Source organism: Dermacentor variabilis, chromosome 5 (assembly GCF_050947875.1).
Source record: "Dermacentor variabilis isolate Ectoservices chromosome 5, ASM5094787v1, whole genome shotgun sequence".
Classification (NCBI taxonomy): Eukaryota; Metazoa; Arthropoda; class Arachnida; order Ixodida; family Ixodidae; genus Dermacentor; species Dermacentor variabilis.
This window is the reverse complement of record NC_134572.1, coordinates 163,306,014-163,378,102: the sequence shown is the minus strand read 5'-3', so window position 1 is coordinate 163,378,102 and position 72,089 is coordinate 163,306,014. Positions and strand designations below refer to the sequence as shown.

Genomic DNA, 72,089 nt, shown 5'->3' with positions numbered 1-72,089 from the left:
TTCAGTGTAACAAGTCAACACTACTGTAGTACAGCGAACGATGAGACAGTAATGCTGCATCTTGCCACTCGAGAACGTGAGAAATGAATATGCAAGCCTCATATTAGAAACTTACATAAACATGGAAATAAACTGGAATGCACTAGAAGCTGCATTTGTGTAACAAAGGAATCAGTGGTCATAATAAATAGTAAGTGTTTTATCTAAAAAGCCCTTTACAAGAGGCAAAGTTGTACCTCTCTGGCCAAAACAAAGTTGCAACGAATAATTTGCAAACCAGCAAATACTATAATTAGCACACAGACATGTCACACTTCGCGCACATCTCCAGTCTCCTAAAGTAAAGAAAAGCACTCTGAATGAGAAAAACGTTTAACACATGTAGCCCAGAGCAAATTCTTTGCCAGTTCACTCACACTTTCACATCCAAAAACATTTGCCACAACGTCCAGGCACAGTTCCACTGATGTTTACCAATTCACCACCACTTTCACGTCCAAAAATATCTGGCACACAGCCCAGGCAGAGCTTCATAGATAAACAGCTTGAGAGCACCCTACTGATTATTGTGCAGTCCCGCTGCTGGAAATATAACTGCCGCACATGCTGGTAGTGGTTTCAATGTAGACACACTTGCTGCCCTGGACAGGTATGCTCAGATATCTGCACTGGAGCTCCATTTTGTCGAAGTAGACACATTGATGCACTACGCTGGTAATTGAAATGTTTTGAATGCACAAGTATTGGCTTCACCAGAAAGACTTGCCCACATACCACCACTGGCATATATATGCACTTGCTCTTCACTCAGAAGCATTGAACTTAAAGTGTTCCCTATGTGGGAGCCATGTGTAAAACCGGTGTCACACGACCACTCTCGATCGCGATCAAGCCCGATACGGATCGAAATTATCGATGCGACTGGCTCACTCTCGTAGCTTGCGCAGAGGAGCCAATCACGACGGAGAAATTCGATTTGTAACGGACTGGATAGCGGCTAAAAGAGCCCCATGTGAAACTGGTATCAAATAATGCACAGACGTACGCTAGGAAAATGTGTTGCACAAGGACAAAGAACTGCGACATGCCCTGTTGTGCGAAGCGCGCGAACAGAACACATGTATATATAAAAAAAACTGCGAGAGCGCTTCGCGAACTCCATGCGCACACATGGCACCCGCACGAATTCGGCAGGCCGCCGTAAAGCGCGAAGGGCGCACAGCGTACATTCCGACACATGTCCCAAGCTGCAAACAATCGTACTACCTAAAGCATACAAGTTATTTTATACCAAGGGCATACTCGACTCCCGTATGCAGTATCCACGAGCGAGTTATGCAGCGTACATGCTGTATCCATTCGCGAAATAGTAAAATTGATAACAAGCACAAAGCTACAAGGGACTCAATACATTACTACCATTTGAGGCGTCAAATAAAATCGAATTTGGCCGTTTCATATATTGGACACAATATATGGACACATGTGGTACCCGGTAAGACCATAAAATACCCATCACGTGGGTAAAGGGGGCGAAAACGCAATCGAGAACCTGAAGCGCAAACGATAAAAGCACGGTATGGTGCACGCAAAATTCTGTCAGTGCGCTGTAGCGCGAGGGAAGAAAATAGGGCGAGCACTTGACCTCACCTTTTGGGATACCGCGCTAGAACTGAATAATTAAAAAAAAGCCTGTTTGAACCAGTTCCCTTGCCTGCAACACTCTTGCTAAACGGGAAACTAAAATACCACGATGACGGCTCTATTGCGGAGATCGGCAAGGTGCGCACAGACAGAAATTTTGCCGCCTTTCTTCGCATTCTGCAAAATGCTTTCTTGTTAGGATCACGCATAGCGGCCAATCCCGACGCTAGGGACACACAGCCACGATTTCGTCCCTCTACCTTTCGTCCTTATACTGCCCTTAACGCCTTAATTACAGCGTCAGTGAAAAGGCGCCTCACATAACATGACAATGAACTTGAAGAGCTGATTACTGCCCTCCACTCCGCGCCCTCCAAGTGAAAACACTACTGATTTCCAAATTAAACTACACAAACAGATCGCACAACCCAAACTAATCACAGAACGTCGTTTTCTTGACGGCAAAACCCTGCAGCACTTACATGACAAAGGGCAGCGGCAGCACATTCACAACAGCCGCTATCATACCACAGCGCAATGCAATTGCGATAACGCTATTATGCCCGGCTCAAACAGATCGCACAACCCAAACTAATCACAGAATGTCGTTTTCTTGACAGCAAAGCACTACAACACTTACATGACAAAGGGCAGCGGCAGCACATTCAGAACAGTCGCAAACAGACCATAGTGCCATGCGAGTGCGATAATGCAACTATGCCCGGCTTCACGAATAACGTGGCCGCCTTGGTCACATAACAATTGAAAACACTACTGATTTCCAAATTAAAACCACACAGACATATCGCACAACCCAAACTGATCACAGAATATCGTTTTCTTGACAGCAAAACACTGCAACACTTACATAGCAAAGGGCAGCGGCAGCACATTCAGAACAGCCGCAAACACATCACAGCGCAATGCGAGTGCGGTGACGCGGCGACGCCATGACGACGCGACTATGCCCGGCTCGCCCGGCGGCCCGGCATCACGAATCGCCGTGGCCACCTTGGTCACATGGTTTGACGACGGTATCGCCACCTTGCGCAAGGTTGGATCGCGTTGATGGGCTGTGGGATATTGTAGAAGCCGCTAAAGAGGCTGACGCGCCGTGGCGTGGCGTGGCGGTGGTGCCTTGAGTCGTTTTCAAAACGTATTCACCCCTCGTTTTTAAGCTGCCTGGCTTCCAACGTTATCAAAACGTATTCACCCCTCGTTTTTAAGGTATCTTGTTTGGAACGTCTTTGATGCGTCGATTTTGGTCAAAAATCCGTTTCACACGTTGAATCCCTTAATACGACGTTTTCAAGGCTTAGTGTGCTACCTGGGGCAGGACAAGCCTAGTGAAACTTCCATGACTGCACTACTTTCTCGGCTTTTACAGCATTGCTTCCTTTGTGTGGAGCGCAGCTCAGTGCTAACTTGATGCTAGCTTCTAGTACTTTAAATTATTGTGGAACCCACCAGAGTCTTAATAATACCATGCAAGTGTCAATGCCATGGCATTACTTCATAACTGTGCAAGGGCACAATGCATACTCTGGTGAAAGTATTTGCAGGGTTGTTCATTCAGGAGCCACATATGTAGTCCCTTTTAAAAAGCTTGTGTGACGCATAGTGCATGTGCAATTATGAAGTGACACACTTTATATGCTTTCCAAGTTCCTTCCATATTTCTGGACTTGCACATGTGTGACGGGGTGAAGGTGACGAAACAAACTTAGCAGCACATATGAGGTTATTGTTAGGAATATATAGTAACAGTGGGGCATCAGAGATAAAGCAAAACCATGCTAGCTGCAGAAACCCAGGAAAATGTGTAGTTCCTTGGTTCTTTCAAATTCCTGCAGTCCTCTAGCTAGCACTCCATTTGTTTCATATCTTTTAGTCTCATACCGAGAAGCAGCAGGCTAATGAACGTATTTCTGTATGCTCCTTAAGGTTGGATTTTCCTGGGATAAATATTTGGGAGTTCTTTTTTCTTCGCACTATATGACTTGGTCTTTGCACATTAAACTAACATGCAAGAAGCTCTTCGACGCCTCGATTCTTTGCAGTGCACGCTTCGATCCACGCCGAAACACACTACACTATTAACCTATATAACCCTAATAAGCGAAATATTGGAGTATGTCTTCATCACATGAAATCCCCATCATAAAAAAGAAGTTAAATTGTTAGAATCAGTAGAGAAAAAAGCTGTTAGGCTTATCTGTCGTCGTTATGATAGATATTTTTCAGCCTCTTGGAACATTTCTAACCTGAACGTTATCACACTCCAGAAATGTCGCACTTTGATTGTTTGAAGGTTTTGCACATTTATGCAAGTTCGCCATGTTGTTCTCGGCATTATATTTCATTTTCATCCCCCTCAAATACTCGTCAATATCATGCTCGAACTATTTTTCCGCATAGTTCTCATTTAGACTTGGTTTTGTGCAGTTTTTTCCCTCATATGATTCAGTGCTGGAATGCTTTGCCTGGGAATGTACATGAATGCCCTTTAGATGAATTTCTTACAGCTATTAGTTCGAATGTATCTGTGAAATTCATTCTTCTCTTCCTACTCCTGCTATAGCGAAATGTTTGGCTGCAGTATATACAAATAAATAAGTAAAGGAAATAAGAAGCTAGGTTAACATATTTGGAACAGGCTTCTTCAGTTATATTATTACGATATTATGACGAGATGCTCAAAAGACGAGCCGCCGCGAGAACGACGAAGTGGGGCTGTGCCTTTGGCGCTAGCGAAGGTCGGCCTGGCGCTCGGGCTCCAGTGTAAACAGCCTGTAAATACTTTCTTCCGTTTGTTTCTTTCTGCACGCAACATTCTGGTGGAGGTGAGGGGTCTTTCTAAACGTAAGAATATGCTTCCTTATGTGCTGTACTGCCACCTTGGATGACCTTCTGGCATGTAACTGTTGAGGTCACTGACATTTCGAAAAAAGCTCTGTATGTGCAACTGCCAGTGTGGTTATAATTAGTTTCTGATATATTTTTTTACTTTCTATAGGTACCCAGGAAAACTTTACGAAGAAGCAGCCAGGGAGCTCATCACAAAGTTCCCCTGTCTGGCTGACTCAACAGGAACTGGATATGTAAGCACATGTAACATTTTCTGTGCTGTCAATGCGCAAAATAAGTGTACAGGTCCAAAAGTTAGCTGGCACACAATGTGTAATATAAATTTTTGTTGTTCAGTGTCATATGCACACTACAGAGCAAGGCAATGCCCTGGCACCAGTTGTAACGTTGGCTGTTACATAGAAGGGGCAGGGCAACATGCTAATCAATTTTTGCACTGGCCGCAACATTATGCCCTAAGTGGCAGCACCGTCATTAATAGTCTGGACAGCACTCAGCAGCACGCATTGAAATGTACATGATGGTGCTTCGCTGTGTTCAATTTAGGCGATTTTCCTGCTAATTTATTGTGTTGACTGTTACTTCTATTATGTGTAAAAAAGTTTCAATAGTTGCTTAATTTATTTCCAGGACTCCTGGCGGGTGCAACTCCACTTTAAAGCTAAATATCAGAGGAGAAAGCTGAAGACACAAGATGAGGCCGCTGGTTCCCTGCCTGTCAAAAGAACCAGGCACACTGAGGAGGTTGCACCGAAGCGAATCTCCCGGCCATCTCTTGTATGTATTGAAGTGTCTCATTCTTTTCAGGACAATCCTGCTGTTTAGGTAGCACTCTATTCTGAACATTTAATGGGCTGTACTGTTGTAAAGACATCTGCCATAATATCCTACTTAATGAATACCAAAGTATTATGCAGGAAGGATTGGTGCCACCAAAATTTGACAGTATGTAATTAAGCTATTAAGAATAGTTATTTTCCAATCATGTAAACTGAAAAAAAAATATTTGAATGGTCATCTGTCATTTCGACTGAGAGATATTCATCGAGGACATAATTGCTTTCTTATAGCAATCTGCCACAGCCACATTGGAGGAACATAATAAAGGGGCCATAAGAGTTGTTACGGGGTGGGGCTAAAACAAAAAACTTGGGTTGCTTAGTATAAGAAATGACCAGGTTGGTGTTCCTCTGATAAGTGCAGGTGTCAAAAAGGCCAAGTGATGACACATGCAATGAAGTGCAAGCATGTTTCTTTTGTAAAACAAGAACGACAATTATTTGGACATTTGAAGAAGCTTGCTTTTGAAATGTCGGGATAGCATATCTTCTTCCATGCGAGAAATTCACTGTCCTTTCAAAGGTCTAAATGGCACATTGTTCTATTTCCTGTTTTCTGGAAATAGGCCCCAGCCATGTTGCAGTGTGTGCTTGCATGTGTGGGTCCTTTCCCATTATTGATGTCCCCACTCAGTGAAGAACCAACAGCAGTGCCCCTACCTGTCCCCGTCTTATAAGAACTAAACACCACCACCTTTCCCCCCCTTTTTTATTGACCACTTTGACTTCCTTCACCCTACTCTATACACTAGCTTCTCATCTTCCTCCAATGCCTGTCTAGGAGAGTGACCTTTGCCTATATATATTCACTGCTAAACAGACCAGTTGTTGCTTTGAGGCAGACGAGTCCCCTTGTCAATCTCGGTAACATTCTTTGTTTGACCATTGTTATTGCTTAAAGGCTACATTTTCTTCTTAAGATACCTTCACACGTTAGTATCTGGATGTAATACAAGAAATATGTTTGTTTTATGAAAACCTTGTGTTATAAGCTGAATTTTGTGATTTACAGTCGAATCCGACTATATCGAACCCATGTAAGTCGAATTATTCTATATACTGAACAATTTCTGGACACAGTATAGTTACAATGAGTATATATAGCAAAAATGACGCTTACATCGAGCAAAAATAGCAGCAACTATTGATATTGACACGTGTACTTATCTTTATCGGGCGACCACGTTTCGCCGCTTAACAAATGTAATCGCACAGCGAGGGACGCGCCTGCATGTATCTGACGTTTCTGGAAAGTTATCGATGCTTCTACCCGGCTGTCTGTTGTCGCCGAACCTTGTGTTATCTGATTCCCTCGCGTAACGCGAATGGTGTAGAACATTGTGGAAGGCACGCGGGTCCGAACAATTAGTCTGGAACATTCGACGACTGCTCTATAAAAGCCGACGCGCTTGACCCGCTGATCAGATTTCCGACGATCGCCGACCGTGTTCGCCGCTATCGTTGTGCTATAAGTGTAGCCTGTTTTGTGGGCACAGGTTCGCCCAATAAAAGCTAGTTTTGTATTCCACCGTACTGCTTCTTTCTTCACCGTCACTACCACGTGACATCTGGTGGAGGTGCTTTTCGTTCATGTACGGGAAGCCCCCGACAAGCCGTGATCCCAGCCCAGACCGCAAACAGAACACCAACGTAGTCCCGGACCACCGAGCAAGCCGCCGTCTTCAACAGCTGCCCCCGGAGCACGGACTTCTACCTGAGAAGACCAAGAAGATTGTGGCCAAGGCAACCCCAATGGCAGCCCCAGCGTCCCCCATCGTGCTGCAGCAGCCCAGGGAACCACCGACGTTCCGCGGTTCCACATTTGAGGACCCGGAAACCTGGCTGGAAACGTATGAGAGGGTCGCTACGTTTAACAACTGGGCAAGCGACGACAAGCTACGACATGTCTATTTCGCATTGGAGGACGCCGCCAAGACGTGGTTCGAGAATCTAGAAGCCACCTTGATGACGTGGGACCTCTTCCGAAGCGGCTTCCTGCAAACATTTCAAAGCGTCGTGCGAAAAGAGCGAGCCCAAGATCTACTGGAGACAAGAGCGCAGCTGCCGAATGAGACGATCGCGATCTTCACTGAGGAAATGAGCCGTCTGTTCCGCCACGCCGACCCCGAAATGTCGGAGGAGAAGAAAGTACGTCTACTGATGGGTGGTGTAAAAGAGGAACTTTTCGCCGGTATGGTAAGAAGCCCACCGAAGACCGTCGACGAGTTTCTTCGTGAGGCGACGAGCATCGAGAAGACACTGGAATTGCGGAACCGGCAATTCGACCGACGTACCAAGCCGACAAGCTACACCGGAATTCAATCACTGGCCACGGACGATCTATGCGAGACCATCAGGGCCATTGTGCGCGAAGAACTGCGCAAGGTCTTGCCATCGTCGCAGCCTCAAGTGGCCTCGATCGCCGACATCGTGAAAGAAGAGGTGCACCGATCGCTACGAGTTCCTGAACTGCAACCACAATTACCGCAGCCCCAGCCAGAAGCGATGACATACGCCGCCGTCGCACGCCGTCCAGGTCCCCCTCCGCGACCACGCCAGGGCCCTGCAACGACGCAATTCTGTCGTCCGCCGCCGCCGCCAGCACACCCACCCGCCGCCCAGCGCACCTACGCGAGGAAGACGGACATTTGGCGCGCCCCCGACCACCGCCCGCTCTGCTACCACTGCGGCGAAGCCGGCCATGTGTACCGCCGATGCCCATACCGCGACCTGGGATTACGAGGCTTCGCCGTCAACGCACAGCGCCCGAGGGAAGGTGAACGACCTCGTGACATCGCCGACTACCTCGCCGCTACTCAGTGGAGCACTCGACGACCATCGCGTTCGCCATCACCAGGCCACTACCTGTCGCCGCAGCGCCGACCATACACTGGCCCAGCCCGGGGCCGGTCAGCGAGCCCATATCCGGAAAACTAAAAGCAGCAACCGATGGAGGTGCGGTTGCTGTTCGTCGAACTGACGAAGATCCTCCGCCGCCGACGAAGACGAAGAAACGATCTCGACGACATAACAACGACACGCCGCCGTCCCGACGAAGTCAGGAAGGCAAGACTACACCGACGAACGACGACTTGACGACGCGACGTTCCAACTTCAGTTCAACACGACGCAGCCGTGATCCGACGCCACGACCTAACCGCAACGCCAGACAAAGAACCACCGACCTCGACGTGCTTCTCGACGGCCACGCAGTCACTGCCTTAGTCGACACAGGGGCCGATTACTCCGTAATGAGTGGACACATCGCCGCCCAGTTGAAGAAGGTTAAGACTGCATGGGAGGGCCCCCAGATTCGGACCGCTGGAGGACACCTCATTACGCCGACTGGAATCTGCACGGTAAGAATTACCATTCATGACCGGACTTACCCTGCCACCTTCGTTATCCTCCAACAGTGTTCACGAGACGTCATTCTCGGCATGGACCTCCTGAATCAACATGGCGCAGTCATCGACCTGAAGTCGAAATCGATAACGCTGTCACAAGATCAAGCGATACCACTGGAGAGCTGTCGTAGTCACCACGCCTTGAGTGTGCTCGAAGATCAAGTGAGCATCCAGCATTATTATTTCCGTCGGCACTGAAACACCCGCTGACGTAGAAGGCGTCATCGAGGGCGACCAACATATACTGCTCGACCGTGAAATTTGCGTCGCAAGAGGGATCGCTCAACTCCACGGAGGGCAAGTGGAAGCTATGCTAACCAACTTCAGCCAAGAGTTCAAGCACATCAACAAGGGCACGACAATCGCATACATCGAGGAAATTGTGGAAACCAGCAATGCCTTTGTCCTCTCGGATTCAGCAGCATCTACCCAGATGAGCATTATCCCCGAACCAGACTTCGACGTGAATCCAAGTCTTCCTATGAGTAAGCAGCAACAGATCAGAAGTCTTCTCAGACGATACAAAGACTGCTTTTCGACGTCATCGCGGATTCGGCAAACACCAGTTGCAAAGCATCGCATAATAACCGAAGAGAGCGCTCGACCACTCCGCCAGAGCCCTTACCGAGTTTCGACGCGAGAACGTGAAGCTATTAGGCAACAAGTTGACGAAATGCTGCGCGACGACATCATCCAGCCGTCGAAAAGCCCGTGGGCCTCTCCTGTAGTCCTGGTAAAGAAAAAGGACGGAACCCTATGCTTCTGCGTCGATTATCGTCGACTGAACAAGATCACGAAGAAGGATGTGTACTCCCTTCCACGGATAGACGACGCATTGGATCGGCTCTGCAACGCTAAATACTTCTCGTCGATGGACCTCAAGTCTGGCTACTGGCAAATAGAAGTCGACGAGAGAGATCGCGAAAAGACTGCCTTCATCACGCCAGACGGCCTCTACGAGTTCAAGGTCATGCCATTCGGACTATGCTCGGCGCCTGCAACGTTTCAGCGCGTCATGGACACGGTGTTAGCCGGACTGAAGTGGCAGACGTGCCTTGTTTACCTGGATGACGTCGTTGTCTTCGCCGGAAATTTCGACGATCACCTTAGGCGGCTTGCGACAGTGTTAGAAGCCATCAAATCATCAGGGCTCACTCTGAAGCCGGAAAAGTGCCGTTTCGCTTACGATGAGCTTTTGTTCCTAGGCCACGTGATCAGCAAATCAGGAGTACGCCCCGACCCACAGAAGACAGCCGCCATCGCAAAGTTCCCGCAGCCAACCGACAAGAAGGCAGTCCGCAAATTCCTTGGCATGTGTGCCTACCATAGGCGCTTTGTCAAGGACTTTTCACGCATCGCGGAGCCGCTAACACATCTAACCAAATGTGATGTCGCGTTCAAGTGGGAAACGCCTCAGGCCAAGGCATTTCACGAACTCAAACGACGCATGCAGTCGCCGCCGGTACTTGCACACTTCGACGAGGACGCCGATACCGAAATCCACACTGACGCCAGTAGCCTAGGCCTCGGTGCCGTCCTAGTCCAGAGGAAAGAAGGACTTGAAAGGGTGATATCGTATGCTAGCCGGTCGCTGTCAAAAGCGGAAAGCAACTATTCTACGACTGAAAAGGAATGCCTCGCCATCATTTGGGCTACAGCTAAATTCCGTCCTTACCTCTATGGCAGGCCATTCAAAGTCGTCAGTGACCATCACGCACTGTGTTGGCTAGCTAACTTAAAGGACCCTTCAGGACGGCTGGCGCGGTGGAGCCTCAGACTACAAGAATATGACGTCACGGTAATATACAAGTCCGGAAGAAAACACTCCGACGCCGACTGCTTATCGCGCGCCCCCATCGATCCCCCGCCGCAAGATGACGAGGATGAGGACGCCTTCCTTGGGATAATAAGCGCGGAAGACTTCACTAAACAGCAACGAGCCGACCCGGAGCTAAAAGGCCTCGTCGAGTATTTGGAAGGGAACACCGATGTTGTCCCTAGGGCATTTAAGCGCGGGTTGTCTTCGTTCACGCTACAAAACAACCTGCTCGTGAAGAAGAACTTCTCACCAGTCCGCGCCAGCTACCTTCTTGTTGTACCGTCAGCGCTGCGTCCAGAAATACTCCACGCCCTACACGACGATCCAACCGCTGGGCACCTGGGATTCTCCCGGACGCTGTCGAGAATACAGGAAAGGTATTACTGGCCGCGTCTGACCGCCGACGTCGCCCGTTACGTCAAGACATGCCGAGACTGTCAACGACGCAAGACACCACCGACAAGGCCAGCAGGATTACTACAGCCGATCGAACCTCCTCGCCGACCATTCCAGCAGATTGGGATGGATTTGTTAGGGCCGTTTCCGATATCAACATCCGGGAATAAGTGGATCGTCGTGGCAACGAACTATCTCACCCGTTTCGCTGAAACTAAAGCTCTACCAAAAGGCAGCGCAGCCGAAGTGGCGAAATTTTTCGTGGAGAACATCCTGCTGCGACATGGTGCCCCAGAAGTCCTCATCACCGACAGAGGAACGGCTTTTACAGCAGAGCTCACACAAGCCATTCTGCAGTACAGCCAGACAAGCCACAGGAGGACAACTGCCTACCATCCGCAGACGAATGGTCTCACGGAGCGCCTGAACAAGACCCTCGCCGACGTGCTAGCAATGTACGTCGACGTCGAACACAAGACTTGGGACGCGGTCCTGCCGTACGTAACCTTTGCGTACAACACGGCGGTGCAAGAAACAACACAGATCACGCCGTTTAAGCTGGTTTACGGCAGGAACCCGACGACGACACTTGACGCCATGCTGCCGCACGTAACTGACGAATAGAATGTTGACGTCGTTAGCTATCTCCAGCGCGCCGAAGAAGCCCGACAGCTCGCCCGCCTGCGAATCAAGAGCCAGCAGAGGACCGACAGGCGACACTACAACCTCCGACGACGCTTCGTCGAGTACCAACCTGGCGACCGTGTTTGGGTCTGGACCCCGATACGCCGACGAGGACTCAGTGAGAAACTACTCCGACGCTATTTCGGACCCTACAAGGTCATCCGACGTATTGGCGCTCTGGACTATGAGGTCGTGCCAGACGGCATTTCGCATTCACTGCGGCGCCGCGCACGATCTGAAGTAGTCCACGTGGTGCGCCTTAAACCCTTTTACGGACGCTGACAAACTTCGCCATTTTTTTTCTTTTCTTTGCTACGAGTGCTTTTGTTTATTACCTTCGTTTGTTTGCAGCATCGGGTCGATGCTTTTTAAGAAGGGGGTATTGACACGTGTACTTATCTTTATCGGGCGACCACGTTTCGCCGCTTAACAAATGTAATCGCACAGCGAGGGACGCGCCTGCATGTATCTGACGTTTCTGGAAAGTTATCGATGCTTCTACCCGGCTGTCTGTTGTCGCCGAACCTTGTGTTATCTGATACCCTCGCGTAACGCGAATGGTGTAGAACATTGTGGAAGGCACGCGGGTCCGAACGATTAGTCTGGAACATTCGACGACTGCTCTATAAAAGCCGACGCGCTTGACCCGCTGATCAGATTTCCGACGATCGCCGACCGTGTTCGCCGCTATCGTTGTGCTATAAGTGTAGCCTGTTTTGTGGGCACAGGTTCGCCCAATAAAAGCTAGTTTTGTATTCCACCGTACTGCTTCTTTCTTCACCGTCACTACCACGTGACAATATATCGAACGTCAAGCGGCAGAAAAGTGCCCCCAGAAGTTGGCTTTCCCTCGCGGTGGTGGGGAATCCCGGCGGCGCTCTCCCTACCAAGAATGCGCTGCCTTGGATGAGCAGTCGCCACCCCCCTGCAAAGAATGATCTTGGCCCTCCCGCAGCGCTTGCTCAGACAGCCAATCGGAGGCTATTGTGCCGGCATCGCGCAAGATGGCGGAAGTGCGAGTTGTCTCGCTGCTTTTCTGGTTAATTGTGTGCGCGCCTTGTGTGCCTTCTGCCGCAGTGTTGCCGTGATGAAGCGGTAGAATTTGCCTTTCGTCGTGAAGCTCGAAATTTTAAATCGAGTTGAACGCGGTGAGAAGTCGGATGTCCCCACAGCATGCAATATTTAGAGGAGCACTCTCAGCATGATCTTGGAAGAATAAGGGGGAGATTAGGGCTAAAGTGGCCAAACTCGCAAACCCAATGCCCGTGGTGCCCGACGCGTACGCAAGGCCGTGTACGAGTGGTTCATTCAAAATTGTTTCAGCCGTGCCGGCACGGCTTCTGCGTGCTTGGTGATGACTGTAAATTCTGATAAATGCGACGAACCGTTGCCGAAGTTTGGAGTCAGCTGTCAGAATTTTTGCAAGCTGTTGACAAATAAACGGTGGATAAGTTTGTGAGTGCAAATAATGGTGTCGCAACCACGGGAGAGCCCGAAAGCGAAGACTACATTGCTGACATTGTACCGAGCACAAGTGAAAGTGGGCACAACGAGGAAAGCAACGACGGTCCTTTGCCCACATCCTCCGAAGTTATTGGTGCGCTTGCACTAGTCTGGTGCTTCTGCGGGAATGCGGAAGGTTGCGGCCTCAGCTGCTCCGACTGCGACTCCTTAGACAATGTGGAGTAGTGCGTGCGTCGCAGACAGCGAAATTGCTCAAGCAGAAGAAAATGCGGGACTGTTTCATGCGAAACTAAGCTAGGTTCACCACTAAAGTGATTTTACAAATGTTATGCACTTTTATGACATCCAATTATTTAGCGGGCTTATATTGAATTACGCTCTATATCGAACTGATAGGTGTTTTTTTTTGCGAGTTCGATATAGCCTGATTCGACTGTATGTATTTTTGTGTTCCAGACTACCAAGGTTTATTATAAAAATAGATTGTAGTTTAGGCCTTGTTCCTTGCAGCCATGTCATTCTTTTTGTATGTGGGGTGCAACATATTGCATAAATGACATGAAAATCCTGTATTTCATAACCGTGCTTGCCAGGCTCATGACATGGGCGATGCTGAGGATGACATGAGCCTACTCATGCAAGTGGAGTCCATGCAGAAAGAGGCAAGGAAAGCCTCTCCAGACACCATTTACCTCTTAGATGCTATGATGCGCACATTTGCTGAGAGGAGGAAGTGGATTTCAGAAGAAACGCCAAGTGTTAAGGACATTGTTGAAAAATATCCGGCCCTTGCTGTTGGCTCCGTGGTACGCATTTGTTGTGCATTCTTTTCTCGCACGATGCACATTTTAGTGCGACCTAATGCATGCAGTCTTCAATGATTGAGATAATTGCTTGAGAACTTATAAGCTGCACAGTGTTTAAGGACTCTGCATTGACCATGTCGCCAAAAACTATGCATGAAGCCAAATCGGCTCTTCTGTTCTTATTCAATTTCTGTAATTTCATGGTATACTTGGGTCAATGTCCGCATATTCTTTCCTGCTTATGGATTTTTACATAATTTAATGTAGTGAGCTTTCTTTAATACCTCAATTGCTGCCAATTTCTGTAAATCTCGGCATTAAAGCATCAATTCTACCCTTTCTTCTATTCCTATCCTGCTTCTCGAGCCACTGTTAAAGATCTTGTGATAAAGGAGGTGGCATCCTATTTGATTCACCAGGCTGTTTTCCAGCTGTAGATATACAAACATCACAGTCCTGCGAGATCATTCACCATTCCAGTGTCAACTTAAGGAACCAGTTACCACAGCAATTGAAGCACTTCTGTAGTGTCTGACACCATAAAGCTGCCTGGAATTCTTGCTCTTAATTTCTCACTTTCTAACTTTGTACTTTTTAGGTCCTCCAGGATTTTAAAGCAATCACTAATGTGACCCTGGTTGACGTATTAAGAGGATTCCTTGACCCAATAGCCCACAAAATTCTTGAAAGTGCCCAGAAGAATCGCCACCTTGAAGATTTCCTTATAGGGCTGGAGAAAATGAAAGATGGCGTCCCCCATCCGGAGCAGAACGGTATGTTTACTTTCAGCAAAGGTACATTAACTTCTTGTTGTGCCACATGAAAACATTTGTATCATGAGAAGCCAACAAACAATGACACAAAGGACAACATAGGGGAAATTATTTGTACTTACTAATTGAATTAAAGAAATGTTAAATTAATGGCAATCAAAGTTGATGAAAAAACAACTTGCCGTAAGTGAAGAATGATCCGACGTTTCGCATTACGCGTGCAAAGAGAATGACTGGGATGGACAAGACAGCACAAAGCACAAACTTTTAACAAGATTTCATTGCCATGCAATGCCAAGGAGCATACGCAGCGGCTGATGTGGTGGTAGAACAGGCAGCCGACTTGCCCTGCTTTCCCCGACGCCTCTGTGCACATTTGTATAGGGTCATTTCATGCAAACGCCCCAGACACAAAAAGTGACCATCATTGATTTTCTTGAAAAAAAATGGGCTGGATGGCTATTGTGTGAATAAGGTTTCACCCAAGTAATTTTGTTACAGAAAATGTTTTGCTTACATGAGTGCTCTTTGAGATTTCTGCAAAGAAGCAAAAGTTGGTTGGAGGTACATATTGTTTATTCAGGTCTGAAACTAGGTGTAATAACAGATTGTATTTTGCATCCTTCTTTCATATGACATCACAATTGAATGCACTTTAGAATTTTGATTGTTTTTTTGGCTCAGTAAAAAAGAAGCAATAGAAGTTGCGTTTTCAGAAATCTTTTCTATAAACTTCGTTGCTTTTGAGCTACCATAATTTTTCTCCCGTTCTGCCTCTTGCCATATTGTATGCTAAAAATAATTTGGAATTAATAATAAAATTATTTTTTTGAAAGATACCTGCAGAGTTGGGAAAAAATAAATTTCTTGTGATATTAAAGCGAAATTTAAGCATTGAGACACTCCAGATCAAGATATTTCAAATATCTCAATATACGCACCGACCTCTTAGCTTGTGATTCAGAAATTTTCGGTCGAGTAAATTTTGTCTGAAGCGTGAAAACAATTTTTGAAGTCAACAACCAATATCACTAGCAGGCACTGTGTATATGCCACTGCTGTCGTCGTCTGTGTGTTGTCGTCTGCTCTTCTCCTCGTCATCTGCCACCCAGCGATCAACAGCTAGCATACGGGGTGCTCATTTTTCAGTTTTATTTAACTTTTATAAATTGGTTACTGCAGATACCATAATTCTAGTCCTTGAGCTGAATTGTTCCGAGGGGTGGACATTACTTGCATCAAAAATCGAAACACATATTCAACAAAATAACAAATGTTTGCTAATCAATTTCCTAATTGAAATACGTATTGAAATTTACACACTGTATCTGGGGAGATTGACAGGCATGTGCACTTTGAATGAATTTCCAGAATGCCACCAGTTTCGATATGCGCCATCAAACTCTCCGTAAAGATTCACTGTTGGTCCACTTACTTTTCTTTAACAAAATGCTTTTATGCATTGAAGTACAAGAGTAACTATTTCATCCCATACTTTGGGAAGTATTTTGACATCGGTGTCATTCTGGAAATTCATTCTAAATGAATGCGCCTGACAATCAATATGTGCCGTACAATAACTAATTAGGAAGTTCATTAGTGAGCGCTCGTAATTTTGTTGAAGATGTGTTTTGATTTTTGGTGCATGTACACCTCTCTGAACAATTCAGCTCAAGGACTAGAATAGTGGTATCTGCAACCCGGGATTTTTGAAAAATTCCATAAAACTGAAAAACGATCACCCCATATACTAGCCATAGTCTGCTGGGCGGCAGATAACAAGGAAAAGAGCAGACAACGCGCAGACGACGAGGGCAGTGGCATGTATAGAGTGCCTGCTGGTGATGTTGGATGTCGACTTCAAATATTGTTTTCTTGCTTCAGGCAAAATATACTCGAACGAAAATTTCTGAATCGCAAGCTAAGTGCTTGGTGCGTATATTGAGCTATCTGACATACTTTTATCAGGAGAGCTTTAATGCTTAAATTTGGCTTGAATATTGCATAAAATTCATTTCCTCCCAACTTTGGAGGTATTCTTCTCAAAAGATATATTTATTAATAATTCCAAATTATATTTAGCATACACTATAGCAACAGGCAAAAAGGGAGAAAAATTATAGTAGCTGAAAAAATAACGCAGTTTATTGAAAAAAGTTAGGAAAATGCAACTTTTATTGCATTTTTACTGAGCCAAATAAACATGGAAAATTGTAAAATGCATTCAATTATGACGTCATATGAAAGAAGGATGCTAATACAATGGTCTAAAATAAAATTTGCTATTGCACCTAGTTTCAGACCTCATTAAAACATATGTACTTGCAACCAACTTTTGCTTCCTTGCGGAGATCTCAGCGCTCACATGATCAAAACATTTTTTGCAACTAATATTACTTTGGTGAAACCTTATGCACACAATAGCCATCTAGCCCAATTTTTTCAAGAAAATCGCTGATGGTCACTTTAGGTGTCTGGGATGTTTTGTATGAAATGACAGTATAGCAATCTGCTGCTGAGTGAAAACCAGTACCATTTCATGGAAATGCAGCACCTGCTGTCACCTAGAGTGAAACATATTTAATTAGCTGTGTGCAGTGCGTTTCCTACTAAGCTCATGCTGTCATTGGCTAGAGAACCATGTGTACGTGTATGCCTTGGGAGTGTCTGTGCAGTAAGGTTTTTTCATACGTGCTCTACTCCTGACCATGCATCAGTGTAGTGACAATGAGCTGCTTCCGTTTCTACAAGTGACATGCACGTAGTGGTCCTGCACAAGGACTCAGCAGCACAGAATGTTTTGGTTATGATCTATTAAAAGCGTGTAGTGTGCCTGCAACTGTGGCAACGGTGCTTAGTGACTTACGTCATGTGCATGCTTCCCAAGCTTGAGGCAGGTGGCAAACACTATATCTCAGCATCGGCACCCCTGCTTGTGGTTACCACCATTATTAAAGAGCAGAATGAACAAAAGCCTGTGGCTACTAGAGTTTTAGGTTTTGTATATTAAAAGTTAGGGGATACAAACTGCTGTGCATATAGTATATAACGCAAAGAAAAGAGAGCAAGCAGGATGTTGGACTTCAGTATGCGGCAAGAGGCTAGTTCATCTTTCATATTTGCCGTATTTATTAATCTTTCTTTTTACCACCTTTTTATTTTTCAGACTTGATGCTCACCGCGGCCATATTTGTGCTGCCCAGCCTGGTGAAGGAAAGGGTTGAGGCGTTTGTGTGCAGTCGCGTGAGTTCTTTCATTCTTTTAGGAACACATTAGAATGCTCACAGCTGCTGTACGGTGCAATGGTTTTGCCATGTCCGGTTGTACCTTTGTTTGTAAACAGGCTATCAAGGTTGATAATGGTGTATGAGCATAGAATAGGCACCTTAGGTATAGCCATGTGCCGGATATTTCAAATGCAAGGCATTTCCTAAACCCAGTAATTTATTATAAACATAAAAGGCCTATTTGATGCCTGTTCTGAAGTTCAGGATATGCATATTCCCACAGCAGCAGCAAAATAGATACATGAAATCAACAGCAGTGCAGGGGGAAGCAACTTTTGCATTCATTATTTTAACGAGACGTCTTGATGTCTCATTAATAGGGCATTTCCTAAACTGTAGAATAGGCATAAAGTACGCATTTTATGCTTTTTATAAATCACTCATTTTAGAAAATGCCTTGTTTCGAAAAAGCAACATGACTATACCTAAGGTGCCTATGCGATTGATGTGAAAGTGCAGAAAATTTTTTGCAGCATTTATTTAGAGCACAAAAGCATCTCTAAAACAATCTGAGCGCTCAGAAAGCAATTCATGGGCACCTGTGAATCCGTATAAACTTAGTGTGATTGATACAAAAGGCTCCTAGCAAAGTCCAGATCACTCATCAGCCCCTGTTGCCTTAGCAATCATTACTTCTTTTTACTAAAGTTTACATTTTTTACGTCCTCTGAAAAATAAATTCAGCGGAGACAGCAAATTATGCAGACAGCTGGGGAGCATGGGGCTGTGCACTCCTTATGCTAAAGTTTCTGTGGTGGCTGAACTGTGCAAGTTCACTGGTAACAGGATGCACTTTCTGCAGTGTTTGTTCCAGCCATGTACTTTGCATAACGTTTCCAAATAAGTGGTAATTCTGTTTGTGTTAGTATACTCTTGCAAGGCTGCTTCTCAATACATCTTTTGGGCACTGTAAAACTTAATGTCAAGTGCAAATTATGAAATTATAACTGCTCATATCAGCATCAATTATATTAGTGAGCTGATCAAAAAGCCACTGAAAGTTTATCTGATGAGATTTGTTCACTGAAAAGAATATTTGGGGTAGAAATTAGCAGAAAGAAAAAAAAAGGTTTGCCATAGTTTGGGAAAAAATTAAATGCCTGAACCGTCATGTATCTTATTCTGAATACATATTGCTTTTTCTGAATGATATTACTCTTAAGGCCACTTGCAATGCATCACTCATCCAGGAGCCTGAAGCGGTGCACGTTGTACCGACTGTCACCTACACCGGCAACATTCTTAAGCTGCCAGAGTTTACGGTCCAGCTGGAAGCACTGGAGATCCAGGCGCCCAACCTACTACAAGCTGTCGCCACACAAATGGCATTGTACTGGACTTTTCACAGAACTTTTGCACTGAGAGAAACAGCACAGAAAACTTTTGACCTACTGTGCCGCCTGATTGGTGTAAGCAGTGGCATACAAGCGACACCACTTGTCCGTGTGGCACAGACTTTGCTGAAGCAGTAATGTTTCATAGCATTTATGATGCTCTAAAAATAAATTATTTTCACACCCCCACCCCACTTTCCTGTTGTGACAATGTTTTGACCAAGTTGCAGCATGCAATCCTCAGCCAAGGCAGACACTGAGAAGGCTCTATATGGGGACGTTTGAGGATGAAATATTAATCCCCAGTGGAGGAATAATTCATCCCTGGCAGTGCAAAGCTAGTGTAAAAGTTGGTCCTATGGGAGAAAGTGGTGCTCCCCACTGGATCATCTGCGAGGATAAACTGTTAGTCCTATAAGACAAATTGTTAGTCTGAGGGGGAGGATTGGAAAGGATGAAGATTTAGTCCTTGTGGGGAGTATGTACAGGGATGAATGTTTAGTCCTACAGGACGAACTGTTAGTCTGAGGGGGAGCATCTTGAAGGATGAACATTTAGTCCTTTGTGGGAGCATGTGCAAGGAGCATCTGTTAGTCCCCTTGGGAGCAAATGCTAGAGGAGGAACAGTTCGTCCTTTTGCAGTTACTCTCGAAGGGACGAATGCTTCGTCCTTCAGGGACTAATGGTTGTGGCAATGCACTTGCTCCCCAAAGAGACTAACCCCCCTACCCTTCTTAGTCCTTTTTGGCTTAGAGTTTACTTCAGCAATAAGAGCATGCACACCATCAGGCTCACCTGTAAAAGTGCCAGTAGGCCTGGTGTGTGCGGGCATTCCGACTGTGGCACTGCAATTTTGAGGTGCCTAGTTGTGTCAATTTAAGCACAACGCCACACTGCAAGTGTCCTACAATTTAATCCTTGTCATAGAATGGTGACAGTTCCGGCCTTAATATAATGTCGAAAGAAACCTGTCAATATACACAGCAAAAAAGAAAAAGAGTTATGAAAATTCCTTGCCTATGCTCCTTTTTTTTCATTTATAATGTTTATTTTTTGTTTGTTGCATATTTGTTCGTGTCACTACGTACTGAGCTGGAATGTTTCTTTTCTTGCACATCTGTCTCATTATCAAACATTTTGTTGTCATTCAGTAATCGTTCAGGTTGTGATACATTGTATGTTTAGCGCTTGTGGTGCAATTTGTGTGCAATATTTATGCAGCTTGTCTTACTGAATATCAAAGTATGATGTTATGGCTCTTTCAGTTTCAGAGCGCCACAACAGCATGTTCCTTTCACATGTAGTGATGTACCTATACATTTCGCTGTGATAAATATTCGGTTGGCGTGCGATTTAAGCACCTGCTCATTTCTGTTTCTGGTGCAGCTTAAGCCAGTTGTTATAACTGTGTACTTGTGTAGCGTACAACAGTTTTCTTAAACGATACATGCCGTTACCTGTGATATATTATGATGTAAGAACATTGTGATCCAATATTTATTCCAACGTGTCTGTGATATGTTGCATAATGTCTCTACTACTGAGTATTCATGATTCTCACACTTCTTCAATGTAGAGATTGTCGCATGTGATGTGTACATAAACAAGTGTATGTTGAACGCTGAAATACAGAAAGGTGCAGTTTTCTTCTAGCGCTTTTATTTACACATCGCAACCACATTTCTAGTGCTAGCTTGCACTGTACAAATGTTACTGTATAACATTGCTGAGTTCTGCTATATACAAGTGAGGTCACTTTGTTGAAATCTATCAACTGCTCGTGCGTGCACAGACTTCGCGGGAGCCACAGCGTTTGACATGTCGGATGACCAGTTGGACGGCATTTTCGCCACTCGAAAGGAACTTTGCCGTTGTTGCGAGACAAAATGGTGGATGACCTAGAAGTTTCGCGTTCAACAGCACGTTCCATCTAGCGGAAGGTGTGACGTGCACTGTACATCTTGGCGTTTGTGAGTTTCTCTGTGCTAGTAGAAAGTGAGGAGACAGGCGCTTATGTCCATCAATGCGTAAGGGGATGCGAATAAGAATAAAAATTCAGCAGGCTACATGCATCTAGATGACGACAGCAGCAACAAGCAAATTGTGGCAGACACTTTCAAAATGCACTTATATTTAGCTTGCTTTCAATCTCATATGTCACCACTAAAGATACTGTTTCCCTTACAATAAATGCAGGCTTTACATAACCCTTCATTACACAACTGTTATGTACCAGCCGTGGTTGCTCAGTGGCTATGGTGTTAGGCTGCTGAGCACGAGCTCGCGGGATCGAATCCCAGCCACAGCGGCCACGTTTCGATAGGGGTGCAACCACCCATGTACTTAGATTTAGGCGCACGTCAAAGAACCCCAGGTGGTCGAAGTTTCCGGAGCCCTCCACTACGGCGTGCCTCATAATCAGAAAGGGGTTTTGGCACGTAAAACCCCATAATTTAATTTTTTGCTACTTTTACATTTCTCAACAAATCATGAATGCTTTGCATTACGCAGACATCAAGTACAACTTAGCACGTGAAATGTATCTGCAGTTTCACAGCATGAAATGCACAATGCAATTATTTAAAACTGTGTGCATGCACCTAGCGAAGCTGACGCTGCTGTTGACGTGGCAGCTGCTGGCGCACACCTCAGATAACGCATGTGCTGCGCACGGGTTGTGCCAAACATGCCAATCACATTGCCGCGAACAGCCCGATCTCTCAAGTAGTGCATTCTAGACACCGTGTTTCGGGGCAGACTGTGTGGCATGGGGTCGCCGTTATTGTCAAGCTCACAACTACTGCCGTTGCTGCTGTCGTCATCGCTGTCGTCGCCTGACTCTATGTGGCCTTCGGCAAGGCGAAGGTTTTGCAACACAGCACATGCCGCGACAATGTTGGCTCCACGTTCCGACTTGTAGAGGAGGGTGCGATATCGCTGAAGACAGCGGAAACGGCTCTTCAAGAGCCCAATGCACCTCTCCACTACGGAACGCATGGCGGCTTGTGCTGTGTTGTACTGCCCCTCGGCTGTGTGCACTGGAGCATGGCCAGGAACCGGGGTCAGGAGCCACGGCTCCAAGGAGTAGCCACTGTCACATGCACAAAGATGGAAGTAGTACATTGAGTACTCCGCTGACGAGAGGCAAGTTGTCAACTGAGGAAAGCTACAGAATCATTCAACAAAGGTAGACTTCAGGCTTGCGAGTCCCAAGTAAAAGCATGAGTTGAGCATGTCCATACCCTACACAAACTCTCAACCAATTTACAAGTGCACTACTCGGTGCCTGCCACAAACAAGAAATAAACACTTGTTGGTGCTATCAATGACAGAATTAGCACTAATGTGTGTTCGTTTCTTCTGCTTCTGGCAGGCACTGGGTGCAGTCAGCACTAATACGTGTTCCATTCGTCAGCTCCTCGCAAGACGCCCATAATTTGCTTGTAACTTAACACTTCGAACATTGCCAATGGTGGCAGTCAATGTCTTCATTTTCTTTTTACTCCGGACTTACTCATGTTCTTGTGGTTTGGTTGAAAGTTTGGGTTGGAGCGGACACGGCGTTATGCGCTGCTGAAGCGCGACTGCGTCAAAAAAAAAAGTTTTTTCTCACCGAGGAGGTATTCCCCGGGATTCACGATGCGCCCCGCTTGGAACCGCCGGTGCAACCATGTCGTCCACCAGGCGAAAGCGTCGTGGTCCGACCCCGGTCGCAGAGGGTCCAAGGCCAAGATTTTAATGTGCGCGTCGCAGATCTGAGGTAAAACGTAAACCAGAGAAAGTGCCCGTTGACGAGAGCAACGTAACTTTCAAAAAGGATTGCAGAAAACGTGAGTTTTACTTACGAACATGCAGTTGAGGGCGTAGTATCCCTTGCGGCACATGAACACAGCCTTGCGCTCACCCTTCGGTGCGATAATGGCTATGAGGCTGCCGTCTACGCATCCGATGGCGCCGGGGATAACGCCGCGCCTAAAGAAATCCTCCTTCACGGCTACCTTTTCCTCGGCTGTCTTTGGAAAATGGACCCACTTGTTGCGGGCCCCTGCTTTCACCACAGCCTCTGCCAAACGTCGCACGCACTCGCTCACCGTCGACTGCGACACACGGATCGTCTCCTCGCTCCCAATGGACGCTTGGAAGCTCCCGGTAGCAAAGACGTGCAGCGCACACAACACTTTCCGCACCACCGACAGTCCCGTCGCTCGCTCAGCTTCTAGTTCCCCCGCCAGTTCCTCGCACAAAAAGTGCACCGTTCCCTTCGAGAGGCGAAAACGCCGTCGAAAATGGTCATCCCGCATGTCAAACGCGGCGCCGGGCTCTCCGTGTTCACGTCGGCGACGGCGAAGAGCCACGGCCGTAGCGATCAGAGGGGCGGCCATTTTTTTTTATGCCTTCGGAAACGACCCTGCCTCTGGCCGTGCCAAAAATCCGTGCCTTAGGCTCCGCATAATGAGTGCGTCAACGTCACTATGACGATTACAGTTTTTGCGGGTTCCTGACGTCGCGTGATTGACAGAGAAAATGGGCGCGGCCCGGTCATCTTCGACCAATGGCTGCGCAGTGATGGCGGCAAAAGGCATAGAGAAAGTAATAAAATTCCTACAAAATCGCACCCCAGTCGTCGAATGTTCCAGACTAATCGTTGGGACCCGCGTGCCTTCCACAAAGTTCTACACCATTCGCCTCAGGCGATAAAATCAGATAACACAAGGTTCGGCGACAACAGAGAGCGGATAGAAGCATCGATAACTTTCGAGAAACTTCGGATACATGCAGGCGCGTCCCGCGCTGTGTGATAACATTTGTTAGGCGGCGAAACGTGGTCGCGCGATAAAGATGATAAGTACACGTGTCATTACCCCCTCTTAATAAGCATCGACCCAATGCTGCCAACAAACGAAAGTAATAAACAAAAGCACTCGTAGCAAAGAAAACAACGAAAAATAAGGAAGTTCGTCAACGTCCGTAAAATGGTTTAAGGCGCACCACGTGGACCACTTCAGAACGTGCGCGGCACCGCTGTGAATGCGAAATGCCGTCAGGCACGACCTCATAGTCCAGTGCTCCAATACGTCGGATGACCTTGTAGGGCCCGAAATAGCGTCGGAGTAGTTTCTCACTGAGTCCTCGTCGCTGTATCGGGGTCCATACCCAAACACGGTCGCCGGGCTGGTACTCGACGAAGCGTCGCCTGAGGTTGTAGTGTCGGCTGTCGGTCCTCTCCTGGTTCTTGATCCGCAGGCGGGCGAGCTGTCGGGCTTCTTCGGCGCGCTGGAGATAGGTAGCGACGTCAAGATTTTCCTCGTCAGTGACGTGCGGCATGGCGTCGAGCGTCGTCGTCGGGTTCCTCCGTAGACCAGCTTGAACGGCGTGATCTGTGTTGTTTCTTGCACCGCCGTGTTGTACGCGAATATTACGTATGGCAGGACGGCATCCGAAGTCTTGTGTTCGACGTCAACGTACATCGCTAACAAGTCGGTGAGGGTCTTATTCAGCCGCTCCGTCTGTGGGTGGTAGGCCGTTGTACTCCTGTGCCTGGTCTGACTGTATTGCAGAATGGCTTGGGTGAGCTCCGCTGTAAAGGCCGTTCCTCTGTCGGTGATGAGGACTTCTGGGGCACCATGTCGCAGCAGGATGTTTCCGACAAAGAATTTCGCCACTTCGGCTGCGCAACCTTTCGGCAGTGCTTTAATTTCAGCGAAGCCGGTGAGGTAGTCCGTCGCCACAACGATCCACTTATTTCCGGTTGTTGACGTCGGAAAGGGTCCCAGCACGTCCATCCTGATCTGCTGGAATGGTCGGCAAGGAGGCTCGATTGGCTGTAGTAATCCGGCTGGCCTTGTCGGCGGTGTCTTGCGTCGCTGAGTCTCGGCATGTTCTGACATAGCGGGTGGTGTCGGCGGTCAGGGGTGGCCAATAATACTTTTCTTGTATCCTCGATAGTGTCCGGGAAAATCCGAGGTGTCCAGTGGTCGGATCGTCATGTAGGGCGTGCAATACTTCAGGACGAAGTCCTGACGGGACAACAAGAAGGTAGTTGGCGGGCACTGGTGAGAAGTTCTTCACGAGTAGGTTGTTTTGAAGCGTGAACAAAGACAACCCTTGCTTAAATGCCCTGGGACAGCGTCGGTGTGCCCTTCCAAATAATCGACGTGGTATTTTAGCTCCGGGTCCGCTTGTTGCTGTTCAGCGAAGTCTCCCGCGCCCATTATTCCAAGGAAGGCGTCGTCATCCTCGTCATCTTGCGGCCGCGGGTCAATGGGGCGCGTGATAGGCAATCGGCATCGGAGTGTTTTCGTCCGGACTTGTAGGTTACAGTGATGTCGTATTCTTGTAGTCTGAGGCTCCACCGTGCCAGCCGTCCTGAAAGGTCCTTTATATTCGCTAGCCAACACAACGCGTTATCGTCGCTGACGACTTTGAATGGCCAGCCATAAAGATAAGGGCGAAATTTAGCTGTAACTCAAACGATGGCGAGGCATTCCTGTTCGGCTGTAAAATAATTGCATTCCGCTTTTGACAAAGACTGGCTAGCGTAAGCTATCACGTGTTCATGTCCATCTTTTTTCTGGGCTAGGACGGCACCGAGGCCTAGGCTACTGGCGTCAGTGTGGATTTCGGTATCGGCGTGCTCGTCGAAGTGCGCAAGTACCGGCGGCGACTGCATGCGTCGTTTGAGTTCTTGAAATGCGTCGGCCTGCGGCGTTTCCCACTTGAACTCGATGTCACATTTAGTTAGCTGTGTCAGCGGCTCAGCGATGCGTGAAAAGTCGTTGACAAAACGCCTGTAATAGGCACACATGCCAAGGAATCTACGCACTGCCTTCTTGCCGATCGGCTGCGGGAACTTTGCGATGGCAGCTGTCTTCTGCGGGTCGGGGCGGACTCCAGACTTGCTGATGACGTGGCCTAGGAACAGAAGCCCATCGTAAGCGAAGGGGCACTTTTCTGGCTTTTCGGGCACTTTTGACTTGATGGCCTCTAGTACTGTTGCCAGCCGCCTAAGGTGATCGTCGAAATTTCCGGCGAAGACAACGACGTCATCCAAGTAAACGAGACAGGTCTGCCACTTCAATCCCGCCAAAACAGTGTCCATCACGCGCTGGAACGTTGCAGGCGCCGAGCACAGTCCAAGTCGCATAGCCTTGAACACGTAGAGGCCGTCTGGGGTGATGAAGGCGGTCTTTTCGCGATCGAGCAGTAGACGTTGGTCGCCTTCGATGACGCCTTCTACGTCAGCAGATGCTTCGGTGCCCACCGAAATAACAATGCTGGAGCGAGGCGGAATGCTCACTTGATCTTCGAGCACACTCAAGGCGTGCTGACTAGGAAGGCTATCCGGCGGTATCACTTGATCTTCTGACAGCGTTATTGACTTCGACTTCAGGTCGATGACTGCGCCGCGTTGACTGGGGAAGTCCATGCCGAGTATGACGTCTCATGAACACTGTTGGAGGATAACGAAGGTGGCCGGGTCAGTCCGGTCGTCAATGGTAATTCTTGCCGTGCACATCCCAGTCGGCGTTATGAGGTGTCCTCCAGCGGTCCGAATTTGAGGGCCTCCCCATGTAGTCAACTTTCTTCAACTGGGCGGCGATGTGTCCACTCATGACGGAGTAATCAGCCCCTGTGTCCACTAAGGCGGTAACTGCGTGGCCGTCGAGAAGCACGCCGAGGTCGGTGGTTCTTTGTCTGGCGTTGCAGTTGGGTCTTGGCGTCGGATTACGGCTGCATCGTGTTGAACTGAAGCTGGAACCTCGTGTCGTCAAGTCGCCTTTCGTCGGTGTAGTCCTGGCTGCCTGACTTCGTCGGGACGGCGGCGTGTCGTTATTATGTCGGCGAGATGGTCTCTTCGTCGTCTTCGTCGACGGCGGAGGATCTTCGTCAGTTCGACGACGGCGCGTTAACGGCGAACTTTCAAAGTCCCATCACCCGGTATGGGCATCGGCGGTAGATGTGCCCAGGCTTCTCCGCAGTGATAGCAAAGCGGACGGTGGTCGAGGGCGCGCCAAACGTCAGTCTTCCTTGGAATGCCGCGTGGGGTGACGGGTTGGCGTGCTGGCGGCGGGGGCGGTGGTGGTGGACGACGGAACCGTGTCGTCACTGGGCCCTGCCGTGGGCGCGGAGGGGGAACGTGACGGCGGGCTACAGCGGCGTATGCCGTCGCTTTCGGCTGAGGCTGCGGCGATTCCGGGGCTACCACGAGTTGCTGTTGGAGCTCCTCACGTATGACATCGGCAATCGAAGCCACTTGAGGCTGTGATGACGGGAACAGCTTCTGTAGCTCCTCCCGCCCGACCGCTCGGATAGCGTCGCGCAGGTCGTCGGTGGCCAGTGACTGAATTCCAGCGTAGCTTGTCGAATTCGTGCGGCGGTTGAATTGCCGGTTCCGCATTTCCAGTGTCTTCTCGGTGCTTGTGGCCTCGCGAAGAAACTCGTCGACAGTCTTCGGTGGGCTTCGTACCATACCGGCGAAAAGTTCCTCCTTTACACCACGCATCAGTAGCCGGACTTTCTTTTCCTCGGACATTTCCGGGTCGGCGTGGCGGAATAGGCGGCTCATTTCTTCTGTAAAAATCACGGTGGTCTCATAAGGCTGCTGCACTCTGGTTTCTAGTAGTGCTTGGGCTCTTTCTCGGCGCACGACGCTTGTGAATGTCTGCAGGAAGCCACTTCGGAAAAGGTCCCAGGTTGTTAAGGTGGCTTCTCTGCTCTCGAACCACGTGCTGGCAGCGTCTTCCAATGCGAAGAAGACATGGCGCAGTTTGTCGTCGCTGTTCCAGCTGTTAAATGCAGCGACTTTCTCATACGTCTCGAGCCAGGTTTCCGGGTTTTCGAATGTTGAACCGCGGAACGTCGGAGGCTCCCTGGGCTGCTGCAGCACGATAGAGGACGCTGGGGCTGCCATGGGGTGGACTTGGTAGCAATCTTCCTGCTCGTCTCAGGTAGAAGTCCGTGCTCAGGGGGTAGTCCTTGCAGTCGGCGGCTAGCACGCTGGTCTTGGGCAATGCTGGTTTTGCCCTCGGGCTTGGATCGCGGCTTTGCGGGGGCGTTCGGTACATGAACGCACAAGCACCTCCACCAGATGTCACGTGGTGGTGGCGTTGAAGAACACAGTAGCAATACTGTGAAAGACAAAACTAAGTTTTATTGGGCGAACCTGTGCCCACAAGAACAGGCTACACTTATAGCACAACGATACCGTCGAACACGGTCGGCGATCGTCGAAAATCTGATCAGTGGGTCAAGCGCGGCGGCTTTTATACAGCAGTCGTCGAATGTTCCAGACTAATCGTTGGGACCCGCGTGCCTTCCACAAAGTTCTACACCATTCGCGTCAGGTGATGAAATCAAGATACCACAAGGTTCGGCGACAACAGACAACGGATAGAAGCATCGATAACTTTCCAGAAACTTCGGATACATGCAGGCGCGTCCCGCGCTGTGCGATAAATTTGTTTGGCGGCGAAACGTTGTCGCCCGATAAAGATACGTACACGTGTCAATATGTAGCGTTTATTTATTAGCTCTGGAAGATTTATATAGAGAAACATATGTTTACGGAACACTGTTCTTTTGGATTTTTGGATCCCTCGTTTACTGCTCTCCCAAGTGCCGAAACCGACTCGTGTTGTTATTTTGGGAAGTTGCGTAACGATGCGTGGCTGCCAGTTCCGTACAACCGCGTAGAGCGCAGGACTCTACAGTTCTAGACTTGCTGCGCCCACCACGGAAGGTTATAAAAACACTCACATAAGCACAAAAGAGAAGTGGCTACGTCAGGCGGTTCGACTGAAAACTGTAGGAGCGTCATTATAGGCACACGGAGTTTTTCTTCACCTGCAGCGGCCTTTTCTCTACTTCCTTTTTAAGTAAAAAGATGTTGATGCATAAATAGTCTCATAAACAACGGTTAAATAAAGACGAGCAGTACAGTTTAAGGCGTCTCAGGGGAAACCGGCCGATTAGGAAAGGGAGAGCGAAAGCCAAGCAACACATATGGGTGGTGATGGCTACAGTGATGATGATAATTTACGGGTTTCCCTCTGAAATGTGCCGGGGAAAAACCATCCCCTAGCCTGCTTTAGTTACTCAGGCAAGCTGTTAATGCTTTTCTATCGAACATTCTAGAAGATTCGTATACATCTCTTTACTCTTCTCTATCTACCCCGTACTGCTGCCTATGCATGCCTATAATGGGTGCGGTTGTATCAGTCCCTTCTCTGCTTTTTATACACCAATACTCTAAACGTCTCTGGCTTACTGCAATTGCTGACCGGTTGATACTTTGGTCTAATTTAAATCCAAGTGCTCCTGGAAGTTGTACGTGACGTACTGCATAATATCGCTGGGTGATTCACTTCGCATGCCATTAGGATGTGCTGAGTGATCTCAGATTTTTCTATGCTGCCCACACATCCCTCATCTGATTGCGACTATTGGCTCGGTACGTTTTTGCCCTTAAGCAACCAGCTCGAGCCTCAAATAGCAAGGCCCTTGCCTTCATGTTATCGTATAGATTTTCCCTTCTAATTTCTTTTTTTCTAATTCGTGCAAATCTCCATAGTGCTTTTCGTTTCCATTATTTGCATCCAATTCTCTGTGTCTGCATATCTCGCGTTCTTTCTGATTGCTCCTGGTTGTCTATCTACATTTTCAATTACCCTGTACTTGGCTGCCGACTCTCTTGACATCTTCCATTCGGTGCCCACGCTTTTAGATACAGATACAAGCGCACTTTAGCCGCCCCATTATTTACATCCACGTTGCTGAGTCTTTCTTCAAAAGTAATGCTGCTCTGCGCTTCTCTGATTTCTAACGAGGCCCAACCCATGTCCCCTTGCACGGCCCCACTCGTGGTTTTGCCGTCGGCTCCCAAAGTCAACCGGCCCACTGATCTTCTGTTAACTTCCACCCCCGACAAGATATCCGACTTTAGGCACAGAATGGCATTTGCGAACGACAGCGCTGGTACCATGACTCATTTCCAGATTCAATGCACTACCTCATAATTATCGTGGCCCTAAATGTCCTATCTTTCATTATTGCTGCATTCTGCTTCCCTGTTATTTTCAGATTACTTTGGTAGGTGCTCGATGAAGTCTTTCCTTCCCTTAGTATAAGCTGAAGTATTTATATTGCTCGACTACGGGTATCACTTACTGTTGAATCCACTGCGTGGTGTTACTTCTCTCTTCAATATAGATAATAATTCCCGATTTCTCTGTGCCGAATTTAAGGCTTATATTCATCGCTGAATTGCCACACATATTGACAATTGTCTGAATCTCTTGCATTGTCCACTAGTAGCATTGTGTCGTCAGCATAAATCAGTGCAGGGACCTTCTGCTGCACGATTTATCGATTATGCGTGTTTGATAAGTGAAATTCTGATGGACTGTTTCCCAGTTGTCTTTCGATGCTCTTAACATAAAGCGTGAACAGAAATGGAAACAGAGGGCATCCTTGCTTCAGTCCTTGGGAAATTTCCACCGCTTCATTACAATTTCACCCTTCCCATGCAATTTTTTACGCGGTTTTCGCTATATGTTTCACTCAGCAGCACCATGAAATTGTCATCTATGCCTTCGTGCTTGAGGATATCCCATAACAACTCCCTGTCTACGTTTTCGTAGGCGCCGTTAATATCTAGAAATGCTCTCCATAAATGTCTATTCTGAGCTACTCAAATTTGCTATCCACTGAGTGAGAACAAAAATATTACCTTGTAAGCGTCCAGCTGGTCTGAGCCGATTCTGCACTTCCTCCAGTACATCATTTTTTTCCGTTCATTTCGACAATTCTAAATTTATGGCTTGCATTGTCATTCTATGTAGCACCGACGTTGTTGTAACAGGCCTGTACGAGCTCGTGTTATCCCTATCACCTTTGTCTTTGTAGATGAGCTTCACCTTGCTTTCATGCAATCTAACTGAAATCTGCTTCATTTTAAGCACTTGTTCAATGGCATTAGTCAGCAATGCCTTACTTTTTGGACCGAGAATTCTGATTAGCTGTATCGGGATTTCATCGGCCCCTGCGGTGCTATCCTCAGGGACATTCTATCCTGCTTTTTTTTTCAGTAAAAGTTTTCTCTGGTAAATTTTTATCTCCATAGCTTCTCCGATGATGCAAGATATGTTGATGCAAGAGTCTGAACAATGCTTTCTTTTATGCCAAAGTTAGCCCTAACAGTGTCTCTGATGTACGGTAGTGAATCGTCCCCCCTTCGAAGATGTTACCGTGTTCATCCCTTATAGGCGTCTGAAAATTTTTAATCGGAGCTCCGAGTGCTTAAAAAAATTAAATTGTGGGGTTTTACGTGCCCAGACCACTTTCTGATAATGAGGCACGCCGTATTGGAAGACTCCGGAAATTTTGACCACCTGGGGTTCTTTAGCGTGCACCTAAATCTAAGTACACGGGTGCTTTCGCATTTCGCCCCCATCGAAAGGCGGCCGCCGTAGCATGGATTCGATCCCGCGACCTCCTGCTCAGCAGCCCAATACCACAGCCACTGAGCAAACACGGCGGGTAGCTCCGAGTGCTCGTATATGGTTTCAGAATCTTTTTGGTGCAGCTTTGTCTCTAATGCGAATGTTATCCATTCAACGTTCGCTTGTGTATTTAATTTTCTCTTGATCGAGCACACTCGCCACACTTTCTTTCTGCGTATTAGTTTCGTCTATAGAGCACCTATTAAAGTTTTCCAACCTTCTTGGGTAGTCGATGAAACCTATAGACGCCTGCTTACGCTCTTTTATATCTCGCTTTATTTCCTTGTTCAACTACTTACGTAGTTTCCTCTTTCCAACACCACATATTTTTTTTCCATGTCTGTCTTATCTCCTTCTGCATAACATATATCGGTTCCTTATATTCCCGGACTGTTGTAGGAAACGTCTTCATTTTCTTTTCCATGTTTTTTCTGTCTCTGCTTATTGCTTTTCATTCACTTTTAGAAATTTTGATGCTATTGGTTGGCGTTTTGCGTTAGCATCTTTCCAAAATTTTAAGGTTGAACATTTGTGATCGTTACCAAGGTTATTTTTTCCGTGTTCATCTCTAATCACTTCGTCTAGTCTTCTGTAGACTGTTTCTGAGACTAAGGCGTAATCGATACATGACTGCCTATTTCCGTACTTCCACGTTATCTGTCCATGACAAGTTTCCCCCTATTAACTACTTTAAGGTTCTGTTGCTCGCACAGATCCTGCACTAGAGAACTGTTGTAGTCAGCATATCTGTTTAAATCATCCATGTGCGCATTCATATTTCTCACTAACATATTCTGGCCCTATTCCTTGAACTTATTAATATCGCTTATGGCGCAATCAATCAATTCCTTATTTTTATCTCTGCTATCACTACCTGTCCAGAGGTAAGCTACCCAGTCACTCTCAGCATTGCCATTTGATGGGCGTGTCGGTAAACTAACTTGGAAAGCATATTTAGCGCCAACGAACAAGGACAGAAAGGATACGACACCACAATGCGCTAATTTCAACAACATGAACCGGTAATGGGAAAAAAAATTTAGTCCTTTCCTTGCAAGAAAAACTTAAAATTCTTCACATTGACGACCAATTTTTGGTTAAAAGCTCCGCAGAAATAGCGCATTTCCTGAAACAAAATTCTGACAAAAGCTTATCAGCTTGCCCCTTTGACATAAAAGACTTGTACTACTCCTTGCCTCAAAAGAAACTAATAGCATGCGTAGAAGAGTGCGTAGACGAATATGGCGTGGTTGCATTGCAAAATTCGCCCGATTTATCCCCTTCAGGGCTTTTTAGATACGCTTAGTTGCTAACTTCACTCGACGTATGCAGCATGGAATGACGAAATATTCATTCAAAAGCAGGCGGTCTACATCGGTTCATGTTTGGCGCCTATATTAAGCACCATTTTTCTGGCCCACCATAACAAAAACCTCTCACGTACCTTGTCGGAGCACAGGATAGTTAAAGTTGTCAGGTCTGTTGATGACGATCTAGTCTTTTTTGAACGAGAGGCACGTTCTATATAGTAGGCAAGCTTTACGAAGTTTTTCCTGCAGGCCTTAGCCCACTTACTCTCACGCATGAAGAGCCGACTGACAACGCACTGCGTTTCTTAGATATTCAACTCGAGTTCCTGGAACGGCACACGTGTTCGGAGTATAAACCTAGCGCTAATAAGCCCCTATTGCGTATCGGTCCCCCCACTCGAAGCTCGTCAAGACGAGCATTGCCAACTTGTGCTTTGGAAATGCGTAAAAAAAATCATGCCACCATAAGACCTATACGAGTCTTATGGATCAGTCGGGAACGTTATCAACAGCAGGGTTTGCGGAGTCAGTGCCGGTTTCTCTCGTAGAGGAGCTGCTAAAAAGATGCGTTCGCTGGCGCTAAATACGCTTTCCAAGCCAGTCATTCTGTTGCACCGTTCCCACACAACACTGTCAGTAACAGGTGGCTGCTCCAAATCTCGTAGATGCGTTTCGCTCAAGGCGTACATTCTAATCACTCCAGCATTCAACTGCATTTGAATTCGCAGCCATTCTTTTGCTGCTTGCGACCACCTTGGCATGTTTATGTAACACATTTTACCTTCTCTGTTATCTTTCGTGTGTCATTCCCAAATCCGTGTGGTCTAATTTTCCCCTTCAAATTCTAATTTTTCCCAAATACGCAGTGGGACGTAATGAAGTAGCGGCACCTAGTGGCGATAATGGGCAGAGTCACTGACGTACTGCAAGGACTGGGGACAGGGATCGCGAAGCAAGAAAATTCAACGACGATTACGATACTCCCTAATGCTAAATTTGAGCGCAACTGTATACGTGCTTCCATTTCGCGATATATTGGCTGGCGTCGACAATCTGTCTCGTACGGAACAATGCAAAGAAAGCACAGTGTGGCGCGACTGTCTCACAAATCGGGGGATCACCAGAGGCAGCCTGCGGGTGGCACCTGAGCGTCATTCACAGCAGCTGTCGCAGACAGACCTCCGTTAATGCAGCGCTTTGTGTCCATATATGCTATCGGTAAATGCGCTCACCGCATGCCATCTGTGTGCGGTCATCGCCGCAATGTCCGGTTAGAGTGGCACTACGCTTTTCTTCTCACGCTTTCACTATTTCTTCCTCCTCAAGTTTCCGCCTCATGGTTCCGCTGCACCCATCTCCTCCGCTTGCCTCCTAGTGCTCGCTTCGCTACTCCCGTGTTTTGTCCCCCGCTGCGCTCCGCGTTTGCGCTTTCATCCTTCGCTGTGCTCATTAGAGAATTTTAGTGCGTCCGGTATTCCGGCAAGCGCGGGTGGTTTGCTGGTTGAGCGGGGGCGTAAACGAGAGCGGCCAGATTGGTGGCGCCAACTAGTGGTGCAAAGCTAAACCCCACAAAGACAGAGACAATTATTATATTCTTCTTAGCTGCTGGTGTGAATTTTCGACAGCGGCGTAATCTTGTTCACAATTACGCTGCTGCCGAAAATTTGCACCAGTAGCAAAGCAAGATATAGTGGGTTACTGCAATGTTAGTTCTGTGTTGGTCTGGTAGAAGTCTAGACCACCAGGCGGCTGCACCGCTGCAGCCGCTCACGATTACGCCCCCGACCATCCGGCAATCCGCCCCCGATTGCCGGATTAGCGGACACACTAAAAGTCTTATTAGCTAGGTTATGCCGAGGGGCGTCAACGAGGGACGCCGACGTTAAACACAGGAACTGGCGCCTGAGAGCTGCGCTCTAATAGCCAAAGGGGTTCCGATCTGCGGAATGTTTCAAAAGAAGTGCAAATCGCAGTGTGGACGGGGCCAGAGGTTCAACGGCAGGGGTAGGGAATTGAAGGGGCAGTGCTTTCAGTAGACAGGGAAATTTGGACGCTAGCTAACCCAATCAATTTTTCAGTCGTTGACATCAGCCGAGAAGTGCACCTAGCTGACCGCGAATGCGCGCTTTCGCGCGTGACAGGGTATAGTTGAGCGATATTGTAGCATCACAGGCTGGACGTCGATTCGCGGCACGGGCAGCAGCTTTTCAAGCAGGCGCCAGCCAATCTGGAAAATAGAGTAATTATTCATTGCAGCGAAACACCAATAGGTAGCTCAATTACAGGAGGAGGAGTTAAGAGGCACGAAGGATAAGCCTAGACATAGTAAAATTTGTCATATACACATTTAGTGTGGTCTCGAGCAGGAAAAATGGCTGGGAATTTAAACGTAGCTGAACGACAAAGCTACAAGCGTGTACGACATGATCCAAACGCATCTACGATTTCGAGCAGCTGCTTGGTTCTGGCAATTTTGTATGTCGAACATTTTGTTTTGTCAGAGTTGTCGAAGGTTGCTCTTTTATGATTCGGGGGCTGTAGATAATGACTATGAAGGCACTCTTTCATCTGGTGCCTTTATATGGGAGTTATGTTATTATTAGCGAAGTGTCCGTTCCTTCTACAGGTTTGTGACATATTGCTGTAACTTCCTTGTCCACCAATGTTGCGACCTCTCAGTTTTCATGTTCGGCACAGATGGTTTCGCATCCTTGTAATTTTGAGTTTGTTCCGGCTTCTTGTAATGCAAAGCTGGTGACCTTTGTTGTGTCATCACTACCTGTGACAGTTGTCCTATTTTACGCCGGAACTCGCGGCAGTTCCATTGCCATATTTCATACTTTTCTGAAAAACAGATGAGTTCGCGGCAGAGTTACACGACACAGGGACCGGAGCAGCGGAGGAAGGCGTGATGCGAATTTCAGAGGGGGCTACAACTTTAGGAGAATGGTGTTGGTCAGGGTCAAAGCACGGCAGTGATAACGTAAGTTCAGCCCGAGTGCAGTTTGTGTTTTCAAATGCGATTAGGCGGATCGAGACTTCGTGGAATTTCATTGTGCTATCACCAGTCACCCCTTGTCCTAAATATGGCTTAGAAGCACTTTACGTGGGCCTAGTTGGTGCATACTTGACAAATATTTTTAAAGCGCAAGCAAGGGAGGCGTCACAAAAATAGGGTTATAGAACGTCTGTCCTCTGTATACATAGGACAAGTCACAAAAGGAAGGTCATATATGACCTTCTTTTTGTGACTTGTCTCTTGTTGGCGCTTTAAAAATATCCTAAATATGTAAGTCGAAACGACCTCCAGGAATGTCGACAGTTGGGAGAATTGGTTACCAATCATTTTGGCAGTGGCTGTTTTATGCGGTCTTGCTGCTTTATTTGTGTGGTGTTCTTGTTTTCTGCGTGTGTTAAGAAAAAAGAACATTTTTGAATGTGCCGATCCCCTAAAATGCCAGTGCAACATTACCTTAATTTTTTTCTATCGGCATGTGTGACTTCTGACGTTGCTTGTCCATATTACCTTTAGGCTGTTTCAGCATAAGAGTTACATTAGTACTTGTCCCTTGGCAGAAGCAAAAATAAGAGCAGAGATTTAATTTTCTGAACAAGGTGGGCTACTTTTGAGGTGGAATATATCGAAAGTTTGAACATTGTAGGTTACTTATGTGCTTTGGAAATGAAATAAACACCTGCTGTTCACAACTTTTATGTGTTACACAAAGCATTTAGCTGCTTTTCCTGGTTTTCTCGCTAAACTATGCCCTGCACAATGCTTATATTTCGTTAACTAGGAAACGTGTCCTGATGTGACGAGCGACAAATGTGTGGGTTCGTTTCAGCCACTGTAGAATGTTACTTATTCAAGCGTTCAAAGGTGTCATACTGCCGTTATTCAAGCTTTGAGTGAGTGAGTGAGTGAGTGAGTGAGTGAGTGAGTGAGTGAGTGAGTGAGTGAGTGAGTGAGTGAGTGAGTGAGTGAGTGAGTGAGTGAGTGAGTGAGACTAGTTGGGACTAGCCACCCTTGCTAGACTCATGTAGGGACCGCCAAGCCGAGCTTGACGGCCCCATCGCGGGCCCTCTGGACGGCCAGGGTTTAGTCGTCGAGTTCGGGGCTGTCCAAGAGCGCAGTCCACCTGTCCTCGCTGAAGGAGGCACCGATGTCTTCATACTCCCACAACACATGGTCCAATGTTGCTCTTAGTCCACACGCAGGGAAGCCCGCACTGGGATACCTTTCAGGGCATATTGCGTGAAGAACGGCAAGGTTAGAATACGCACGGGCTTGTAAAAGTCGAAGGGTCAGCGCCCACACCCTGCATAAGGCGGGGCGCGGGACGGGGAACACCCGTCTTGAGAGATAGTAGTGCGTGGTAACCTGATTGAACTTTTAAAACAAGGGCACGAAATGCAAACTTCATGTTCGGTGTAAATAGGGACAAGGTTTAATGTAATTCTTTGCGATACTATCACATACTTGTTTCCAATGTAACGTTGTAAATAATTACTGTACCCTTGTTTTGTTCCCTATTTTTGTTCGTCATATACGAGGCCCGCAGTTTGTTTCTCTGGTGTCTTTGGTGAACTAAACAAGGCAGCTTGTCCATATTTTGGGAAAATTAGGTGAACAGTATGGGTAATGTGTAGGCAACTTCCAAATAGGTGGGTTGAATGCGCCTTTTTCAGTTCAGTTCAGTTCAGCTGAGTTTATTTCCTCATTTCAGTGGGTTTTACGTAAGGGGTTGGATTATATTTCGAATAAGAAAAACCAACAGCGAAGATTATTTAAAGGGACACTAAAGGGAAAAATGATTTCTTCTGCATCAGAGAGTTACCGTTCTACAGCACCAAAAACACCACTCTTACAAAACTAAGAGGTTTGGTAAGCCAGAAAATGCGCAAGAACGAAATACGGGTGGCGACGCATACTTGAGTTTCCGCACCTGGGGGCTGTGACGTGTTGAATTTTGATGGCATCTTCTAAGCGGTACAGGTTGACTATATTGTTTTCTAAAAGAACCAATTATTAAACACGGCAAGTTTCGGGACCCCTTACTCAGCCAACGCGGCCCAAATGCGAAAACATACTTTGGTATCCCTGACGTCACACTGACGTAGCGGCGTCGGGGTTTCGGTGCGAAATTCAAATACTGATACTTGGACCTTCATTTCCTCATCTAATAATCAAATTATCTTTTTGAAATTACTGCCTGCAGGGTTCTCAAACAATGCTTCATTAGTCTAAACTGATTTATTGTTTCGCTTTAGTGTCCCTTTAACATTGAGGATGATGAGTTACGAGTTCTTGGAAGAGAGATGGTGTAGCGATGGAGACAATGTCACAAGGTAGGCAGTTCCAGTGTGTAGCTGCTCGAAAATATAACGAAGCAGAAAACATAGCAGAGTGGGATGGCGGTCGGGCAACTTGACCTGGGTGACGGGTGCGGTAGGACATGCATGTTGCGGCATTACGACATTTGTAGTAAATTACGCAATCGCAGTAATTACGGAACTTTGTCAATGTGTTTTATGAGCAAAGCGGAATTGATCTCGCGGCTTTGGGAGAATTGGGAACGAAACAGAGATAAAAGCTAGCAAACGTAGGAGGAAGGGGTGCTGCGATGTTTAATGTTCTGGCGAAGTAACATGACGTCGATGTATTACTGGATTTTAAACTTAACTAACAATAAGTGCACTCTAAGTGCCCCTTCTGCCAGACAACGATAATCGTCATCTACCTTGATGTGTTTCCTGCGAGCTAGGTACTTTCCAGTAACGAACGGCACGCGCGTTATCAGCATGACAGCATTGCCGACAGGAAATGCTGTCATGCTGATAACGCGCGTGCCGTTCGTTACTGGAAAGTACCAGGTTCGCAGCGTTAAAGAGAGGAAACGCATCAAGGCAGATGATGATTATGCTATCATGCTGATAACGCGCGTGCCGTTCGTTACTGGAAAGTACCGGGCTCGCAGCGTTAAAGAAAGGAAACGCATCAAGGCAGATGACGATTATCGTTGTGTGGCAGAAGGGGCACTTAGAGTGTGCTCGAAAGCCTTACAGGCAGGTAAGGTTTGAAACGGAAATAACATATACCGTCAACATTTTAAAGTGTAATTATAGGAAGCTGAAACTATTATTTGAACTGCTCGAAAGAAGCAGCTTTGTTGGAAATTGGTTCGTACTTCTGCAAGGTCGCAAACCTTTGCTGACGTTTTCTTTTTCTCTCATATGAATATTCCAATTCTTTTTTGTTGACTGGATTGTACTTTGGTGCGTCGACCTCGACAATACAATTGCCTTAACTGGGGATAAAATTTCTGCTCGTAGACCTATGCGCCAGGCAGTATGACTTGTTCAATTGAATATTAAAATTGAAGGAAATGTCCAGATTTATATGCGCTGTACTGTGTCTACTGTTGGGGTAAGAAATTTTTTACAGACATTAAATCCCTTTGTCACTGCATCACTTTGGGATTTCTTATGCACCATGGTTCATCGTGCGAGATCGATAATCACTTATATGGCTGACAGACGTAATCTGAAGATAAACTGACAGATGCCTATTCAGGCTCTTTCTCTTAATGCAATATAATATATATATATAGGGAACGGCGGCACCGCAGTAAACATGTCGAGTAACCCTTTCGTCTTCCTGATCCAGGCGCTCGGTCGCCTGTTTTCCTGCGTTTGTTTTGGGAGGGGCATCCGCACATCCAACCGCACCGTATCAGCACTGACTGCTCCGCCGAATTCCGAGTGCTGCAAAGCACTACTGGCCGAGCTGGGTTGCGACGCCTTTCCTGGACAGCTGGACAGCTCGACCGACTTAAAGCTCCTTCATCCACGCGTCAACGCCGCTTTTGCTAAGTAGCGCCAACCTTTGTTGTGCGCCACTATTCCCTAATTCGTCGCTCATACCAGTTCCGCTTCCACAGTTTCCGCTTCCGGGGTTTCCGTTCCCGGTCGTTCCGCTTCCAGAATTTCCGGTTCCTGAATTTTCGATTGTTGCACGCTGGGACTACGCAAGCTGGGACTACGCAAGTTCCGCTTGACACCAGAAGCTGAGGGGGTGAGCGAGGAAGGAGCGTGGAGGAGGAGGGTAGGTTGGCGGTACTTAACCTAGTCGGCGAAAACGTGTATGGAGGGGCTTTAGACCGACTGACATACGCCCCCTTCAGAAGCGTATCGGCTACCCCAACGCTATCGACACCATACACCTATAAACGGCGGGACGCACTTGACAACGGCATTGGGCATGGCGGCACCGCAGTGAACATGTCGAGTAACCCTTTCGTTTTCCTGATCCAGGTGAGAAAACATTTTGGCGAATGTCACAAAAGTAACGACATCTTTCTTGTGGTGCTGCCGTGCCCAGGCAAAGTGTATGAAACTGTGTGTAATTGTATAGCGTCCTTGAGGTACTTACTGATGCTTGCTGGGGATGTAGAAAGTAACCCCGGCCCTACCAATCAGGAAGTCTTGACCGAAATTCGCAGGGTGGCCGCTGATATGACTAATTTGAAGAATGACAACAGAGCTTTAACTTAATCTCTGGGAGCCATCCATCTGAAGTTAGATACTTTGGCAAACCTCGAGGGCAGAATAGCAGGCGTTGAGGATAATATAGAGACACTTGAAAATACCATTTGTAGTCTTGTACTCCAGGTTGATGATCTCGAAAATAGAAGCAGAAGATCAAACCTAATCTTTTATGGCATTCCGGAAGTAGAAAATGAGAAACCTGACGACGTTAAAAGAACAATTTCTGATAAGATCATCAAGGGTACCATCGCTGTCACGATCTCGGGAATCGAGACAATGCACCGCCTAGATACTAAAACAGAAAATAAAACGCGACCTGTTATCCTCAAGTTGCAATGTTTCGAGGACAAGGCAAACATAATGAAGAACTGCTGCAAGCTAAAGAATTCCAACATATCTGTGGGTGAAGATTTTTCTATCCATGTGCGTAACATCCGAAAAGAAGTTTGGAACAGCAGCAAGAGCAACCGAGATAGGGGCGAAAAAGTTACACTTGTGTACTAAAAGATTAAAATCAATGACCAAGTTTACGTCTTGGACGAACACAAAGGAGGCTGAGTGCCCGTGGGAAAGAAACCTGCCGTCCGAAAGAAAAAGAAAACTGACTAAACATGAAACGCCCTCCAGCCTAGTGATAGTGAACATAAATGCCAGAGGTGTTGTGAACAAAAGCACAGAACTTGAGGCATTTATTATAGAACATAGACCAGATATTTTAACAATAACCGAAACATGGCTTTCTCCTGATGTTTCAAGCAGCAATATCTTCCCTCCGGGTTATACTGTCATGCGCAAAGATAGGTCCTCTCGCGGTGGTGGCGTAGAAATTTTGATAAGGGAAAATATTTACGTCACACCTATGCCGGAAATGGTTGATGCTGAAGCACTTTGGTGCAACTTCATGACAGATAAATCCTCCCTTTCTTTTTAGGCACCATGTACCGGCCCCCCAATACTTACCATGATATGCTACACGTGGTAGCAAATTATATGAAAAATCTTTTTACACATACTACAAAGCTAATCCTTACGGGTGATTTCAACCTTGCTGGTATTGCATGGGACTCCCTTCATGACATTGCTGATACAACTCACGCAGAGGTACTGCTTGATCTATGTTTTAATCTTGGCCTTAGACAGATCATACGAGAGCCAACATGTGTTACTGCAAAAAGCAGGAATGTACTCGATTTGACGTTTCTGAGTGATCCTATCGCAGAAGACAGTGTTTCATGGGAAGTTGTCGACGGCATATTGGACCACAACGCTACTAAATGTTCCTTACCATTAGGCGCACCTCCGCCTACCCAAAAAGGGAGTACACGAATTTTCGACTGGGCGAATGCCGACGTCAGCGTTCTTGATTATCTAGATCACTTTTACCCCACCTTTAGATCGTTCTCGAATGATCGTACAGTTTCAGTCGATGGATTATGGTCAACATTTGAAAGAATCATTCAGCACTGCTTATCAAAATATATTCCCACAAAGATCAAACCAGTACGTAAGACAAACCCTTGGATAACAAGAAACATAATACAACTAAAGCGAAAAATTGCCAGATTAAGGAAACTGAGAAATGAACTACCGCTACCAGGCTTCACTACTAGAATACGCGACAACTCCTTGGCACTAAAGTCTGCCGTAAAAAGGGCAAAAGATGAATGCATGAATGTCGCCTTAAGTAATTTTATCAAAACATCTCCGTCTAAGTATTGGCGATATCTTAATTCGAAGTCACGTCAGACCAGTAATCCATCACCAACTGAAGCTATGGCAAAGGCTACAGAGTTCAATGGGTACTTTATTTCAGTATTTACACAATAAAACGGTAAACAACCCAACCTTCAATCTCTTCCTAGCTACTCAGCAAAACTGGACGACTTAATCTTAACCGAATCGGGAATTTTTTCCCTCTTATTTGAAATGGACCCCCAAAAAATCCTGTGGTCCTGACAACATACCAAATGCATTTTTGAAGCGCTACGTGGAATGGATTTCAGTTTCCACGTCAGTTTCCATTGGCGGCCTGTCCGGACCAAGACATTCTTAGCACCCTCGGCTGTGTTACAGGTCTGACCGCCGCCTTGGTCAGGTGCTCCGCAGCTGCTGGGGACTGAGGGCCATTGGGTAATTGTAGATATCATCAGGGAAGTTGTGGCCGAATACTGCACCAGGGAGGCCAATTCCTGTTCTGGTGATGGAGCGTCTTTGTTCAGGCCTAATGGGCATTCTTAATTTGGTTGTACCTGGATTAGTATAGTTCTTCTCACTCTCGGCATCTTTCGCCAGTGTCAGGTGTCATTGCCAAGCCTGCACATGTAGTGCACTGGAGAATGTCAAATTCAGATACAGGATCGTCACAAAAAATAAAAAAAACGGGGGGGGGGTGGCAGATTTGAACTTCCGAATACCGCAGCCGAGCATTCGACATGGCTCAGCAAGATAATCCCGCAGGCGGCTAGGCTACCTTGTCGCCGAAAACTATGGCCCAGAACGTCGTACATGCCTAACAGATCCGCTGATTTGTCCACCCTTTGCGGGTTTTCCTGATCGTCATAGGTTGCACAATATAGTGTCAACCGTGGCCCTAACCTGCTGTTTCCCAAATTTCACGCATGCACGTGGTCTTGAGCGCACCTAGGTATACGTTATATTTTCGCGGCATTTGAACAGCCCTTAACACGTGTGTAAAAATAAATAAGGGGAAAATTTTCAGCGCGTACCGAGAGGCGCCGAGTCGCGTGTGATCCGCTCGACGCGTCTGCTCGTCCCTTGGCGTCCGAAAACTAGCGCTCCCAAGTAAGCTATTCAGGATGGTGAGTAGTGCCGCCGTATCAATACCGCTCTGAGCCTCGCGCATAGCAGGCGACCTGGACAGCTTCCAATGGTGTCTTCAGCCTTTCTACAGTTTTGAACAGCGGTTATGCTAGAGCTAATGAGAAGGATGAAATGGGGGGGGGGCAACTGACCCCGTTGTTTTTCTGGGAACGCTGCGGGCCAAAAAGCTAGGGAGTTGGTATGCCTCATTTGGTGGCTAATAAGCACCTTTACAAGGGGTGGAGATGCCGAGTACTTATCCCGGTACCTCCTTCGTCATGGGCCAAATCAGGAACTGCTCAGTGGTCGCGGACTTGTATTCTTGTCCGAAGTAGTTAAATCCAGGCTTAGAGATTGCCACGTTGTTCATCGCACAACCAAGGTAAATCTACCTGGTAGCGAAGCTTCCATAGAAGCCCATACGTTCAAAACGTGGGGGTTCATCAGCAGCTCATGGGGCTTAGCGCCATCTGTATGTGGTGGGAACACTTCCGGCGGGAGGACAAAAAATACAACGGATGTGACGCAATATCCGGTAAGAAAGTGACGTCATCTTGTTGGCACTGGCGCGAAATTTGACCTTAAGATTGTTTTCGTAGGCCTGCATAGCCAAGGACTCGCGTCGATTGCAACCGACGCGAGTCCTTGGGGTGTTCGCTTGCAGTTAATGTCAGCTTTCTATCTCTAAGCTGGTATACACTACTGACTACACAGTGGTGCTTAAGCACGCTGCCGTTGAAATTGTCTGGGTTTTACTAGGAGGTCTTATCGCCTTCCCGGCAGCTTCCTCAGCTGCAATAAAGGTAGCAGCAGCGTACCACTCATATTTACAGCGCTGTTTATTTATTTCGCAGTACGCAGGTATCTTAAAGTGTACATTGCTTGTGTGGCTTGTGCGCTTGTGTTCTAACAAGCAAAAATAACGCCTGTTCATGCCCAAAATTAGGACAACGTTTAAATTTTATTGACTCAAATTCACAACACAAGTTCACGATCAGCACCGACTGGACAATAAATATACAAAGTGCGTCTACACAACATGCACTATGCGCCGATAAATTGGCCTTGCCCATAAAATATAGCACGACGCACAATCAACGTCTCAGTAGCAACTGCTTTAAAACAATAGAAAATATCCCGAAAATCACCTCAGCAACCATAATATATATATATATATATATATATATATATATATATATATATATATATATATATATATATATATATATATATATATATATATAGACGCCAGTGTCCACGTCTCAAAAATAAAGATCGACCGTCCGCTTATGTATCTAAAACTAGTATATACCCTGACAATATTTGATCGGCAGGTAGGCTCGAAAGATGTCAATTTACTGTCAGGGTGGCCATTTTGTGCTGTTAATACGGTTAATTTTACAGGTTTTCAAAACAAAGCAATGTGTTTCCAACATCTTAAATGTATTACTCAGTATTCCACCTTTGTTTCAGGATTGCAGAAAAAAAAGCACGCGAACGCGCCATCCCACATTTGCCTATCTGGTGTTGTGCACAAGCGCAATGTAAAGCGCAACTAAAGATTTTGCAATGGGAAATGAAAAGAAGGCTGGTGCACTCCAATAACAGCAAGCGGAAGAACAAGAGCCCTGACGAAATAAGCAGCTCTGGGTTGTTGCTTTTAGCAAGTTATGCTGTTTTTGTCTCCTTACTCACACTTACATGCCTTATAAAAAGACGGCGACAGAATTGCCGAAACACAGTCACCAACCAATCAATCAATCAGCAAATGAAACGTGTCGTGATGGCAATGCAAAATAAGGAGCGCATACGAGAAAAAAGGACTATATTCTGCAGCAAGATTCACTCCATTAGTCAACCTCCCTGCCTTTCCCCTTGCCTCTCTCTCTCCATTAGTCGTTTTTATATCCGCCAGCTTCCATCATGACAGTCGAAAAATGCTTTACATGAAGTTTATAAAAACATTAAATGTACACTGACTCGAGTTAATTGAAAATCTCGTTTCGCAGAGCAGCAGCCGTAGATTTTACTCCTCAGTCAACCCGCCGATGTTAATGGTGCACACGCCACTAGCACTATGAGAGCATCACATCGCGCCCTACCACTCATCTGTAAACGAAAGGAAATTTGTCACTTAAATAAATGCAGTGGCAAAATGGCAAGGCAGGAGAGAAACGAAGAGGAAGAAATTGCCCCACCTCTCTTTTTTACCAATGGGGAACCCCCAAGTACACATTGGTAAAATTTTGCTTCTTTTCAGAAGAGGATATCGCTCCGTGTACATATGCAAATGTCTACGTGTTTGCTATTACAACACCGCACGAAATAGGGCAAGCCTTACTGCGCATAAATGCTACAGCAAAAAATAATGATGCACCAGGAGAGCTACGATTGCGTGAGGCCACGAAGCCAGCGCTAAGAAGCGAAAGGCAGGATAAGAGAGAAAGAACAACCTGTGTCCCTATATTTCGCTGCCACGGAGCGCCACCTCCACAAGCCAGAGGACATGGAAGTCGACATTAAAGGACGTTTTCTTTTTCGGAACCAGATTGCTCGCCCATATCTCCGAATATTTCTTCCATCCGATAGTACGCGAAAAAGCATAGAAAGAGTGCACAATTTACTACTTGTGCACAATTTACTACTTATATACCAGCTATCACGTTACTCCTATGTTACTCCTTCAAATTATTTACCAACTTGCTTTCTTTTTTTCACATGTGTTTGCCTTCTTTGTGAGGAGACTCACAGACACACTCACCGCCTGGCATATACCCTGGAAAATTTCCTCTGCTTAGCCTTTGGACTTGTTGCTTAGCTTGACACTTCACTTGTGCACATTGAAATTCAACATTTCTTTTTCGTGCAAACCAATGCAACCTGACTCGGGTAAAGAGAGAGAACAAGTCGTTATACACATCCTCTTCACAAACGGTGAGTGTCTTTTCTACGTTCTCATGAAGACGTGTGCACAACGTATGTTCTGCTCTCTCCATGGAGAAAAGGATACCGATGCCTTCCTGAAAAACAATTTCGCAGCTTTCAACAAATGATACGAATGGAGGGGAAGGAACTGAGAGGCTTCCAAAGTCAGATTCCGCAGTACATTTTGCGCTCAAATAAAGCAGAACATGGTTGCCCTTAGTAAAGGACGCATTTTCTACTTTCAGAAGACATTTCTGTGATGGTCCGACGCAGGCATGGAACTTCAAAAATTTCGCCGCTAACCAACCAGCAAAATAAACTAGGTTATTTTGCTCTAGGTCCGAAAGTTCATCTGAGGAAGGATCATATGTAATACTAAGCGGGACCGTGCTTCCGATACCAAGAGCGGGAGACGGTGCCGAAACGCCAGCAGGAAGAGTTGCCAAGACCGTTGTCATGTCCTCGGCACAGTTAGAGTTGTCAGACAGCTTGAACAGGTTATTTATCAAAAGATGTCTGAAAGCGGCCTGAAACTGACGAGCTGTAGTGTTAATGTTCGCGGCTGATTTGGACCTGATAATGGAAAAGCTGTTTTCAAGCGCGTCCTGATTTAATCGTCTGGCCAGAAGATAAGAGAATCCATAATTAATTGTGAGATAATCAAAGAGCATTAAAAGAGACTGCACGCTTAAACAGAACCCGCGTATGCAAGGCGGCTGCCTTGGACAGCCAACTACTTGCAGGCTTTCAAAGACTGCAATACATTCCTCCAGAAACTCTCTGTGAACAGAGCCTTTGCAAATCGAAGATGCATAATGTGTCTTTGCAACCCTGCGTGAACTGTTAAAGCAGTCAAACAAGCGATCTATCCTTTCTACAAATCATGCAGTATGAATTGCCTCTGCGGGAAGCTCCTGAAAAGTGACCAGGGTGTACATTGCAGCAGCACAATGGTTCCTGAAAACTTGTGCGGCTAATTTTACAGACATTTTTGATGCGAAGGTTAGGTTAAAATGTCTGTCGTTCAACCTCGGAATCAAACGTATCTCGTGCGTGCGGTCCTTTTCATAAGCCTGCCTAATGTGACAGCTCTTAACAAGGTGATCACCTATTCTGAAATCATACTTAAATAGCATGTTTCGGAGGCATTTAAGTAAGTGCGGAGCATCAAAAAGGAAAAAGAGCCGCCTTCCATCCATGTCTCTATACGGCTCCTCGGTGGTGACTAGGTTTGCAAACAGGGACACGTTCTGGCTTCCCTGGTCACAGACTACCGCTACTGGCTGCAAGCCAGAGTCCACAAGGGACTTGCAGCATTGCAAAAGAAGGTCCTTCAAAATACTTGCAGGTGTTCCTGGATGGGCAAAAAAATAACCAAGTGGTTGTTTCCAGGGCGTTCGGATTCCTTTTGACATAAAGACAAGAGCCTTGTTGCAGAGGTTATTGCCTTGAACACCATTATATTCCTCAAGACCTTCAAACCTGTCATGCGATGGGTTGTAGGAAAGTTCCTTTTTAATGTGCATTTCATCGAAAACAATGCAACAGGCTCTGTCACTCATGGAAAAGCTAGTCGCTCATCTCTTTAAAAGGTCAAAAATTTCCGGGAAAAACCCAGCCCTTAGTGGCACACGCTGAAGCCATAACTGCAAGGATCGCACTGATGGCAGCCTAAGAAGTCGCCTGCAGTACCTATAACCCTTCGGACTATGGAAGTAGAGCCCTAAGGCAAAGGATTTGTTTTGGCTTGACCATCGGCGACAAAACCGGCTCATATTGTTCATCCTCTGCCGAGCCTCCACAAGTGCAGCAACATCTGGAGACACGTGTGAGCGGATGCTCCGGACGACTTCCTCAATCGTTAGGGCTTGACCCTGCCTCTGCAGTCTTCTTTGTAGCCTCCGGTTCAAATCCTGCTGTTTTCGCAGTTTTGCCTTGAGCTTCTTGGTTTTCCTCCGAGTGTCGGGATGACTGCACTGGTTACTGGTACAGGGTACTGTCGGGGTGGAAAGACGCGAGTTTTTTAAGAAGTGTGCTTCGTTGATGTTAAATGTACGTTAGAAGCCTTTAAGATGAGCATGTGATATTTGCCAATTTTGATGACAGGGTTCCGAGCTTTGAAGGCAAATACTGCAATCTTTCCTAAGTAAAAGATGCAAAATGCAAAGCACATGCTGTTTGTGATATGCTACTACGAACAAGTGCCCTGTGGAAAAAGGAACAGCCGGCGGCAATTACAGTGCGCGTTGTCTTACACCTCTGTAGAAAAAATGAACCCTAGGACATCTGCTGTTATACTTAACCTTTTCGTATATGCGGATGTCAATGCAGAGAAAACAGATAAGGTGACTGACATGAAAAATACATATAGTAACTGCGTCAGAACAACTCGCAAACCCAATAGGTCACTCTTCACGCCAATACGCACGCATGACTAAATTGTGTTAAACGTTTTACAAAGCTATTTATGTAACTTTAAGGAATTCTTATTACTATAGCACCGGACGACATTTACATCGTTAAATAAAATTATGCGAATGTTTCTGCATATTTGAGAAACGAGGCGTCCGCTTGGCAAATTATTCATGGCGCACCGGCAGAGTTGCTTTCTGCACATTTCATGTTGTATGAATTTGCGCTCAGCGCAGTGACACTAAGTAAAATAATTGTTTGAAAATAGACTAACATTTAACAATGCACTGGAACATAAGCCTATCTTAATCCTCCCCCCCCCCCCCCCTTTGTGGCGCGCACACAAAAAGCGAGACAGAAATAGCAGAAATAGATCTTTTGTTTTTACATGTTGAGCCTTATATAAATGTGTGGAAGAACGACTGCTCTCCTGAAAGACTTTCCATTGTTTTCTTATCATTATCGCCTCTATGTACATACCTTTAGATTTTTTTCTTTTGCGTTTTGGTAATACTTTTCCATTATCATAATTAATTTAGCTCAACACAAGTAGCCGATAGCAGGCGAACACATCAACAGACGTCTTGTATTCCTAAAAGGGTGCTGTCACGATTCCTCAAAATGTATTTCTGCACCCGTGAGAAAAGTTCCATATAGCTTGTGTCTTTTGTTTGTGTCTTACCCTTCTGTAAAATTAAAATGACACGTTGACGGTCAAGATGATTTTATATGATGTAATGTGCTCACAGTTGCGAACAGTCTCAGCAGCTGTGCCCGGGACAGAGCTTTCCCTGGATGTCTGTCCAACCAGCGGAACCTGGGGAGCCGCGTCACCGCTGGCGTCTTCTGCAGGAACGGAGTCCTTCAGCTGAATTTTAATGGGGTGTTCTGCGGAGGATGGAGAGAATATGGTGCATTTTAGCTTGTGCAACCTCTAGCAATAACAAAAAAGGCAAAAAATGACTAGAATGGCTCAAAGATCACATTGCGCCAGAAGTTACCAGCGACTTCCTGCGGTGCTGCTGCGCATCGAAGTGAAGGACTGGAGTACGTGTGATCACAGTGGTCCCTTAGTGCGCTCCACCCTGCAGCTTTTTTTTTTTCGGGAAATTATTTTCGGGGAACAGTGGTGTCTTCGCTCCTTATATGTGGCCTTAATATAAAGAGGCAAGGTTACCTTCTACACTGGATAATTTCTTCACGGCAGTGCTATCAAACATTTGGCCGCCCCTTGGCGAGACACCATCCCATATGGACGAGCTCACGCGGCCTGACAAACTCGACTTTGCAAACGTAATGTGGACGATTTATTTTATGCCCTACGTAGCTATACGTGACAACCTAAAATGAAACTCACCTTCAGTCTTGGAAGGCTGGACATGGTTCAGGCCAACGTTACCACAGGTGTCGTCATGGGTGTTAGATCCGTCGCCTGTCATAAAGGTGTAGTAAACATACCTTGTTTTTTTTTACATAGGAATGCGAAGACAATTATTTCGATCGATTCTCTCGATGTATTCCTCGTGTTCTATTAAAGATAAGCGCACTGCATGCTTTACAAACGACTTCAACTAGAGGCATGCCTATTGTCGCGCAATAGATGGCTCAACAATATGCTTACTGATAACAGGAAATATGGTAGGCTCTGCGTCTTGACGAACTAAACCGGGCCGCACGAATGCTGATCCATCAAAGTGCAGCGAGCACAAAACCCTGTACCGTAGTTGTCGCGGCGTCTTATCTAGTAGGCATGGGTTCCTAAAAAATTTCACTCAGGATTCGCGCCTGCAAATTCATAGTAGCAATGTTTAGGTGAGCGTTAAGATAAATAAGGGAAAAAAAAGAGAAAACGTTTCATCAAAGCCAAGCAGGGCGATGACAGCAAATAAAAAAACTTATGGCAGTAAATACTTGGCTGCAGCACAGAAACTCAAAGTATGAAGTGCTGCGTTTGAGATTGGTTGTGCATCTAAACACAAGAATAACGATCACGAGCCTTGTTTTTATGCAGACAACGAAAGCGATGCGAATTTAATTGACTGAAGCACAATATGTGCGCTATTCGAATAGGCTGTGAAGCTCAGACGAGTTCACACCAAAAGCTCCGAGCCAAAACTGAGGTCAAAACGAAGAGCTAATTGTAAAATAACAGAAGCATCAGAAAGATTTTTTTTCCAAGCGCTACGGAAACACGCCACACAAACCTACAGGAAGGCATTTATAGTAATATTGTTGTTTCACGTTGGAGAAAAGAGAGGAAACCGGTGCAGTGTAACGCCAGCCGTACGGGTATTGGTATTGCACCCTTGCACAGCACATCGTTTCCGCGGGTACCGAGGCGAGGATTTGGTGTCCACTGTTGGTCGCATCGTCCCGTAGGACGCCGTGCCCATCGGACACTATAGTCAACACTTTCACCCACGATAAATGCACCTCACAACACCACGCTCAGCAAAAAGTAAATTCGCACCACAATAATTCACAGAACGCATGCGGGAGCGAAACACCAAAACATGCGAGGGGGCGTGTCGCAGCAGACGAACTTTACGATCGCGCCTTTCCGTGCACTACAAGGGCTGCACTGCAAAATTATGGCGTGCGCCCTTTCTTCAGATGGCGCTGAGAAAAAGGTATATTTTGATAATGATAAATCACTGTCATAATTTCTTTAATGATAGCGCTTAAATGAAGTTCACTGGGAAATAATTCTCGAATAATATAAAAAATTCATTCGCCCTTGACTAAAAGTGTTTTTGTTTTAACCAATGGCTGTTCCCTCCTCCCCTAGTCGCGCTTCAAGCGCAACTCCCCTAACTCTGCTTGTTGATGTCGCTGGCAATAGGTTCTGAACCACTTTTCGCCCGAAGCATCGCGACCAATTTGGGTCGGCCTTGGCACCAACTACGGCCTACCATCCCCTAACCAATGGCCTTGCAGATCGCTTAAACCGCGCGCTCACCGACATGCTTACAATGTACGTCGCCTCCGACCACACAAATTGGGACGTCATTCTTCCTACGTACACCACCGATACGCAGAGCATCACCGCCTTTTCACTCTTTTTCTTACTGTAAGGTGGGCACCCGTCACACACCATCGACACAATTCTATCATACCGGCCTGATGTATCTGAAAGTGCGCTCATTTCTGCAAGGTAAGACATGCCGCAGGGTGCCGCAATATCACACGGAAATTTATCTCGATTGACCAAGAACGCCGCAAAAGCACTCGCGGTGACACCACTTCTGCGCCCACCTTCCTTCCTGGAGCGCTTGTGTGGCTCTCAGTTCGTTCCGCTGCACCTGGTCACACTTCAAAACTACTGCCCAAGTATGAACGACCCTACCGTATCGTCCTACGCGCATCCCCTGTCAACCACGTGATCGAACCCGTTGAACCGTCTTCGGACATGCGCTGTCGGGGACGCGACATTGTCATTGTCAACGTCGCGCGCCTCAAGAAGTCGTATAATCACCCATAGCGAGGCGCTACGAGGTCATCGGACAGCTCCCTTTTTGTTCCCTGGACTAATAGTTGCGAAGACGACGAGCGCTACAGTGGACCATCCTCTCCAGCGCTTTCTAGTGGGTCTCCAGCGCTTTGCTCGGGGAACACCGCTCGTGCTGCAAGTCCGTGCCCTGCTCTGACGGTCGGGCCAAACGCTGGTGACAAAGAAATGATAGGCGACCCTAATATTTGGCTTAGGTGTCTCTTAGTGGCACTCGTACTTCGGCTTTGGTGTTCATTAGGTTAATTTTAGTTGAATGCAACGCACGACCCGAACTAGCTGCCAATAGTTTTTCATTAATTACCCGATTAAATATCTCGTCATTTTCTTCGGTGTGACGTCATTACTGACGTCATTACATCCACTTTCTACTTCCGGGTTTGCAGGAATTTCGCCGAAGTCGTACTTACGCGGGGGGTCTCTAAAATCTATGATTCTGTGCATTGGTGTGCGGTAATAAGTGACTTATAATTAATGCTAAATGGTCGCACCGTCGCAGAGATCGCTGCCATTTTCCGTCGAAATTGCGCCGAGAGCTATTTCGCGGTTTGCTTTGGGAAATGGTGTCTCGCTCGACAAGTGCAGTGCGCGGAGAAGTCGATTGCCGAATTCGGTACATACGAGAAGGGAGAATAAAAAACTTGTACCACAGATTCCATTCTCTCATTTCTATGCTTTCGTTGACGCGCTACGCAGCAAATGAAGTGTATTTTCATGTTTGCCTCGTACACCCTTGCGAGTTGTCCGTGCAGCGAGGTGTTCGATCCCCACGAGACGACATGGGCTTTTGCGGTCGCCACAGTTTTCTTTTGTTGAGTAGCATATAAAAATTGCGCGTAAGGGGCAGCTTAAATAATTTCAACCTCGGCAAGTGCAAATGACAAGACAGTAAAATACCCGAAGTTTCAACGTCGTGCTGGATGCGGTACCGTTCAGTTGAATATCCTTGTCGGTTTTAAAGTGTGAATTTCACGATGCATCTTGAAAGGTTATCTCACCTCACTTACTTATTAAATTTGGTATGACAAATGTGCACGCTATTGTAATTAATTTTCTACGATAGTGGTAACTCCTTGGCTTGAATAAACAATACCGTCAATTTGTTTTCGAATATTTCATGCGCGTTAAGTTGCATCTCTCATCTGGAGAATTGTTTGTTCCTGTACAGAAACCAATAAACATTTAATATGTTGCGGACCTTGTATCCATCCTACACGTGGATTAACATTTAGTTTGAACGTTAATTAACGCTACAGTTAGTAAATTATTGGCTTGCCACAGTGGCACAATGTAAAATGAGCAACAATGCGAAGAGCATACAAACAGCCTAGTCTTGTATAGGCAGCACCCTGGAAGACGACACGTTAAAGAAAGTAAATCAAACCTGTGCAGTTAAGTCAGCCAGTTGCATCTCTTCCTGTGGACCTTTGAATATTTTAAGTACAAACGGTTCTTGCACGTCCACCGCTAATCAAGTGTGGAAAAACATCCATGCCCAAAATGTTTATAATAACTCTTTCTAATAAATTTGTGATCACATTTATTAGGGTAGAATCCCATATAACGATATCCTCTGTGATTGCTACCTTTATAAGTATTGAAGTACCACGCTACTAGCAAGAACATATCACCCTGGGATTTTAAAAGAAATTTCTACATTTCAACTATACACAATATGCAGTTCATTCAATAAAGGGTCACAAACTGCTATTTTGCAACGACACACTTATTGGAACTTTTATCTACATGCAGGCAAGAAGAAAAGAAACACATCTGTAGAAAACGAAATCGTTAAATTTATTGGCCTGCCACTGTGGCTATAGCATTCTGTTGCTAACACAGGGTGAGGAATGGAACTGCCAGCCACGGCAGTCACATTTATATGGGAGTCATAGGTAAATAACAAGGCTCTTGTGTTTAGATTTAGTTCATTGTCATTCATTGACGCCTTAAACTTCGCAAGACTATTGCATAAAGGAGGCACGCATTTGCAAAATCTCACAAGCAGTACTAACAGCAGTCGAAAGCAGAGAGCACAATTGTAAATGAAGCATCTTTCCTGATGCTTTGCATGTGTAAAACTGTATTGCATCAATATGTATTGTTCAATCACACTCCACAGATAAGCATGATCAGCGATAGTAAGCAATCTAAGAGGTAGCTAGTTCTACTGATGTATAAATGTCTCAAGGCACGAATGCTCATACTGCATCCTGCACTCATCAAAAGAAACCCTTTCTTCATGAATTGTCCCTTCTGGCAGATATGAGTGCGACATAAGCAGCAGAAACTTTATTAGAGGGCATTGTGCAATACCGTTTATGAAAGAATGAAGAAAGTGAAGATGCTTTTCATGCAGTACCTCATGCTACTCTAATAGGAGGAACGATGAGAAAAATAAAGATTGGTGGTAGAGCACGTAAGTTAAACCGTAACATTCTGAAATACTAAAAAGTCCAGGCGAGAGTTGGAGGTAGATTTCGCGCACGCACATCAACAACAAAGGCATAGTACAAGAAGTACTACAGTCTACGATGAACCACAGTCTATGGGAAAGCTATCTCATGCAGAAATCAAGACTGATGCAGCAAGCTCTCGACAACATTGAAGATTTTCTTAGCCAATCTGGCCTCAGATTTTATGATAAGTCAGCTTACATTCATGTCCGAAATAAGACCAGCATCAAGAACTATCCGAGATTGCACTTTGTGCTTCACATAGCCGGACAAATATATCCGCAAGTCAACAACCCCAAGTTCTCAGCTAGTGTAAGACCAACATGGTGGAGCCTGCAAGTGGGTGAAACAATTATGTCATGCCTGGACACAAGTTCTACACGTGGTGAAAAAGAATAATCTCAAAAGCATAGGGCGTCGAAAAGCGGATACTATGTAAAATCGCAGATGCTGTACTTTGTCCAAGGTATTGTACAGGTGTATTACCTGTAGTGCACAAAAAAGACAACCCATCGAATACAGGCGTCGGTTGTACTTACAGTTCTGTAACAAGCATGTGACGCCCCCTCGGGCATAATCTTCGTTGGCCCGCCATGCTTCGTGGCCTGTCAGGCTCCGTAGGCAACGTTGGTCATAGCACCAATAAACGCCGAGGAGCACAGCTGCTCAGCGGTCAGCCATCGTTCGTCACCACCACGCTGCCGAGCGTCCGTCGAGCCCTGCCTCGTTCACGAACCCGGGCGGATCGTGACAGGAGCGACGAGTACGCACGGATCGTCCAACGCCGCCGCGAGCGGCGAAACACTGCCTGCCGTTGGTGCTGCCATGCATCTGTACGGAAGGCTCGAGCTGTTCGATGGAGATGGGCCAATTTACGAGGAACAAGTCCACCTGTTCTTCCGGGCAAATGACACACCCGAGACTAAACAGCGGGACATTTTCTTGGTCAGCTGCGGGACCCGCGTGTTCAGTCTCCTGCTCGACCTTCTCAAGCGAGCCACGCCGCATGTTAAGACGCTGAGTGAGCTTCTCGCCACACTGCACTCCCATTTCAACCCAGCACTGTCCACACTAATGGAACGTTTCCACTTCAACAACCGGAGCCGCCGTGAAGGAGAGACCCTCGGGCAGTTTGTTGGTGCGCTACGAGGGTTAGCGAGTGCCTGCGCTTTCGGGGACCAGCTGGACTCGCTGCTACGGGACCCTTTTGTTTGCGGCATCAACAACCCCGCCATGCAGACACGACTCCTGGAGCTTCCTGACCCCTCGCTGGACGAGGCCGTGAAGGCAGCGGTGGCAATGGAAGCTGCCGCCAAGGACGCCGGTGAGATGGCCCGTGCGACTGGCTCACCATCGGCGGAAGCGGCCGTCAACAAGTTGGTGACAAAAGGCAGTACTTGCGGTCGCCGTGGTGGTGGTGGTGCCAGTTCTCTTAAGCACAATGCTTCACGTGCGAGAAGACTGGGCACCTGGCATGGGCATGCCGAAGAAGGAGGTCGAACAGCAAACAGCAACATCAGCCTCGTTCAAGCCCAGGCACCACACAAGCCCGCGGCCAGGGGAGCCGCCGCAAGGGTATGCAGAGGGGCGTGCGGCACAGTCTCGAGTACTTCCGCATCCTGGCTCGACGTCGTGGCCGAGGACCCGTCGATTTTCAACATGCGGCACACAGGCCTTGTACCGTCGTCTGTGCCGCCGTACATGCTCACCGTCGAAATCTGTGGGCACCCCATTTCCATGGAGGCCAGCATGTCAGTAATGGCCGGGAAACTCTACAAGCCTACTTTCTCCGGCGTGTCCGTCGAGGCTTCGGGCGTGATGCTGCGCAGCTGCTCCGGGCATCTCTCCAAGGTCCAGGGTCAGACACAAGTCAGAGTTCGCTTTGGCGACAGGGAGGCAGCCCTTCCCCTCTACTTAACCAAGGGGTCGTCGCCGACGCTGCTGGGCCGAAACTGGATTCATGTACTGGGCGTTCATCTGCCAGAGTACCAGGAAGCCAGCCTGCATGTGGTGAAAGACGCCCCAGTCTCCTACCGAGTTCAAGTCATTGTTGCAGCCAGGGGTGGGCACAATCGCCTGCAGGACGGCTGGCATATATGTACCTGAGGGAGCCCGGCCACGTTTTTGAAGCCTCGCCCATTGCCGTTTGCCCTGAAGGAAGGCGTCACCCAGGAGCTGCAACGGTTACAGCGAGAGGGAATCCTGGTGTCCGTGAAGACGTCTGATTGGACCGCTCCCATCGTAACAGTCCGCAAGCGAGACGGCAGTGTCAGGATCTGTGGGGATTTCAAGGTTACCATCAACCCCATTGCTACCGTCGAGAAGTACCCACTGCACCTGATTGAAGATCTCTGGTCAGCGTTGTCCGGTGTACAGTTTACCAAGCTCGACCTCAGAGATGCTTACCAGCAGCTGGTGCTCCAGGATGCCTCCCGGAAGTACGTCACAATATCGACAGCGTTGGGGCTCTTTCAGTACACGCGCTTACCATTTGGCATGGCCTCAGCCCCAGCCATATTTCAGAGGGAGATGTACAACCTCTTCAGGGCCATGAGGCACGTGGCTGTGTACTTGGATGACATCCTGGTTACTGGCATCGACAACGGGGACCACCTGCAGAACCTACACAACGTCCTGACACGACTGCAGGACGCCAGTCTCAAGCTCAAGCTGGAAAAGTGCATTTTCCTGACCCCCAGTGTTGAGTACTTGGGACATGTCATTTCCCAGGCTGGCCTAGCTCCAGCTCCCCGCAAAGTTGATGCAGTGCTCAAGGCACCTAAGCCCCAGAACTAGGAGCTTCAGAGCTACCTCGGCCTCATCAACTTCTACAGGAGTTTTCTGCCGAACCTATCGGAGCATCTACAGCCGCTTGTCTACTGCTTCGAGATGGTCAGCCATGGGTCTGGAAGAAGGAGCAGGGCCGGACCATCCAGCGCAGCAAGGAGCTAATCACCAAGGCTTCCGTGCTAGTACACGATGACCCTGCCAAGGCTGTCGTCCATACCATATATGCGTTGCCTTACGGCGTGGCAGCCGTCCTGGCACACCGGGACAAAGGTGGCCAGGAACACCCTGTGTCATTTGCTTCTCGTCGGCTTCGTGCTGCAGAGAAATGCTACAGCCAGCTGGAAAAGGAAGGCCTGGCCCTCATGTTCGGTGTCGAATGCTTCCACCATTATCTGGGGGGCCGAAAGTTCTAGGCAGTCACAAACCACACGCCGCTGTTGGGGCTGCTGTGGCCTGACAAAGCAGTTCCCGTGCAGGCATCTCGAGTGGTACGCTGGACCTTGAGGCTGGCAGCTTGCAGTTACCAGCTGGTTTACCGTCCGGGAAAGGACCTGGAACCTGCTGATTCTCTGAGCCACCTGCCCCTGTCTGAGGTGCCTGATGCCGTTCCAGAACCTGCAGAAGTGTTAATTCTGGAACACGCGTACCCGGAGGTGCTCTCCAGATCTGTGGTATCGCAAGCGACCCGCCGGGACCCAGTCCTGTCTCAGGTGGTCAAGGTGGTGTCCCGTGGAGAGGAATTGGTTTAGCAGGCTCATAGCCACAAGGCTTGCTGCAGGGCTGCCTACTGTGTGGTTCTAGGGTGGTTATTCCACAAAGTCTCCTATCCAAGGTCCCGCAGTTGCTGCACGCGGGTCAACCTGGCGTGGAAAAGACCAAGATGGTGGCCCGGTCCCATGTTTGGTGGCCTGAGCTGAACCAGGACATCGCTCACATGGTGCAGAGCTTGCAAATCTGCCAGCAGCACCAGCGGGCCTCGCGTCATGTGGAAATCACCCCCTGGCCGTTCCCACAGAGACCCTGGTCCGGCCTGCATGAGGATTTTGGGGACCTTTCAATGGCCATTACTTCCTGGTCGTGGTGGGCGCCTTTTCGAAGTGGGTGGAGGTTCTACCTGTCACCACTCCATCAGCAGGCACGACCATTGCAGCGCTACCACAGGTCTTCGCCGCCCAGCGTTGCCGCACGTCATCTGTCGGACAATGCCCTGCTTTTGCCAGTACAGAATACCTGGCCTGGCTGACGAAGAATGGAATCCGCCGGATGATGGTTCCGCTGTAACACCCTGCTTCAAAGGGTGCAGCCGAAAGGGTGGCGCAAACCATCAAGGACAAGCTCAAGAGGAGCCAGACTGGGGATTTCCGGACGCAGATTGCCCGGATACTGTTCCAGTGCCGGACCACGCCCCACGATGTCACTGGCCGTGCCCCTTGTGAGCTCCTGCTGGGTCAGATGGTCAAGACACCCTTGGACGTATTGCATCCGGACCTCCGATCCACAGTGCTCCTGAAGCAGCTGAAGCAGAAGCTGGCTGCTGACCGAGGGTTCCGTCCCGGGCCTTTGCAGAGTTGGGAGCTCCAACTTTCGCCATGAACTTCCGCCCTGGCCCACCCTGATCAGCCTGACAGGTAGTGTCTCCTGCTAGCGCCTCATCGCTGCTCGTCTGCATACCAGAGGGGGCCATGTGGTACAGACACGCCGACCATGTCAGGCCTCGCCTCGGGACCTGGCCAATACCGTCGACTGCCACATCAGAGTTCCAGCCCGCAGGAGGACTAGCGGCACCAGCAGTCGCTTCCGGCGGAGCACCGCCTGCCTCGTAGGCAGCAAGCGCTCTCAGTAGTGCGACGCCCGTTAGGCCGGTTTCAAGTACGGCGCCACTCACAAGGCCGACCAGTGCGGACCCTCTGGATGGAGCGAGGCTGGCTCAGCCAGCATCCGGCGTTGCCAAGCCTGGCCCCTCAACAATGGTGCCCAGGTGGAGTACTCGACCGCGGAGGCCGCCGGACCGTTACTCGCCTGGCTAGGAGGCGCCGTCGACTTGGCTGGGACGGCGGTAGAGTGATATGCTCTGAACTTGGACGTTTGTTTCTTTTAGTTAACAAAAAGACTGGGGGTAAGGGGGTGTAACAAGCATGTGATGCCCCCTCAGGCATAATCTTTGTTGGCCCGCCAAGCTTGGTGGTCTATCAGGCTGGGTAGGAAACAATGGTCACGGCACCAATAAACACCGACGAACACAGCTGCTCGTTTGTCACTCATCATTCGTCACCACCACTCTGCGGAGCGTCTGTCTAACGGAGGGTGCCTCGAGCCCTCCCTCGTTTACGAACCGGGGCTGATCGTGACAAGTTATTTCCAACTTTACCACGCTTGAACACCTCCAGGAGGAAAAGCAAACGAACAAGCACCTAGACAAATAGAGTTGTAGCCTGCGACCCAAATACCTTGCTGAAAAGATCGGAACCTGGTTTCTCGATACTATGCCAGCTGGCATATGAGTAGCAAAGACGACTACCACTTCCTTCATAAACACAACCTCAGGTGCACCTGAATTTGAAACGCAACAGGCTCATACCATGCAATATGGGGGTAAACAATTAGGCCAGGAGACTGTATCCTACTGCCAAACACACAGAACAGGTTGCTAATCATAAATACATAAACAAACATCAGGCACATATGATGTGTGAATAACAGTATAGCAGTACTATGACTACATAAAATCAAATAAAGCAATCAATGCAGCACCTGCAGTGCAAGCTTCTACTGCATGCCTGCAGGGATTCACCAGAAACTGTCAGGGGCTACACATTACACAAGATAGTCAGGAAAATAGGGAGAGTTACCCGTGACATGCAAGCGCATGGCCAAGAAATTAAATTACTCTACATAGCAATGCAGATATTCCAGGACACAAATGGGCTTAAGAGCCCAACATAAGAACTGAAAGCTGGACCAGTTGCAATGTATTCATTATTAACTACAGCGCAAAAAATACAAAACGGACAAGATAGAAGCACTCTGTGTGTTCTATTCGTTCTTCTCTACTGTCTTTCTATTGAGCTGCTATTAATGAATGATGAGGCTGCACAGAACTACGCCCCACCCAAGGCCCCGATTTCACATTCAAATCTATGCGCGCGCGCGCGCACGCACACACACACACACACACACACACACACACACACACACACACACACACACACACACACACACACACACACACACATATATATATATATATATATATATATATATATATATATATATATATATATATGTTCGTGCATGCCAGCACCTTTCAAGAAACACTTCTTTTTCCAATATACAGACTGACAGCTTGCGTATGCAAGCACACTCTTCCAGTTCCATGGACAAAAACTTCTTTTTGGGAATGTAGTTGCGTGCGCACTTGGTGATGACCATGTTTCTTTCCCCGGGATGTGTCAATTATTTGTATTCTCTTTGTTTCCTGTTTTTTATTACGTTTGGTTTCATGAAGCACTGGTGTTGATCAGTCTTTCTTGCTGTGCTACTTTTTAGTAAACTTTATAAATCACTGCATTTTCCCAATAAACATTTTATATGGAACTTAGCGTACCCTCTTCTTTCTGATTCACACTATGCCCTACTTTTATGCCCTGTGCTATTTATTTTAATATGCCCTATGCTATTTTATATGCCCTATGCGCACTATTTTATAAGGTACACAGAGCATCATCAGGGCCATGAAAGTGACTTGTTGCAGTCTAATCAAATAAAGAATACTCTGGCTGCAAATGGCACAAGGGAACACATAAGGCGAACAAGAAAACGGAGGCAATCTAAAAACAGAACATTTAATGTACATCACGAGGAAATGCGGGCTGACAATCAATAAACCGAACATGCAAGAAAAGGAGAAGGAAAAACTAGTGTGCCTTTCCTGACAGGATATGAATTTATGTCTAACGGAGGACATGCTGACACAAGATCCCCCTGGCGTTTTTAGATCTACAGCTTCCATAATTTCTCTAGGCAGATGATCAGATTTGCAAAGAATGCTAGCGTGTTTTCTGCAATGCACGCTCTGTGTCTAGACATCTGATCATGCATTTTAGAGGAAGAATCTAGCATTCTGTGCAGATCGGCCGCCTAGAGAAATTATGGAAGCTGCAGATCTGAAAACGCTAGGAGAGTCTTCTGTCAGCATGGCCTCTGTAATGCTTTCGGAGATGGATGCGTTTCCTGTCGGGATCTGTACGGACAAAGATCAGTTTTCGCTTCTCCTTTTTGTGTAACTTCGATCTACTGCTCGTCAACCAGCATTTACTTGGCATGTTCAATAAACTTTTATTTGTTAGTGCGCCTTATGATCGTCTTGGCCTCTAGCAGAAAGGAGTTCATTCTTTTTTCTGTTATTGTCTGTTAAGTATTGCATAATATTGTGCCGCCTTCCTTCTGTAACTACTGTTTTATTCCCCCTCATCTTGTACTACAGCCTTGCAGCCTGCGATGTTCATGAGTGAATAAATAAATACATTAGCACATGTCATTTATTTTTCTGCACACACGTCTAATACCCCTGCCACACGGGCACAGAAAATGACATTAACTTCCTAATGCCTTAATATTTAATGTCATTTGCGTGGTGTCACACGAGCAAATCAAATGTCATTCGCCTTAATGCCATTCGTTATTTAATGCGTTCACCAGAACTCATTCGACTGAAAAATGCATACTCTCCACGCCATACCTTCGCAAGCCACGGCGTCGAGAGTACGCATTTCTTAGTGTAAGTAATGTATTTGAAACGTTTAAACCTGTAAGAAAACATTTATACATAGCTTTCAAGTACAATCAGCACTTTTACGAGAAGAAACCCTTTGACTTATTGTAAACAATCTTTGAGAACACAAGGATCGTTGCAGCTAGCGAATCTGCACAAAAGGTTGGCAACCTGTGAAGCAGACGAAAGTCACGTGAGGATGGGTTGTTTTTGTTGTGGCACGGTGGCCTTTCGTCGTTCGCGCGCCGTTCACGTGCAGTCCTCTGTGCAGTCTGTGTTCACGGACTCCACATGATAAAATAACATGGAACGTCCCGTTTCCCGCGCCGCTTGGACTGATGAGGAGACAGATGTACTAATAAGGCTGTGGGAGGAGAACCTGGGCGGTCTTCGCGGCCAAAAGAAAAATGGAGAAATATATCAAGCAATTACAACCGCGTTGGCGAGCTGCGGAATTGCGAAGACGCGAGCGCAAGTCCATTCTAAAATGGAAAACCTGCGGAACAAATACAGGTATGTGTCTTGTTCTTCCACGCTTATGTAGCAATGGGAGTTGCGTAGTGCACGAGACACAGGTGTGTGTGTGTGTGCGTCTATGCGAGGAGGATGTCACCTGCATATGTAGCCTGTTCGGGGGATGTTCGCTGAAATGTGGTGCATTCAGGGAAACACAGTAAATATTTCGGAAAGCCCGTATACGCCTACAAGGCGGATATGAATTACTACCAAAAATGTTCTTAGAGCAGCAACGAATTCGGACTTTGTGTTCGGAGTGTTCTGAAGCAACGAAATAAAAACAGTGCTCGTCTATTATGTGGGCAACGGTTGTGCAGTTATGTTCCCGTCGGCGCAATGGGTTTCGGTAATGCGCATGTAATACAAGCGACCTAGTCACGAAACTTTTGTCGTGTGCGTCCGCTGTTTTCAATAAATAGTTCGAAAGCGTCAGGGTCCATATAATGCCCTATGACAACTAAAATTTTGCAATGTCAGTGTGCACATGCATGTTTTATGGCTTCTGTCATTTTTTATGAATGTCTTTTTTCATTTTTTTACATACTAGATGGCACACGAAGAACCGAACAGGTTCCGGAGCCATTCCATGGAAGTTTTACTGGAAAATTCACAAGTTCTTGGAAACATTGTCTGCTAATGATGCCAGTCTTGCAGTGGAAAGCAGCTGCGGAGAGCTCACAGTCTCCGAAGTAAGCATGCACGGATCTTTCAACACCCTAGGTTGAATTGTATCGAACTGTTCAAAGTGTCAGCTGGGTTCTTACGACCATAAAGTATACATTCAGTATCTGTGATTGGATCTCTTCATGTCAGCAATGCTTTTGCAACCTTTTACAGATTGTTCGAAGCATGGAAACAGGGGAGCCATGTAAGGAGCCATGTGAGTTATCGACATACAATACTTCATCAGACAGCCTGGAACCGCCAGGGAATGACGAAAATTGCCCACCACCATGCGTTCTCTATGAGGCAGTGCCAACAGAGATGGATGATGGGGTTGGCCAGCTGTCCACAAACCAGGCATGTTCCAACCAGGCCACCCCCAGCCGCTGTACCCCTCCCAGATCTGCTTCAGGCGAAAAAAAAAAAGATGCAGGGACGGCGTGCTGGGGGAAGTTGTCCAGGAACAAAAGAAGTTTCGGACAAGCTGGTACGACTTGAAAATGCAGGAGCTTGAACTTTATAAAAGGCAGCTCAAGTTGCAAGAAGAAGCAGCAAAGCGGGACACGCAACTAATTGATGTGTTGAAGGATATTTTTTCCCGTTAGAATATTCTCTGTGTGTGTGCTTTGTTTTTTATTTCAATACCTCCATGGCCCGAAGGTGTTGCAGAACACGTTCATTATTGGAAGGTCAATAAAGTTCATAGTTAAACCCACTGAATTTTCCTTATTTCACTTGTGAGTCATGACCTCTCACAATGAAGCAGTACATTCAATAGTCGCATGACCCAGAATGAAAGACAATGCAAATGTTACATGCAATGATATTGACATGTTCAAAAATAAAACATCAGTACAGGAGTTCACAATTTCGTATAAGAATATGTGGTTTCATAATTGCCTACAACAAGCTCTTGTGCATACAAGTTCTGCAATTGCGAGGTATGCACATTGGTGGCGGAAATCTAATTACAGCCAAAAAGAAATGGAAGTTTGCCCGAAAGCCTTGCGAAAGTATTCTGCGCAAAACGGGAAATGCTTTATTTGCTTTCTTTTATTTGCTTTTTTTCCGCTACGTAGCCCATGTACAACGTAGCGGAAGCAATGGTATGACCTGACCACTTCGTTAAAATAGAACCAGTCGGGTACAGACTTTTAAATCTGTTAAAAGACATTTTTTTCAGCAATTGAACACGCACAAAAGGAAGACACCTAAAGACAATACGGGCGGCACTTCCCACTGATTTATTTTGGGCTGTGACCTAAGAATATACACGCATGCGCTGGCTGTTCACAGACCTACGTTACCCAGCGGTCAAACAATCTAGTTTCCGATTTATAGAGCACAATAGATGCATCGCTAATGCAATTCGTACCTTTCTTTTTTATATCGTAAGCTTCCATCAGCTCACATGCTGTTTGAACTCTACTTCTGCCAGGAATCCTAATCTCAGGAAACCGTGGTTTGCACATGCAGGCCTTGCAGTGCGCAGGCAAATGTGCAAACCACGGTTTTCTGAGATTAGGATTCTTGGCAGAAGTAGATTTCAAACAGCATGTGAGCTGATGGCAAATGTGCCACGCCATTTTTCCTTAGATTTAGTTCGTGTTCCCTCGCTCGTTCATTTGTGCAGCGTCCAGTCTGTCCTATATAGGACTTGCCGCACTCAAGGGGAATTTCATACACCACGCCCGTAGCGCATCTCCCGTAGGACGTGCTATGCTTCTTGCCACAGCCTTAGAAACCGGTCTCCTCCTGCGTGGTTTTCGAACAGAGTCGAACCAGTTTGACGGGGGCAGAAAAGGCAATGGGTAAACCATACCGGCCTGCCGCCTTCTTGAGGTTATGGGAAACCTTATGAACATAAGGAATCACTGCAGGTCTTGCGGCTCTGGCTCTTTCTTTCTCCCTTGAGGCGCTGGTACCATTAACCTTCCGTAAAAGGCTTTCGGTGACTGAGGTCACCAACGAGTCAGGGAACCGTGCATCTTTGAGTCGCTTAATCTGATTATTGAACGAGGCCTGCATCGTGTGTGTACACGATTTTTCGAGGGCAGACTCCAGGCAGAGCATAGCAATTCCACGCTTGACAATTTTGGAATGGCATGAATTATACAGCAGCAACCATTTTTTGGCACGTGGGAAATATTGCCAACAAGCTTGTCCATCATGAAAGGGTAATCTTAAATCTAAAAATTGCAGGGTGTTACGCTGTGGCACTTCATGCGTAAACGAAAGCCTTTTACCATTGTCCATAAAAATGTTTAAAATATCATCGCAGCGCTCCAATGAGCCTTGTCTATTAAAAAGGATTAAAAAGTCGTCCATGTATCTAAAAACATTTAAAATGTTCAAAGTGCTGTCCCGTTTAAAAGCCTCTTCGAGCAGGCGGTTAACACTAGATAAGAATATGTTGCACCGCAGCGGCGCAATACACGAACCAATGCGTGTGTGTTCAATTGCGGCAAAAAACGTATTTTAGCAAGCACCAACTAGGCAAACAAGCAGTTCTGTTTCAAATCTGTGTTTGTACATCTAAGGAAATTTAAAAGAAGCAATAAAGATGTGCTAGAAATGGCTGCCTATGTAGATACAAGTGAAGTCGGTCTAGCCGAGATGGGCGGGCTGCTGGCTTTCTGAAAAAAAGTGCTTTGCCAGTGCCACCCTTACAGCTTGGCCATTACTGGCACATGATTCCGAACTATGAGAAGGCTGTTCATGGGTGGCATCCCACATAGCTACTTCTTGCTCCCATTGCTGTTCTACTCGTTCTTTAAGTCTCTCACATACATTGTGCAAAACACAGCACGCCCTAATAACCAATCTGGCAGTGTCGAGACTGCACTCCATGCGCTTCATAACAAAGCGAAATCTGGCTTTCATTCGGCCAAAAGCATTTTCCACAATTCTTCTTGATTTTGACAAGTTGTAATTAAATGCATATTCAGGTGTGTTGGGTGATGCATTTGCGTATGACTTCTGAAGATTACACGTCAGGGAAAACGCTTGATCGCATAAAATAATAGGAGGTACATGAACACCTCCGATGACAGCTGTTGGATGTTGAAAGAAATCACTTTCAACTAGCTTCCGAAGCGTCGACCTGCCATAAACAAATGCATCATGGCACCGCCCAGGAGAGCCGACATTGGTGTAGCAGAATCGGTAACGGTGGTCGACCATTGCCAGCAGGATCATAGTGTACCTACAGGAAGAACAAAATGAATGTTCAAGCAGCGATCAAATCCAAAAAAAATCCAAGCATTCGGAAATATGTTCGCACTTCAAAGAAACCAAATTCTACATAGTCAAGAAACTATGCAATAGTAAACAACCGCTGAGAGAACAAAATGCGAAATCAGGTTATTGCTTTGAAGGCATGAGGGCATAGTCGAAAAAATCTCAACTCACCACCCCTTGTAGTTGTGGTAATCTGAAGAATGCTCTTTCGGTGGTGACACCGGGAAATGGCATCCGTCAAGCGCACTAACGCCTTGTGGGAACTCAGTCATAGCAAAAAACTCCCTCATGTGGTCTTCAATATCTGCGGGTGCAGGCATCTTGGTCCAGGCTTCCTCGAGGTTTCGCAGAACAGTTGCACAAAACTCCTTATATATTTTGTTCACAGTAGAACGGCCAAGTGAAAATAACTCTGTCTTCCGCAGTTGAACACAAGCGGTAGAGCGCGACGGCAACTCTCTTTTCCACAGAAATGGCCTTGGTCATTACAGTATCTACTCGTTGCAGGTCACTGCGACAAGACTCCAAGATGTACCTGAACGTGACTGGAGAAACGCGAAAACACTTCTTGAAGTGCGCTTCTCCCAAATTAGGCAAGGTGTCCTCAAACCACCGCTGGCTGCGAGGAAAGCGCCATCGAGATCTGGCTGTTGTGCTCAAAATAGTAGCGACTGCAACCACTTGAAGGTGTTCGAAAACATCTGAAGCTCTACGTCGCGGATCTGACGTCTTAGAGCTTCTCTTCGCTCTTGGAGCCTGCGATGTTCCGCGCGATCTTTCGCGCGGAGGCATATCAACGCAGCTGTCAGAAGTTGTGCTCAACGAACTTCCTCAGGTCGGCGTTGCAATGGTCTCACTGCGGCAGGCGCCATTTTGTCACTGGGCTTCGGATTTGACATACATTGGCCACAGTTGCTATGGTCGATTCTAAAAGACAGCAAGAAACTCAAACTAACTGCGCCATAGTATGCTTAGTTTTATATTTCACTGTTTATAACGGCAGTTTAACCTTGTAAATGCAAATCTATTTTTTTAAATTTATACCCTAACATTGCGCACTTCAGAAGACGCTGTCACCGACATCATCGGGTCAAATGTCATTAAATTTGGTCGTGTGGCAGCTCTGCCGAAAAAAATGTCATTCGGGAACTTAAGGCCTTAACTCCTGAATGCCATTTTATGTGCCCGTGTGGCACGGGTATTACCATACTTCCCTCAACAAACGGCCCCGCGTTGATGTCTCGTAATGCACACCCACATCAACTGCCGTTTGCATTTTCGTATAGCTTGTGAAAAGTGTAGTCTATAAACAAGCATTACATGATATTAAGGTTGGGACTCAAGCGGTGCGTAAACAGATCTTGCAAAAGATGACATGTTGGATTGTTGAAGATAGGGACAACTGTGCATATCGCAGTTACTTTAACAGAATTTAGCTGACCACTTGATAATTACATCACTTCGCGTAGATTCCAAAATTTGGACTGAATCTGCAGGTTATTTTTTTCTGCTAATTAATGTGGTCGTTACTATAGGGCCACATCTTGTAGATTTGAAAGCAAAGTTCAATAAATTGCTTTGTTTCAACATATTTACAAAAATGCGTACATCACTGCGATGGCACCACCAGAACTTGACACAAATACGCACAATGTAGGATGCCGACAAATGCTCAGGACAAACTCCGGAATGTTTGGATTCTGAAACTTATAAACTTGAACAGTTTTAATCAGTGACTGTTAATCATATGGCGAAAGAAAGCTTAATTGTGTTCATGGAACAAAATCACATTGATAAGCTTAAGCATATAGTCATTGCTTAACACTTTCGAATATAATAATTATACCTTGCTGTCGACATTGAAGCAGCCTTTCGACAAGAAAAGGAATCAGTTTTTGCAGCTTTGAGCACTGACTTGCAGGAAATTCAAGCAGTCACACAATTCTGCAAATAAAATCTGTTTAGGAATACCAGACAGGAATGGACATTGAGGCTTAGCTTCGTACTTTGTTTGACTGAGTAATCCAGTTTGAAATGACTCGCATTAGCATGTCGTAACAATGTTGATCTAATACCGGTTAAATACATGACTAGCTTAAGCAATCTGGATGATTGCTATACGTTACAATGAAGGAACTATAACATGTATTATTATTATTATTATTTCCATAAAATGGCTAACCGTGAGCGGTACGCATGCCGAGGGTTTACGCCCTCGGCATCGCCCGCAGCACGTATTAATACGGTCTTCTAGTTAGAAGTTCACACTGTACTAACAGCACCAGACACAGGACAACAAAGTGGACGACAGGCGTGTCTTACAGAATGCTAATATGCCACGTACAGTTTGTTACAGAAGTGACAGTAGCTGCTCAAAAAATTTCATGTGTCGGTTTTCCGCCTTTACAAATATTCTGAGCTAATTTCTCTCTCTCTCTCTCTCTCTCTCTCTCTCTATATATATATATATATATATATATATATATATATATATATATATATATATATATATTGTTAAGAGCACGGGGAAAAGGGGTTTATTTAGGCGTGCGAGAGCAGGAACGGCAGGCTACGAAGAACTGGAATGGCCGCTGCACAGTCTTCGTTCTCCTCTTCCCCTCTTTTCTTGATCACCGCGTCCCTTTGACGCGCTTGGACGTAACATACCTCCCCTCGCAGACAAAGCCCCCTGGGCGAGTCAGTTAGCTTGTCGTGGCGTACATGATTTCAACCGTGCGACATGCGCGACTTGTGTCATAGCAGAACGTCTACCAGTGTTAGTGAGGCGCGCGAGAGTATAGTTCACTTCGCTGACTTTGTCAATGACAACATACGGTCCATCGTAGTTTGCCAGCAGCTTTTGACACAAACCACGCTTCCTTGTGGGAGGCCAAAGCCAAACGAGATCGCCAGGGTGATATGTAACAGGCCGATGTCGTGCGTCGTAGCGGGCTTTGGAGTTTTCTTGTGATGCCAAAGTCCGCAGACGCGCAAGTCGCCGAGCCTCTTCAGCGAGGCATAGCGTATCGGCGACCGTAGGATTGTCGTGGTGGTAAAAAGGGAGGACAGTGTCGAGCGTATACCGGGGCGGCCGAGCATATAGAAGGAAGAAGGGGCTGTAGCCGGTTGTCTCGTGCTTGACGGTATTGTAGGCGTAAGTAATAAACGGTAGAACTTCATCCCAATTCTTGTGATCGGACGCAACATACATGGAAAGCATATTGGTGATTGTTCGATTAGTGCGCTCAGTGAGGCCGTTCGTTTGCGGATGATACGGCGTCGAGTGCCGGAGGTGCGAGTTACACAAACGCACAAGCTCTTCCACGATATCCGCCGTGAATTGACGTCCCCGGTCGCTTATGATAACACCAGGCGGTCCATGTCGTAGAACAATAGCGTGAAGCAAGAAAAGCGACACTTCGGTGGCAGTTGCTGATGGTATAGCCGCCGTCTCGCAATAGCGTGTGAAATAGTCGGCGCAGACAATTATCCAGCGGTTCCCCTTAGATGACTTTGGAAAAGGGCCTAACAGATCAATTCCAACTTGCCGAAAGGGTGAGCTGGAAGGCGGCACAGGTTGTAGGAGACCAGATGGGGCAGTGGTTGGGCGTTTCCGACGTTGGCACTGTATGCAGCTGGTGACATAAAACTCAATCGAATGTCGCATCCGGGGCCAGTAAAAGCGTTCTTGAATGCGATAAAGTGTGCGCACAGTGCCTAAGTGACCGGAGGTAGGGTCATCGTGCATAGCCTGAAGGATTGCTGGCCAGAGACGCTCCGGCACCCCGAGAAGGAAGCGTGCACCCGTGCTTGAGTAGTTCCTTTTGTACAGGAGCCCGTCACGTACACAGTAGCTGCTTGTTGCACTTGAATGGGCAGAAGTAAAGAGTGGCTCCAATTTAGTGTCTGTCCGTTGTTCTGCTTTGAACGCATCGATATCTGGAAAAGCGGGTGTCACAGAAGCGACGAGATAATCAAAATCTTCTGCGTCGCAGTACGCCGTGGCAAGCGGCATACGGGAAAGGCAGTCTGCGTCAGCGTGTTTTCGGCCACTCTTGTAGGAAACAGTGAAGTTATATTCCTGCAACCTCAAAGCCCAGCGCGCAAGGCGACCACAAGGGTCGCGAAGGTTCACGAGCCAGCACAGGGAATGGTGGTCTGTGACGACTTGGAATGGGCGTCCGTACAAGTACGAGCGAAATCGTTGAACGGTAAAGATTACAGCGAGGCATTCTTGCTCTGTCACCGTGTAATTCCGTTCAGGTTTGCTTAATGAGCGGCTTGCATAAGCAATCACGTGCTGACGGTCGTCATAGCGTTGGACCAATACGGCACCCAGACCAACGCCACTAGCATCTGTGTTGATTTCTGTCGGCGCAGTAGGATTGAAGTGGCGAAGGATAGGTCGGGAGGTTAACAGAAACTTCAGCTGACGAAATGCAGAATCGCACTCGGGTGTCCACTCAAACCGTGCGTCTTTATGTAGCATATTTGTCATAGGATAAGCGACGTCAGCAAAACCAGGAATAAATCGGCGAAAGTAAGAGCAAAGACCCAGAAAACTACGAAGTTGCTTCACTGACTGCGGCGCACTGAATGCCTCGACAGCTGCCGCCTTGAGGGGATCAGGCCGGATATCGTCTTTGTCAACAAGATGACCCAGCACAAGGGTTTGACGGTCACCAAAGTTACATTTCTTGGAGTTCAGAACCAGGCCAGCGTTTTTGATGCAGTCGAGGACAATATCCAGGCGCGTATTGTGCTCATTGAATGTGCGCCCGAATATAACAACGTCGTCAAGATAGCACATACAGATGTTCCACTTTAACCCACACAGAATGGTGTCCATGAACCTTTCAAAGGTTGCTGGAGCGTTGCACAACCCAAATGGCATCACATTGAATTCGAATAATCCATCCGGGGTTATGAAGGCTGTTTTCTCCTTGTCTGCCGGGTGTATCGGGATTTGCCAATATCCTGAGCGCAGGTCCGCTGAAGAAAAATAAGAGGCCGAATGCAGGCAATCAATTGCATCATCAATCCGGGGCAGGGGGTAGACATCCTTCTTAGTCACGGCGTTTAATCTTCGATAATCGACGCAAAATCTCCAGTTACCGTCTTTCTTTCTGACAAGTATGACCGGAGCTGCCCAAGGACTCGAGGACTCTTGTATTATTCCATTTTTCATCATGTCACTCACTTGTTCCCCGATTATCTTCCGCTCGTTAGGCGACACGCGATAAGGCTTTTGCCTGATCGGGCGAGCAGATCCCGTATCGATAGTATGGCGCGTTCGTGACTCGGGAATC

General features: G+C 46.9%; 1 pseudogene; it reads right to left on the bottom strand.

Moving 5' to 3' along the window:
- Nucleotides 1–20,242: 20,242 nt before the first annotated feature.
- Nucleotides 20,243–50,275, bottom strand: LOC142583691 (uncharacterized; annotated as a pseudogene).
- Nucleotides 50,276–72,089: the final 21,814 nt, after the last annotated feature.